The following is a 72,089-nucleotide window of genomic DNA, read 5'->3' as shown; positions in this document are numbered from 1 at the left end:
CGGTACGAGTAAAGAGACTTGCCGGTAACGAGATTGAACAAGGTATTGGGATACCGACGATCGAATCTCGGGCAAGTAACATACCGTTTGACAAAGGGAATTGCATACGGGATTGACTGAATCCTCGACATCGTGGTTCATCCGATGAGATCATCGTGGAACATGTGGGAGCCAACATGGGTATCCAGATCCCGCTGTTGGTTATTGACCGGAGAGGCGTCTCGGTCATGTCTGCATGTCTCCCGAACCCGTAGGGTCTACACACTTAAGGTCCGGTGACGCTAGGGTTGTAGAGATATATGTATGCGGAAAACCAAAAGTTGTTCGGAGTCCCGGATGAGATCCCGGACGTCACGAGAGGTTCCGGAATGGTCCGGAGGTGAAGAATTATATATAGGAAGTCCAGTTTCGGCCACCGAGAAAGTTTCGGGGGTTACCGGTATTGTACCGGGACCACCGGAAGGGTCCCGGGGGTCCACCGGGTGGGGCCACCTATCCCGGAGGGGCCCGTGGGCTGAAAGTGGAAGGGAACCATCCCTTAGTGGGCTGGGGCGCCCCCCTTGGGCCTCCCCCCATGCGCCTAGGGTTGGGAACCCTAGGGGGAGTTTCCCCTTGCCTTGGGGGGCAAGGCAACCCCTTCCCCCCCCCCTTGTGGCCGCCGCCCCCCCTTGAGATCCCATCTCTTGGGGCCGGCACCCCCCCAGGGGGCCTATATAAAGGGGGGAGGGGGGGCAGCACACAACAGCCTTGGGCGCCTCCCTCCTCCCCTGCAACACCTCTCTCTCTCGCGCAGAAGCTTGCGAAGCCCTGCCGGAGACCCGCTACATCCACCACCACGCCGTCGTGCTGTTGGATCTCCATCAACCTCTCCTTCCCCCTTGCTGGATCAAGAAGGAGGAGACGTCGCTGCACCGTACGTGTGTTGAACGCGGAGGTGCCGTCCGTTCGGCACTCGGTCATCGGTGATTTGGATCACGGCGAGTACGACTCCGTCATCCACGTTCATTGGAACGCTTCTGCTCGCGATCTACAAGGGTATGTAGATGCACTCCCTTCCCCTCGTTGCTAGTATACTCCATAGATGCATCTTGGTGAACCTAGGAAAATTTTAAAATTATGCTACGATTCCCAACAATACAGCCAAAGGCAGGTGCAGTAGAGGGGCGAGGAGTAGATGGCCAACACGCACGTGAATTCAACGCAGTCTGCACATCTCATATAAAGACTCCCGCCAGTCTAATCTACGAAATCCTACGCACCTACGCACCTAAGGGCAAGAGTGATCACTCCAATCGCAAGATCAGTTGACTAGAAGCTAGACCCATGGAGGCGATGAGCGCGAGCATCAGCCAGCTATGCCAGATGGTCCACGACGCCGGCCTGCATCCTGGCACCGAGGAATGTCTCCAGGTAGTGCTTGAGGCCGCCAGGGCGAGGGGCCGCTTGGACGACAGCTTTGTCTCCTTGTTTGACGAGGTCCTCGTCGGCTTCCTCGACAAGTTCACCGTCGTCAAGAAGCTCGCGGACGACCTTGACGTACGCCTCCAGCCCACGCGCCCAGGCTCTGCGATGCCTGCCACCCTCAACAGCCTCTATGGTGACAAACTCTTCGACGCACTGGTGGCCCTGCGACTGCCCGCCGTCGCGCCGGAGAATGTCCACCTCGAGGTCGCGCTCGCCGCGCAGCGCCTGGCGCAGCAAGACACCATCGACATAATCACCCACGTCTACGCGCAAATCGTCCACAAGGACTACTACATGCAAGAGGAGGACGATAGGACGCTGGCCTTCTTGGACCGCAGGGCAACCTTGGACGACATTGCTTAGAAGCACGTTGAGCTTGCCGCCAACGTCGCTGCTCCTCACACGTCGGTTGGTGACCCGGTGCACTAGGGCGTGAGGATGTCGTTGATGGATCCGTATGTATCTTTATCTTTCCGTCAAATCCATGTAGTAGTATATGGTACTACTAGTAATTATCTTACCTTTTGCATCAACTTCATAATTTTCCTATGTACTCCATGCATGAACCGTGCCAGAACCAAACTTCTCATTACTCTAGGGAAATCGTTATTTCTATCTATCGGTCGCCCCATGGAGCAGAACCAAATTTTACAAGTTACAAGTTCAAAAGGAAAAACCTGCCGTGTTCGCGTCGCACCCCCACACGGTTTGTCCAGCACGCCGCTCAAGGGGGAATGCGTGCTGTGTTGCATTTTCACTTACAAGTGGGACCGCAGTTGAGCAAACCGACTATCGGCAAACCCCCACCCCGCCCACCGCGCGATGGCTGAGAAAACAGGAGGGAGAAGAGATGGCTGTAGCTAGCACAGACTCCAAGAAAATTGGTGTCGGATGGGACTCGTGTGGGTGGCGTGTGCCGTACTGCTAGACATGAATGCTAGTTATGGACCATGCCACCCCACTATATCGAGGTGCTGGTTACTCCACTATATCGAGTACGTAGAACAAATTTCCTGGAGTCCGTGCTTGGCCCTCCTCTATCTCTCTTCTCAGCCAGCCAGCAGACGCGCGGAGCCCATCGTCTGTTTGCTCATATGCGGTCCCACATGTCAGTGAAAACGCAAGAGGACCCACTGAACCTGCACATCTTTCACCTCGACATGCTGGTGATGAAAAGCAAATCCAATAAAGATCTTCGGTGGCCGCTTTTGGAGTTACTCAAGAGTAGTAAGATTCTATTTACAGTTTAACCCAAGATGCACATCACGTGGCTTCACCTACCACTCTATTTTCTTGCATGACACGACCTAGATGCTGGATGTCCCACGTGTCGGCAAAAGGAGGAAGAACTCGACCAAATCTTCGGTTGTGCTCTCGGATTAGACTAGTTGTGCTAACTTAAAATTTTATTGTGTAGAATGGATGCAAGTTTTGGTATTGGGAAGAAGAGTACAATGATATATTGATAGAGCACAATTTATTAGATGTTCTAGCACTTTTAGCTAGCATAGAGGCTAGAGATGAGACTAGTGCACTTGTTGATAGAATAGAGGCTAGACACGTCTACTTCTTTACACTCGAAGAAGAAAGAAGCACGCAAGATCGAGCCTCCGCAGATCAACAATGAATGCATCGAGAAGGCACTAATCCAACTTACAGGAGCAGTTATGGAAGTTGGATATCTTCTAAAATGTATTCTTGTGGTTCTTGTTTTCTTTGGTCTTGCTTTTCTAGTCAAAATTTTGGTGATGTATTTCCATGTACCAAAAAATCAATGATGAAAAAAAGATATGTGTTTGCAAAGAAAAATGTACGCGGCCGGGATGTGGTCGCGCGTTCGGCGCACGACCACCGCATCCGAGAAATGGCCCGGACACGACCCCATTGCCCTACCCAAACGGACAGAATCCGGGCAAAACAGAGGTCTGTTTGGGGTTGTGCGTTGGAGTTGGCCTTACAAGTGGGACCGCGGTTGAGGAAACTGACTATCGGCAAACCCCCACCTCGCTCGTTGTGCGATGGCTGAGTTAGAGAAACGACTAGGTTGAAGAGATTGCTGTAGCACGGACTCCAAAAAATATGGTGTCAGATGGAAGTCGTGCTGGTGGTGTGTGTCGTACTCCTGGACTTGAATGCTTGTTCTGGCCCATGCCACCCTACTACTCCTAGTACTACTTATAGTAGTAGTATCGAGGATTCGAGGTGCTGGTTACATACAGCGAACACATTAACATATGGCCCACCTCACACTATGGCCAAATTTCCTGGAGTCTGTGCTAGGTTAAAAAGTGTTCTTTGTGAGGATGGGTGGCTGGTCTCAAGTTTAAAAATTGTTGTATTACGTACGTAGACGTAGAGATAGTGCAGCATGTGAAGCTAGTACAAATAGTGTACTATTGTTGATTGGCCTCATCCGATAACCTGTTGCAATGCACGTACAATTACGTATTCGGAAAATATTTTTTTGCCTCGTCGCAGCACCCACTCAGAGAAGCGACTCGATAGCCATTCATAAATTTAGTAAGTTTATCACAGGCATATCATTTTATTACATAGAACAGGTCATCAACCCACAACAACAACGAGGATAGATTATAAATACTAAAGTTTTCATCACACAACAAATAACAAGCAATGAAATGAACTTCAACTCAACCAATCCTCGGCGTTGGAAACGCTTGCTTTGAACCACAAGTGATTCTCTGGGAAGGGCCAGCTATTGTAAATCTCGAGGCCAACGCAGAACTGATCATCTAGGCTGATGCGGCCTAATATATCACGACTAGGGTAGGTAACCACCGAAATGTCCGACGTATAGATACAGTTGCTTCTCATAAATGGTAGTAACGTTGTGTCAACAGCAGCTGGATCGGCTTTCACCATCATTGGATAGTTTTGTCCAAGGAAGAGCGAGTTTACTCCAAGAGCGAGTTTACTCCAAGAGTACTAATAAATAACTTTGATGTGTCCCGTCAACTCACAGAACGATGAGAAGCTTGCTTACTACGCCTTCTCCCTCGCCAACGCGTGCGCGGTGGCTCGCAGCACGACGAGAAACTTTTGCTTACAAGCGGTGGACGTGCAGCAGTTCATTTGGTGTCAGATTGCCAGAAGTACTACTGTAGTACCATCATTATTGTTCGACTTCCGGAAGAGGAGAAGAGCCAAGCGCAAGGTCACCTACTAACCTAGTACAGTACTACTATAGCCAAAGCTGGTCCACCTTTTTAGAGCATGGTTAATAAATATAGGCGGCTCTTGCAGCGGCACATCATTTAGAGCAAGTACTCTCTTCGTAGGAACAAAGGAAGTGAAACAAAAGTTGGAGTGGATGCTAGATTGCCAATTAAAAGATGATTACATAGTAAAAAATCCTATAGCATTCTATCCTATGAATCAAACGACCAATGTAGGAAAATTATGAGGGGGGTCTCTCCAACAGTGTTCCTGGGCTCGCACCTAACATCACGGTGGTCGAACTTGGAGTCATTCATCTGTACACGTGGCATCTCAGATCTGGACACAAGGTGACGCGACCTCTCACTTCCTCCGCCATTTGAAGCGGCGCGCCGGTGGAGGGCTAGCATACTCCAATATTAGGTTGGCTCTATGTGATGTGGCAACTTCATATACTAACCGGATGCTGGCTATACTACTACGGTACTCACACTCCAAGAAGTGACTCGAAAACCATTCATAAATTGAGTCTATGACATGCATTCGCAACTGAAATGTACCATTCATTAAATACAACAAGTCATCAACACACAACGACAACGAGGATACATGTTGGATTATAGATTATTCCAACAAAACATTCTAGCAAATACTAAAGTTTTCATCACACAACAAATAACAAGCAATGAAATGAACTTCAACTCAACCAATCCTCGGCGTTGGAAACGCTTGCTTTGAACCATAGGTGCTCTGGGAAGGGCCAGCTATTGTCAATATCGAGAGCAACGCAGGACTGATCATCCAGGCTGAAGCGGCATATATCAGGACCAGGGTAGGGAACCACCGAAATGTCCGAGGTATAGATACAGTTGCTTCTCATAAATGGTAGTAACGTTGTGTCAACAGCAGCTGGATAGCCTTTCACCATCATTGGATAGTTTGGTCCAAGGAAGAGCGAGTTTGTTCCAAGACTATCAATACTGAACCAGGGAGAAGGTGTTTGCGCTAGCACACTAGTATCCATCCTGAATACCATGCAACGGGTGTTGGAATAGGTCAGGAGAGGGCGACCAACACCTGCTTCCTCAGTAGTAACAGTCTGAGTGCACTGTATACAGACAAGAAGAGGTGATCCATCGGAATTAGTTGCCAGGCGCCACTGAGTATATAAGTTCTGCTCCTCCTCATGCTCGTGATCATCACCATCGTCATCTCCCCCTTGCTTATAAATTTTTTCAAGTATAGGTGGTGGAATGTTCACAGGACCTTGGAAACACAAGAAGAAGGTTAATTAGTAAAGGGAAACTTGCTAACCCGCATGCATGTGGATGAAACAATTATAATTATGGTGGAAGACAAACGTACCAAAACTACGAGGATCCCATGCAAAAACAGTGCCACGAGTGGTGGCAGCAAACACAATATCCTCGTATTCAATTGCATCACAGTACACATTCGTGTATAGAAACTGATTTTTGAGCAATATCCATCCAGTCGAACCACGAAGGACGGCAACAAGCTTGTCGAAGATAGCAACAACTTGATAGTTCTTGTAATTCCAAGAGCGGTTGGGAACTCGACAAATTGCTATCTTCAGTAGACGACAGTCACCATGATCGTATTTGAACGTACGTAGATCATCTGTGTGCTCAACCTCAGGGCACTCGGAGATTTTTGGAAGTGGAATCCACTGACGAGTGTACACATTCACAAGTTCCCACTCGCAATTGTACCCAATATAAACAACCCAATCTCCATTTGTGCCAGCCCAGAACTTACCCTTAAGCGATGGCATCTTGACATCACACGTATCATTATCAAGCGGCATCAACTTGCACAAGGCGAGGCCTCCGTCGTCCGCGCCCATGCGAACAGGCTTATAGCGAAGAAGATAAGGGAGATCAAACCGCTCCTGGACCCTTGGGTTCCTTGTAATGATGTTATTAGTTGAGTCGAGAATGGGCTTGAACGAACCTGCCATGCTAGCCGAGGTGATGACGTCGCACCGATTAATGAGTTCCCCCACCACGTCATCTTTCAGATCGGGGCAAGAATAACGGGGTCGTTTCCGGCTTGTTCCCTCCATGGAGAAGACGATCGAACAATGGCAGAAGGAAGGGTGAAGGCAAATGGAGGAGGGCGGAAGAGCGTGTGACAGCAGTTCCAAATTGAGAGGGAAAGGCGAAGAGTCGATGGACGGTTGCCAGTTTGCCACGGTACACGAAGAGGCGCCCCGGCCTACACGTCCTTTTGGAAATTGTACAAAAGGACTCGCCGTCGTCTCACTGACATGTTGGAACGGGACCACATGTCAACGAAACATCGTGTGTAATTTCTCGTGCAAAATGCGATCTGGCCGCGTTGGCCCGAGGTGCCGCATTATTTCTCCACTTTATTTTTTTAATGGCGTGCCGTTCAGTTTTGAAGCACGACTAACTGGTACTGTTTGCAGAGAAAATATAAACTACTCTACCACTACTCCACCTCTAGTACTAGTAGTATAAAAAAGATATATAGGCTGGAGCTTCAGAGCTTTCTTGCTAAGGGCTGCCCACTTGCTTCTCACACTATCACCCTCTCTCCAGATCTAAAAAAGACGGCCTCTCTCTCCCTCCTCACCGGTGGTCACAGATCCGCCGGGGAAGAAAAGGACGTGCGGTGTTGACGCACTCGTCGTCGGCGAGCGAGGTCATGCACTGACGACAAGGCCGTCCTCTCAGACCTAGCGCCCGCGCGGGATGGCCTCCATCCCCAAGCTCGCTGTCGTAGTGCGTGTGGAGGACGATGACCACGAGCGAAGCCACTTCCCGCCGACCCTCAGGTATGCTACCTCTTTTCGAACCATACCCTTGTTCTATTGCCCCATCTGCCATGTCGCTGCATGTGGATCTTTTTCCACTCCACCATCTTACCAATTTGCTATCCTCTGCTCTGCTGGTCACGCAGACGAAAACCTTAATTTGCACTATTAAAGGAAACCCTACTTCATGCAGACTAATCCATGTCTGGGTTGAATAAGGAAAGGAAGGGAGACTGTACTGTCCAAGAGAGTAGGCATCGAACCCGCATCTAGGTTGAGAAGGGGAAAATCAGTAGCTAAGGAATGAGTCTCGTGTCTCTTGGTTGAAGAAGGGTAGAAAGGCATGACAACGCAATAGAGAATGACCAGGTCGATCGGTTTGTTGTCCTCACATAGGAAAAAGGTGGCTAAACATAACAAAAATGGGACGAAATCCACATATGCTGCCTGGATATTTGTTGCTCTGGGCAACCATACCTCCCTCACCACTCTATGCGTCCGTGGAGGTACATCGTACTGGTGCGCCCACTGTCCGAATGGGCCTCGCATGCTCTTAGTCTAACTTTTTTGCTGTTAGTATAACGCCAGCAGTCAAGTCAAGCAATGCTACTGCTAAAGTGATGCCACATTTAACTAATGCCGCACTCAGTCTAATGCCACCGATAAATTTAAGCAATGCCATTTAATGTCATTGGATTATTTCAGGGTTAGCTGTTGATTGTGGATGTATTAAAGATTTTTCAACTAAGGCATTCTAATGATGTTGCACAACCAGTATACCAACGATGAAACTTGTTACTACCTTCAGATTTTTGCACTGTTAATGCTTATAGATTACATACCTCACTTTCATGAGATAAGTTAATTTTTTTGTACAGTGTCACCAAAATGCCAAGGCGCTGATGTCATTTTATTTTCGTTAAACTGCACAAAAAATTATGAAGACAAGAGGAAAGGTTAAGAGTGGGCACCTCCTCCTTCGGTTGTTCTCTTGATTCGTTCGATCAAGTTTTTATGTTTGATCGATTATCAAGATTGGGATAGCAATTTTTAAGGTCCCCCCGAGTTCGAAATGATATTTACCTTGGAGGTACATGGTTTGCAATTTTTTTATACTGTCATTAGTTAATAATGCTAGTTACCTTCAGACTTTTGTATTTGGTTTAATGCTCATGCACAGCTAGTATACCAATGCTGAAACGTGTTACCTTTACATTTGTATTGTTAATTCTTATAGAAATCTTCCAGTGCCAGAGTTTATTGAAATCTGTTCAGTAAAACCATTGTACTATACCCTGTAATAAAATAACTACTCTACTGTTGCACTAGCCACTGGATTAGTGTATATTTGTAGTATTCAAAATTTCGAATGGTGTTGCATTAGCGTATGGACATAAATAAAGGGTGGCAAGCTTTCCCAGATATGTGCTCAAGAAAACTACTACCTGTTTTTCTAAATACTAGTAGACGTTTGGGTACTTTAAACTGAACCGCAAAAACCTCTTATATTAAGGAACAGAGGGTGTAGAGTTCACTCAAATTATCCCGGTAAAGCTAGTCACACCTTTGTTAAAATTAATGTTCATTATGTTATCGGAGGAGGTTTGTAAGTTTGTCTCTAATGCCTGTCGACTACATACCTGACATCATAATGTAATGTTAAGTCATTTCCTTTTGTACAGTGTCACTGAATTGTCAAGGCGGTGATGGCATTTTATTTTAGTTGAACTGCACAAAATATGCTTAAAAGAAGAGGAAAGGTCAGGAATCGATCATTCTTTCAGAAAGAACTATATATGCCTTTCTTACATCAACCTCTGTTGCCTTATTTATTCCTTCAAAAAGGTGGTTAGAAACAGTCTTGCTACCTTTTCCCATTAAGAAATTGGAATGCTTATATTTGTGAGTCTATGCTTCAACTAGTGCCACTTTTATAGTAATCACACTTTCAATATCTATGCAAACAGGGATGCTCGAGTTTAGTGGAACTGCACAAAAAGTCCAACCGGTTCAACATTAGGAGCATGTTTTCTCCCAAACCTTTATATCCAATTTGTGGCACTATGAGCTGTTCATTAAGAAGGTACATGGTTTGCTACTATCTTGCTACTCTTTTTGTACTATCATTAGATAGTAATACTAGTGGTTTGCATGTGAATTTATTGGCAGGGTGGACCTACATTGGAGGTGCAGGACATGATTCAATGACTGGATGCTCAATTTCGGTTGTATCGATTTCACCTCTTCCATCACTGTGAACATGGATATCCTTGGTCTGATGAAGAATAGGCGCTATATTTCTGCTCTGAACAAGCAAATCAATTCAGTATGAAATTGTCCCGGGCAAAACATGACTGTATCAAATTGTCCAGTGCAAAACATGACAGATCTAAGCGGAAGAGACATGTTTAAACCGAAAATACAAGGTGGGGTATATGTTTACTAGCTGCTTGATATTTGTGCAGACAGAGATGTCTGCCCGTTGCTATTTAGCAAACACACAAAGTGACCGCAATTTTGGTTGAACTGCACAAGAGAATAGTATAGTCACTGCATGCAGTGCCATTTGAAAATAGACACAGAAAGATTGGATAGTCACTTCATGGACTGCAGAAAAGTAGTACTGTACTATTTATTGGCCAACACTAGGTGCTTCATGGCTTTGGTCTGATTATACAATGGGCATCATTTTGCCTAAGTTAAAGTTTGTATTCCGAAAATAGTCTCGCCGTGTGATCAAGAGAAGGCCAAATCATATTGCAGTGGATGTTCCTCCATCATGTGTGGTTCATTCCCATGGTTCCAGCTGTTGGTGAAACCACTTACATTTGCAAGAGGAATTGTAGACTTCACAAACAAATTTGCCATTCATTCTGTACTGAATGTTGGCCAAGAGAAGCATCCATGTTAGTAGGAAGAACATATGTTTTTTCTAGATCTTTGCTTTTGGAGCTACATATTTGTATATGATCTGTGAATCATTCAGATGCATTAACATGTTGATCTTATGTATGGGAATTGTACTAGTTGGTTTTAGTTGTGGCTGATCTTTGCTTTTGGAGCTACATATTTGTATATGATCTGTGAATCATTGAGATGCGTTAACAGTTCCTTATATCTGTTCGCTCAGTGTTTACAAGTTACCGATCGATCACTAGCTAGCCTACTAATGCGCTCCTGGCTGTTTTAGTGCGACGCAAGATCCGAAGTGGCAATTTTTTGAATAGAAATGCCTACCTCTGAAGAAACTGACAAGCTGCTCTGAAGAAAATGCCATGCGAATCTGAAGAAACTGCTAGCAAAAATGTTCGCAAATGCCTTATCTCCCAGCTAAAGTTCATCAATTAATGCCCTCGGCTGCGACTCGTTGCATGGTGCTCCGCGTACTGGCTGCGAGCGATTTTGAGTGCCCGCATGCAGCCGGCCATAATTAAGGCAGCTAACTGATGCGAAAAAAGATGCGCTTTAATTGTTGCGGGCCTTTTAAATCCGTGGAATCATTATTGACAAGGAGGGAGATAATTCGAGTGCACTCGTTTGACCGTAAGGCCGGCGTGCGACCCAGCACGGACGGGACGGGACGGCACAGTCAGAATTTAAGTTTCTCTTGTTTTCCACGGCAAGCTGGCGCGCTAAGCCATGCCTGCTTCATTATGCATTGAATTCCGATGACCGTCGCGCTACCTTCCGCTTATAAGTACTATTTCTCGGCCTTCTATGGTGGCACCGTGACCCAACTCGCCCTATCCTCATAAGCCCCCACCGGCCCGACGTTGCTCGCCACTTATCCTTGCTCTCGCCACGTCCGCCATGCCCCCGCCCATCCGTGATAGGCATGGCCAAAGGCGGTCACCGCCGAAACTAGTGTTCAGTTTTTCACCGGAAGGCAGACGGAGGGAGGAGGCATTCTATCAGTCTTTAGATGGCAATGCGGAGATCGAGGACTTGTTGGAGCGCGACCGCCTGGCGGAGGAGCAGGAGTTGTTGGAGCGCGGCCGCTTGGCGGATGAGCAGCGTATCGCCGATTTGCGCCGCCAGCGAGACATGGAGCAGCAGCGCACCGACGCTCTGAGTCGCGAGCAGAGCGCCTGCACGTGGGCCGACTACGTGGAGGCCGGCGCCCGGCAAATAGCCCTGGAGGCTGTCGGGCACGCACGCGTTCGTGACGCCGATTTTTACTACCAGCTCGTCAAGTGGGTTTCCCGCTTAGAAGCCGAAGCTTCGGTGGACCACGCCGGCATGGAAAGGGCCAACGCGCGCGAGCAACGCGCCCTATCGCACCTCTGGGAAGTCCGAGGCGAGGCGGAGGACGCCGGTGCCGGCGTTTAGCGTGTACCGCAGATGGCGGCCGGCATCGTCTAGTTAGCTAAGAGTAAGTTAGTACTTGTACGCTACTAGAGTATTAGTGGAAGTAGATAGTTAACTTGGCTATGATGGTTGTCAACGTGGAAGTTCAGTACTCTATATGTGGATCAGACATGTTACTTCGCTCTGAATGTTGAAATTTCCGTTTGAACATATGGAATGGGCTGTTATTTTTTTAAATGGGTTGTATTTGTCCTCCACGGGTTTAGAGGCTGACTTGTGGGCCTACCAAGTTTACGCGTACACAACCAGGAGATGATTGTACGTGGAGAGGATGACAGCAGGGACCCGCCAAGGTCATGGCAGTACGCAAGCAAAGTGCCTCCTTATTTCAATCCAATAAAAAATGGCTCCTCGTAATGGATTTCTGACATCTGGGTCCCATGCCATTGTCAACGTAGTCAATAAACGAGAGAGTTGCACAACGAGCGGCTGACATCAGGGACCTAGCAGCTCGCCCAGTTATTTTTGTTTTGGGTTAATTTGATAAATGCCACTCCAAATCTGGTGTTTCTAAGAAATGCCATTGCAATTTCCAAACTTTGAAAAATGCCATTTCATGCCATCTCCAGTGGCATTTTTCGAAGTCTGGAGTGGCGTTTTTCAAAGTTTGCAAATTGCAGTGGCGTTTTCCAAAGTTTGCAAAAATTGCAGTGGCATTTTTCAAAGTTTGGAAATTGCAGTGGCATTTTTGTGAATCGCCATATTTGTTGTGGCATTTATCTAATTTGTTTTTGAGATGGAAGCAGGGTGTCAACTGGGCTGTGCGGGGCACTCTGGCATGTCTAGACAGCCTTCTCTTTTATGTTTACCACAGACCAGCCCAGTAGTTTTTTTCTTTCTGAAAATGGCTAGCCCAGTTTTTTTGTGATTTGCCAAGTAAGTCGCTTTGTCAGGCCTATTGGGCTGCAAATCTTTCAAGACGAGGAGAGCTTCATTCGGCTGGACGAGAAAATGGCCTATCAGTAATGAGAAATGGGCTGTACATTTTTAAAACACATCAAACCGGCAATTACTTTCAAATTTCTTTTTTTCATTTCAAGATTTTAAATTGCATTAATTTTTATGCGTGGACAATTTGTTGGATTTTATATTGATATACATTTATTTTTAAAATCAGTTTGAATGTGACTCGAAATTTCGGGATTAAAAACAGTTCGGACCGCACCGAAATATGCAACATTTCGTATAATTTTTTAACCGTGGCCACAATATGGGCTGTAATGCTAACAAAAAGAATATGGGCTCCAAAAAAACCTTCAGAATTAGCAAATGGACTGTAAATTATTAGAAATAATGCCAGATGGGTTGTATGCTATTTTCCACAGATTTGAGGCTTTCCTAAAAAAAGGTTGACGCACAAGCAGTGACTGTTGGATGTCCATCCAACGGCCGTCGTGCTTCTTCAATCTCTGCTCTTCCTGCTCCAGCCGCTCAAACAAGCGCCGACAGGACTACCTGCTCCCTCCTCCCCGCAGCCGGCTGTGCTGCCGCGCAGGCTTCACCGCCCCACCATACTCCCATCGCTGGCCTAGCCATCCCTCTACTCACCCACACCTGTTGTTATTCTCCGGCGACGGCAGACGAACCAGTAAACCCTCGTATAGTCATACTCCCCTCTCCGTGGGAAACAACTGCCGAGTCTTCCCTGCCTCCGTGTCGTTCCCTTCCTAGGCCTCGCCGTCGTCCACCGCCCTGGTGCTCCCGACGCGGCCTGGTCAACGTGGTCAACGACCGACATGCATCTGAAGTGGACTGTACGTGGAGACGCAGACAGGTGGGTCCACGGCCGCACGCAAGGAAATGCCTCCTTATTACGCGCAAAATAATGATTCCTCCACCTGACATCTGGGACCCACCGAAAGGGCCTCTGTATTTCACGAAAAAAACGTTACCGCCGCTGGCAGCTCGGACCCACCAGCTATATCTTCGCACGCAAGTGCGTCCTTATTACGCACAAAAAAATGAATACTCCCCCTGCTAGCTGGGACCCAGTATAGTGGCAGGCTGACTTGTGGGCCTACTAAGTTGACGGGGACAGAGGGCTTTGTCAACTTAGTCAATATGCACGATTCTAGCTCCAGTGACCGTATGATATCCATCCAATGGCCGTAGTGCTTCTTCAACCTCTGGTCTTGTTGCTCCAGCCGCCAAAAGCAGCGCCGGTCGTGCCGCATGCTCCTGCCTCCCGTGGCCGGCTGTGCTGCCGCGGAGAACTCACCACCCCCTACTATTCCCACCGCTGGCCAGGCCCTGCGGCGACGGCAGCCTCACACCGCAGCCGAACCAGTGAACCCTCGTACTCCTCTCTGCGCGGGCTTCCACTGCCGCGTCTTCCCCGGCTCCGCGTCATCCCCTTCCTAGGCCTCGCCGTCGTCCACCGCCCTGGTGCTCTCGGCGCGGCGTGGTTAACATGGTCAAGGAACGGCTTCCATCGGACGTGGACTGTACATGGAGAGGCTGACAGCTGGGTCCACAGCCGCAGCAAGGAAGTGCCTCCTTATTACGCGGAAAATAATTATTCCTCCACCTGACAGCGGGGACCCACCGGACGGGCCACCGCATTTTGTGAAAAAAATACGTTTCCCCCTGACTGCGGGGACCCACCAGCTACATCTTCGCACGCAAGGAAGTGCGTCCGGGCAAAAAAAACGATTCGCCCCCCTGACTGCTGGGACCCACCAGCTACATCTTCGCAGGCAAGGAAGTGCCTGACAGTCGGGACCCACCTGGTCGAAGCGTATGTAGCATTGTCATTCTGGTCGCGAACGTGTACGTACATACTGGTCGATGTAGAGGCGCGCACGTGTCGTAGTAGAGGCGCGCACGTAGCATGTACACGTACGTACAGCGGCCAGTGTGCAAGAAAGAAAATACGGCCACGTACGTACATACGGGCAGGGTCTCCAACGCCTACTCGTGCATACGTACGGCCACGGCTCGTGTACATGGCTGGGTCGGAACGGAGAAACAGCATCGTCGTCGTGTTCATGGGGAGCCAACCGGCTGGGTCGGAACGGAATGCATCGTCGTGTTCATCGGGAGGGCTTGGACGGAACAGCCGATGGAAACGAGGCCTGGCGTACCACAGAACGGAGGAAACGTCCTTGTGTTTGACCGGCCACGTTTGAAACGGGATCCTATTCATCGGGAGGGGTCTGGTGTACCACAAAACGGAGGAAACGGACCTCCTACGGTCGAAACGGGGGTCCTGTTGATCGGGAGGGGTGTGGCGTACCGCAAAACGAAGGAAACGGACTTGTGTTGGAGCGCTACGGTCGAAACGGGGGTCCCGTTCATCAGGAGGGGTGTGGCGTACCGCAAAACGGGACTCCACGGGACACTGTTCATCTCCACCGTCGACCCCCTCCAGCCTCCACGGGCTACTGTTCATCCACCGTCGACCTCCTCCAGCCTCCACCTGCGACTGTTCATCCACGGGCTCCTGTTCATCCAGCCTCCACCACGCGCTACTCCACCGACTACTGTTCAACCAGCCCTCTCCACGGGCTCCTGTTCAACCACCCCTCCACGGGCTACTGTTCATCCAGCCCTCCACCGTCTACTGTTCATTCTGCCCTCCACGGGGTGGTCCTGTTCATCCTGCCCTCCACGGGGTCCTGTTCATCCAGCCCCAACCGGCTCGATCGATCGGGGTCCTGTTCATCCAGAGGCAACACCACGGGGCCCTGTTCATCCACCCCCACCGGGAACTGTTCATCCAAACCCCCCAGCAATGCTCACTGTTCATCCAGAGGCAGCATCGATCGGCTTCAGTTAACAGCAGTAGCGAAGGAATCGCTCGATCGGGTTCAGTTAACAGCCATCGATCGATCGCTCGGGTTCAGTAACGCGTAGCCTGCAGTGCAATCGCTCGGGTTCAGTTAGAGCCCAACGCCTTGCTCGGGTTCAGTTAGAGCCAACGCCTCGCACACACGCGTGTACGTGTATGAGAGAAACGTGCATCGCTCGGCCCCCGGCCTCCCACCGTAACCGGGAACTCCCCGAAATTTTCCTCGCCCTCGCTTCTACCACGGTTTTTTCCGTCATGGACGGCCCAAAGAATGTCATGCAGCTGCGTCTCCGACCCGCCCAGGACGAAAAGCCCATTTTCTGTCATGATTTTTTGTCATAGAAGTAGGAGCCCACCACATCTATGATGATACCGGGTTTTGTCACAATTATCGTCATAGAAGTGTCATATGTATGACAGAAAAAAAAATCGTTCAGCCCAAAATGTCACGGATGTGTCTTTTTTTGTAGTGGTGGGATGTGCATATGAACGGAAACGTTTAGTGGGGACTGACTGTGTGGGATGTACTTGCGACCGGAAACAATTTTGCCGTATAATTGTATCTTTTTTAGCTTTACTGTACGTATTTCTGTATTTAAGCACTCGTCGGTCGCACATGACCTCATTTTCCTGAACATGTGTGCTAGGAGGGCATATCCCCGACGGTTTCTGGGTCATGTGGGAAGGACCCCCCTATCGCCCACACTCACTTGGCGACGGTTCCAAATGCCGTCGCGGAAAGGGGTTAAAAACCGTTTGTTTAGGACCGACGCGCACCAGTGACCTCTGATTGCAAATCCCGCAAAATTTGGGATTCTGCAATCCAATTGCTCGCCCTTTAAAACCCTTCCAAAAATGCCCGGGTCTAATCTGTCGCCCGACGCGCGAAGACACATTTCACTCGGAAAGAGACTTCCCTCATTTGACACGGGACTGTAACGTAGCTTTCACTCTGGAGTCGCATGATCCGGAATCCATCAAGGCGTTGTACGAGGACGAGGTCGTCGAATGGCCAACGGGATCTCTTGAGTGCCTCTGTAGCACTCAGATCGCTTGGAGATTCGTTCCGACCCGACCTGGCTAACCTCCACCGTTTTAGGGGCTAATGATGGGGACATGCACTTAGGGTAGGGTAACAGGCCTGACCTACAAACCCAGCCCTAGGACGCCATTCACCTCATACCGGGCCCCAGGGCTAGACTAGCATTCGAATACTCTGCAGCCTGACTGTCACTCGGAAGTCACCAATCACTCAGAGGATAGCACTGCACTCGACCGGACCAATTCATTCGGGGGACCTGTCAGCACTCGGATAGAGGAGACCAGGAGGCTCCCCGGGATCACAGCAGTCAGGACGTGTGTCCACCCTCATCAAGTGTAATTCACTAGTACAGCGAGCTCCTAAACAAATGGTTTTTAACCCCTTTCCGCGACGGCCTTTGGAACCGTCGTCAAGTGAGTCTGGGCGATTGGGGAGTCCTTCCCACGCGACCCAGAAACCGTCGGGGATATGCCCTCCTGGCACACACGCTCGGCAAAATGAGGTCGTGTGCGACCGGCGAGTGCTCAAATACGGAAATACGTACAGCAGAGTTAAAACAAATACAATTATACGGTGAAATTGTTTCTGGTCGCAAGTACATCCCACACAGTCAGTCCCCGCTAAACGTTTCCATTCGTATGTACATCCCACACAGTCGCTCCAAGGAAAACGTTTTCGTTCACAGGTACATCACACACAGTTTTTCCCGTTAAATCGTTTGCGTTATTGAATGTATCACACACGGTCCATAGAAGAAACCGTGTGGCAAAGGCTATCCATCACACACAGTTTTTATGTGGTAAACATTTGCGCAAGGTGGCCTAACGCAAACAGTTTTCAAGAGAAAGTCATGTGTGATTGTTCATTGATCCAACACGGTTTATTCCTAGAAACTGTGTGTGTTGCCTGAGGTCATCGCCCATGGTATTTTTTCAACAACCGTTTGCAATAGCAAAACCCAATTAGCAAGCTAATTCGCCATTAGCAGGCTAATTATCCGATTATTCATAATCCATTTATTAACATAATTGATATTTCATATTAAGCACATAATATATTTCATTTTCATAATTGAAATACATCAGAGTACAACATCATATAGCTTCAGCACTCAGCTACCCCATTACACAACTACACCAGGACCAAGTTTCACATGCAACATCTATAACCTTTCGAAATTAGCATCATAGACGGTACATCGACAGATGTATCTCATTTGGAAAACTGCTGAAGTAGAAGGCGAATATTGAGCCTTCATTGATGTTGAAGGTCTTTGTAACTTTAGGCAATGCCTGTGGATGATTGACCGTCCATCCTTCGTCCTCTTCAGGAACAGTTCAATATTGAACCGTGGGTGTTGTATGAATAACTTTCTCGCCTCCTGGCCATACAGGTGGTTTGAGAGGTAATCATGAGTGAGCTACTTTGGAAAGGCCTGAAAACAAGGATGTGCATAAATATCTTCTCTATATTGGAAATGGGGCTAAGGAATAAAAAAGGCAAGGTATAATAGTTAGTACCATCCTGTAGTGAACTGATGTCTTCTTCATTGTGCAGATAAAGATCTTGTTGTTTTTTGTCGTTGATTTCTTTATCCTAACAATCTTTCTGAGTTTCTTGACTTGACTGATATTCATGGACAACTCATTTTCCCATATGCAAAAAAGGGTCGGACAGTGGGTCAAAACCGCTGACAGCAGGACCTACATGTGCAAGACCAAATTGTTAAAAAATATTAGAATGGTTCCTGCAATTGCACAATAATGTGCTATTAGACAACGGACCATGCACGTGCTAACCTCAATTGTAAACCTCAGTGCTTCCCATTGTTTCCCTGCAACACATATAATGTAGTTAGTCATCAGGTTAAGTAAGGGTTCGCATGCTATCAGTAAAATATGTTGATGAAAAATAAGCACATTGTAGATTCATCAGATTAATTCAAGCCACACGGAAAACCCATTTATCCAAACCAAGCATGATTAAGAACTAGGAAATATAGCACTTGTATATGTTTCTCATGTATTAAGTGCAGCCAAATTCGATTTATTCCTCACATGCACAACAATACAAAATTCTACCCACGACAATTGGACATCGCAGTGTAGAATTGAACCAAGCAGTTAGCTAAACACCACAACAAATGAACCAAACATTAATTGAGCACCACATTGCACAATATAACATACTCCTAATAGAAGATCAGACAATTAACCAAACCAAGCATGCTTAACAACTTGGAAATATAGCAATTGTATTTGTTTCTCATGTATTTAGTACAACCAAATTCGATTTATTTCTCACATGGTATACAATAACATAATGCAGCCACAACAATTGAACATCGCATTGCAGAATTGAACCAAGCAGTTAACTAAACACCACAACAAATGAACCAAACGATAACTGAGCACCACATTGCACAATATAACATACTCGTAATAGAAGATCAGACAGTTAACCAAACCAAGCATGCTTAACAACTTGGAAATATTGCACCCTAAAGAATTCAACATCACATTTGCAGAATTGAACCAAGTAGTTAACTGAACACCATATTGCATGACATATAGAACATATACACTATAGCAGAAGATTGCATGGTAAAAGTAGATAGCACAATTCACTAGAATTTGTTAAGGAAAGGCAGTAGCTAGCGAACGATGGCCTCGAGAAAACGCCATGAACTGTCGTTTAAAGCAGCCAACCGCGTCGCGGTGTCCGCGCGCGAGGCGTCAAAGGTGGCCTCGATGGCGAGGTGCTCCTCCAAGATCTGGGGCGGCACGAATGGCAGCCATCGCGACCTCATCCGCGCGTGCGGCCGCGATTTGCTTCTCCGCTGCCAAATGCTCCTTGAGATCCTGGCTATGCTGCGTGCACCATGGCTTAGGCCGGCTCTTATTTGGTGGAGGGGTCAATTATTTGGGTGGAAGGTGTCACGCTCGCGCCGGCGGTCGGGGCATGTGGGATGTGGAAGGAGGAGGAGGATGGGGGTCGGGTGTGGATTATCTGCCTGGATAGACGAGGCCGAGCAGCGTGAAGGAGGGTCGCCGACGAGGAGGCGGCGCTGCAAGCAAGGAGTGAAGGTTTCAACTTGGAAAGGAAGGCAGAAAGAGGGGAAATGTGGCTTTTGGTAAGGGGGAGGGGGCGGGAAGGTAGATATTTCCGCAGAAGCTGAAAAATTTGGAATCGCTTCAGCTAATAACCTGGCGCGCAAAGTGTCATCAAACATGGTCCATTATTCAAAACTGTGTACGATATGTGGACATCACAAACGATTCAGATAGCTTCACCCGTGTGTGATGAGTTTGAACGTCAAAAGTTTTCGTTCAAATTTCCATGGTTACAGTGGTCATCCACGTCATTGCATAATTTGGGTACACAAAGGAGACTACAACACACCCACACTTCTTAATCGAGCAAGTTCAGCAATTAAACAGAGCTAGCTGACCTAAACATTACTCTAACAAATTAAAGACCGGCGCTCTTAATTAAACAAAACAAAGAGTACTACTATGGCTGGTGCTCGTCGATCTCCGCCGCCGCCTCCATGTCCAGCTCGCGCCCGACGGTCTCCTGGGGAAGGGGCTCCATGGCATCCATCGCACCATACTCGGCAAGCATCTCGCCATCCGCGTCCGCCATATCTTTCGAATAGGCCGCCACGAGCAGGGCATGGGCAGCCGCGATCTGGGCTTTGGCGGGCTCCGTCGTGGCAAGGTATGCCGCGCAAGAACGGATGGCTGCTCGAACTCTCTCGGAGATGGCCGTGGGTTGCCGACCGTTGTCGGAGAAGCTTCCTTTGATTTGTGTGGTGAGCGCCACAAGCTGGGCGTGGTCGGCCTCGACATGGTGGCGGGCAGCCTCCATCAGGGCTAAGGCCGCCGCTGCGGAACGGACAGCTGTTGTGCCGCTCTCGCCAGTTGCTATCCCCGAGGCAGATGCTGCTGCTGCCGCCTGAGAAGCAACAGCGGCCATTTGGGATGCCTTGGTCGCGTGGACGCAGATTGCGGTCGCCCTCACGAAGCTTGTTAGCACGCGCCTGGCGGCTGCGGCCGCGCTCTCGCCGGAGGTGGGCCACCGAAGTTGCCCTCACGACGCGGGTCCACGTCCCCATCTTTTACCGGCGACGATTGAACAATGAAATGATATTTGGGGAGTGAGCTAGTGCGCTTGAGACGCCGGATGTGGACTGTAGCCGACGCACCTTCTCGCGTAAGCCATAGGCGTACTATACACCGACGGTGCTCCAGGATATTTTGTGTTGCATCTCACACGGTTGCTGATAATAATCTGTGTGCGATCTACTTGATTTTTCATCTTGATTTGAATTACATAATGGGGTCACAATGGCAATGGACGGTGTTTGAATTGCTAAACCTTTTATCTGGAGTGAACATGCAACTATATGTGTGTCGTAAAAAAATTGGAATTATTCAGGGTTCGTTTGGACGTTTTTATACATTAACTTGGTTTTGTAGGCATTTCAGGTGCATAATTCAAATTTGAACTACATGCACATGCTCCAGTGCATATAAACTGGTTGAAAAGTCAAATCTGTGTCCTTGGTTGCATGCTTAGGTCCCATGCAAGAAATGGGAATGAATGTCAAACACCCAGCCACCGTCACTCGGCCGCAAACATTGAGATACTTGGTTTTTAAATTCTAGTAAATCAAAAACTCGTCTGAAATTCATGAAACTTAGCATGCTATCATTACCACGGCATCAACATGCCGTGGTAAAAAATTTGTCCCATTTGGGGCAGGTTTGGGTATAAGCTTCTCACAAACAAGAGCTTCTCAGGACAAGCATGATGGTTTCGGTAGGGAACACCCCACCTTTCGGGATGAAACGATATATGCTCCCTCTTATTGCTTCCAAAAAAATTCTCATGTCAACGTAGAACAACATGAGTGTTGTGTTATTTTTTGTGAATTTTGGGGTTCGTTTGGACATTTTTATGCATTAAGTGAATTTTCAATGCATTTATGTGCATAATTCAAATTTGAACTACATGCACATGCTCAAGTGCATATAAATTGGTTGCAAACTCAAATATGTGTCCCTCGGTGCATGCTTAGGTCCCATGCAAGAAATGGGAATGAATTTCAAACACCCTGCCACCGTCACTAGGCCGCAAACATTGAGATACAAGTATTTTAAATTCTAGTAAATCCAAAGCTCGTCTGAAATTCATGAAACTTGGCATGCTATTATGGAGCGGCATTAACATGCCGTGGTAAAAAATTTGTCCCATTTGGAGCAGGTTTGGGTATAAGCTTATCACAAACCAGAGCTTCTCACAACAAGCGTGATGGTTTCGATAGGGAACGTGCCACCTTTGGGGATGAAACAATATCCGTTGCCTCTGATTGCTTTCAAAAAATTTCGAGTGTCAACATAGAACAACAGGAGTGTTGTGTTCAATTTTGGAATATTTCGCGGTTCGTTTGGACATTTTTATACATTAACTGGGTTTCCCACGCATTTTATGCGCATAATTCAAATTTGAACTACATGCACATTCTCCAGTGCATATAAGCTGGTTGAAAAATCAAATATGTGTCCTTGGTTGCATGCTTAGGTCCCATGTAAGAAATGGGAATGAATTTCAAACACCTTGCCACCGTCACTCGTCCACAAACATTGCGATACCTGGTTTTTAAATTCTAGTAAATCCAAAACTCGTCTGAAATTCATGAAACTTGGCATGCTATCATGGAGCGGCATCAACATGCCAGGGCAAAAATTTTGTCCCATTTGGGGCAGGTTTGGGTATAAGCTTCTCACAAACCAGAGCTTCTCACAACAAGCATAATGGTTTTGATAGGGAACGTGCCACCTTTGGGGACGAAACGATATCCGTTGCCTCTTATTGCTTTCAAAAAATTTCGAGTGTCAACATAGAACAACAGGAGCGTTGTGTTCATTTTTGGAATTTTTGGGGTTCATTTGGACATTTTTATACATTAACTGGGTTTTCCAGACATTTTATGCGCATAATTCAAATTTGAACTACATGCACATTCTCCATTGCATATAAACTGGTTGAAAAATCAAATATGTGTCCTTGGTTTCATGCTTAAGTCCCATGCAAGAAATGGGAATGAATTTCAAACACCCTGCCACCGTCACTCGGCCGCAAACATTGAGATACATGGCTTTTAAATTCTAGTAAATCCAAAACTCGTCTGAAATTCATGAAACTTGGCATGCTATCATGGAGCAGCATCAACATGCCGTGGTAAAAATGTTGTCCCATTTGGGGCAGCTTTCGGTATAAGCTTCTCACAAACCTTGGCTTCTCACAACAAGTGTAATGGTTTTGGTAGGGAACCTGCCACCTTTGGGGACGAAACGATATCCGTTGCCTCTTATTGCTTTCAAAAAAATTCTAGTGTCAACATAGAACAACAGGAGTGTTGTGTTTACTTTTGGAATTTTTCGGGGTTTGTTTGGACATTTTTATACATTAACTTGGTTTTCTAGGCATTTCATGTGCATAATTCAAATTTAAACTACATGCACAAGCTCCAGTTCATATAAATTGGTTAAAAAATCAAATATGTGTCCTTCGGGGCATGCTTAGGTCCGATGCAAGAAATGAGAATGAATTTCAAACACCAGGGCACCGTTGATTGCCGGCAAAACATTGAGATGCATGGTTTTTAAATTCTAGTAAATCCAAAACTCATCTAAAATTCAGGAAACTTGGCATGCTATCATGGAGCGGCATCAACATGCCGTGGTAAATTTTTTGTCCCATTTGGGGCAGGTTTGGGTATATGCTTCTCACAAACCAGAGCTTCTCACAATAAGAATGATGGTTTCAGTAGGGAACATCCCACCTTTGGGGACGAAACGATATCCATTGCCTCTTATTGCTTCCAAATTTTTTCTTGTGTCAACATAGAACAACAGGAGTGTTGTGTGAATTTTTGTGATTTTTCAGGGTTCGTTCGGACATTTTTATGCATTAACTGAGTTTTCAATGCATTTATGTGCATAATTCAAATTTGAACTACATGCACATGCTCCAGTGCATATAAATTGGTTGAAAAATCAAATATGTGTCCTTGGGCGCATGCTTAGGTCCCATGCAAGAAATGGGAATGAATTTCAAATTCCAGGGCACCGTTGATTGCCGGCAAAACATTGAGATGCCTGGTTTTTAAATTCTAGTAAATTCAAAACTCATCTGAAATTCATGAAACTTGGCATGCTATCATGGAGCGGCATCAACATGTTGTGGTATTTTTCGTGTTTATTTCGAGAGAAGGCGCACTCGAATAATGACAGCCAACAAAGGCATTTTGAAAAAATAGCTGCCACTTTAATATCTCAAACGTTTGTATAATTCAAACCGTGTGCGTTCTGTTAACCATTCACGTGACGCCACGTGTCTTGGTTTTAATGGCTATAGGAGGTGTCGTGTGGACAGCTGCTTGACCTTGACTGAACGGGAGGCGTGCGAGCGCGTGCAGGCTCACCGAGGGGCATGCAAGGTGTCCTCGAATGCACAGGCTCACCGGGAAGCGTGCGAGCTGTACGCTGCACATGCTCACTGGGAAGCGAGCCATTTGAGTTCCATGGCCGTCCACCTTGCTCGCATCCTCTCCATTAATGGCGCCCAAGCCGAAGTTTAATTCGCTTTTTAAATATAAAACACTCATCGCAAACGTTTTAGTTAGAACACCCGTATGCAAACCGACAGCTTCCCCGGGAAGCCAAGAGAAAATGTGCCGAGCAGGATTTCTGCAGCTCTTGATCGCAAACGTTTTAGATAGAACACCCATATGGAAAGTGAGAGCAGCGCATGATTTGTGCATCCCTTCAACGCAAACGGTTGTTTTGATGACTCGTCTGCAACCACGTACAAACAATTTGGTAAGATTTGCATCTGTAATATTGGGTATGTTGCCATTTATCAAGCTGGAAAGATTTTCATTTGTTGATCTAGTAACATTGCCATTTGTCAATCCTTGTAACACTACGATTTTTCAAAATATGCAGCTAGAAATCACTAGCACTATCTAATTTTTGCAACTAAAATTCAGTAATTAAGCATAGATTTCATTCATAGATTAAGAAGTCGTTCTTAATTTATACAAACAGTTCAACTCGACAGCTGAACCAAAAAAACTTTTCCCCAATTGTTGCCAACCACGTACTGAAATAGCTAGTTCAACTATATATACTAGCTAATTTTAAGTACGTTGTACAGTTCGACCACACATCTATAGTCACATGAACTGAACAAAATAGCCCCTAAATACTACTACTACCACAGAGGGGCTTTGTGCTACTTCCGGCAGCCTCTCCTCTGCCGAGTGTGCTCAGTGAGAGGCAGAGGAGGAGGAGGAGCCTACCGACGAGCCGGAGAAATGCAATACGGTGCCTGCCGCTTTTGCACGTTCAGCGACGCTCACCAGCTCGAACGCCCACTGCCGCTCCAGACGATCCCTCTCGAAGCGGCTGGACTGCTCGTAGATCTCCTGATTCCCCGCCTCTGCGCCGGCGTGTGCTGTGGCCACGGCTGCGGTAAGGCTTTTTGCATGCTCGACGAGGCGCTCCTCCTCCTCCCGCAGGAACTCGATGTAGCGCGCAAGGTCGCTGATGCGCGTGCGGGCCTCCACCTCCGCCTCCCTCCTTCGGGCGGTGGTGGCGGAGTGGGTGATGATTCCGGCGGTCGACGGTGGGCTAGCGGCCACGGCGGCTGATGATGGGGTGGCGGCCACGACCACCACCTCCCGCCTTCGGGCCGTGATGCCGGAGCGGGTGATGGCCACGGTGGCCGATAGTGGGGTGGAGGCCACGACGGCGACCTCCTGCCTTCGGGCCGCGGCGGCGGAGCGGGAGATGGCCCTGGCTTTTGATGGTGGTGTGGCGGCAACAGCGGCCGGCAATAGCTGCCGACGGGCAGCGGCGGCGGAGCGTGTGGTGGGTGTTCCGCGCACACCCAACAGGGACGCCACGCGCACTACACTACGCTGGGGACCGCGCCGCCGCTGCGGTGTAGCCGCCCAGCTGGAGCTGTCCTTTGATGACGGCGGAGTGGCTAAGCGACAACGACGTACCGGTGCCATTGGAGATTGTGGGAGAAGCAGACGAGATAAGCTACAGGGAGGGAGGGGAAAATGCGACGCAAGACTCGCCGACCGTGAGGGTTTTTATAGCAGGCCGGTAAGCATTGGGATTTTGGGGGATTTCTGTTGGGGATCGTAGCAGAAATTAAAATTTTCTACGCATCACCAAGATCAATCTATGGAGTTTACTAGCAACGAGAGGGGAGGAGTGCATCTACATACCCTTGCAGATCGCGAGCGGAAGCGTTCAAGAGAACGGGGTTGATGGAGTCGTACTCGTCGTGATCCAAATCACCGATGATCCAAGCGCCGAACGGACGGCACCTCCGCGTTCAACACACGTACGGAGCGGTGACGTCTCCCACGCCTTGATCCAGCAAGGAGGAGGGAGAGGTTGAGGAAGAAGGCTCCAACAGCAGCACGACGACGTGGTGGTGGTGGAGTGACAGTTCTCCGGCAGGGCTTCGCCAAGCACACACGGAGCAGGAGAGGTGTTGGGGAGGGGAGGGGCTGCGCCTTGGGAAAGGTGTGGCTGCCCTCCCACCCCTCCACTATATATAGGGGCAAGGGAGAAGGGGGCCGGCCCCCTTAGATCCCATCTGGTGGGAGGGGCGGCGGCCAAGGGGAGGTGGCTTGCCCCCCAAGCAAGGGGGGCGCCCCCCTTTAGGGTTCCCCCCCCAAACCCTAGGCGCATGGGCCCTAGGGGGGTTAGCGCCCAGCCCACTTAGGGCTGGTTCCCTTCCACCTACAGCCCATGAGGCCCTCCGGGGCAGGTGGACCCCCGGAACCCCTCCGGTGGTCCCGGTACAATACCGGTATACCCCCGAATATTTCCGGTGACCGTATGGTGACTTCCCATATATAAATCTTTACCTCCGGACCATTCCGGAACTCCTCATGACGTCCGGGATCTCATCCGGGAATCATGCAGACATGACCGAGACACCTCTCTAGCCAATAACCAACAGCGGGATCTGGATACCCATGTTGGCTCCCACATGTTCCATGATGATCTCATCGGATGAACCACGATGTCGAGGATTCAAGCAATCCCGTATACAATTCCCTTTGTCAATCGATACGTTACTTGCCCGAGATTCGATCGTCGGTATCCCAATACCTCGTTCAATCTCGTTACCGGCAAGTCACTTTACTCATTCCGTAATGCATGATCCCGTGACTAACTACTTAGTCACATTGAGCTCATTATGATGATGCATTACCGAGTGGGCCCAGAGATACCTGTCCGTCATACGGAGTGACAAATCCCAGTCTCGATCCGAGCCAACCCAACAGACGCTTCCGGAGATACCTGTAGTGCACCTTTATAGCCACCCAGTTACGTTGTGACGTTTAGTACACCCAAAGCATTCCTACAGTATCCGGGAGTTGCACGATCTCATGGTCTAAGGAAATGATACTTGACATTAGAAAAGCTTTAGCAAACGAACTACACGATCTAGTGCTATGCTTAGGATTGGGTCTTGTCCATCACATCATTCTCCTAATGATGTGATCCCGTTATCAATGACATCCAATGTCCATGGTCAGGAAACCGTAACCATCTATTGATCAACGAGCTAGTCAACTAGAGGCTCACTAGGGACATGTTATGGTCTATGTATTCACACATGTATTACGATTTCCGGATAACACAATTAAAGCATGAACAATAGACAATTATCATGAACAAGGAAATATAATAATAACCATTTTATTATTGCCTCTAGGGCATATTTCCAACAGTCTCCCACTTGCACTAGAGTCAATAATCTAGTTACATTGTGATGAATCGTACACCCATAGAGTTCTGGTGATGATCATGTTTCGCTCGTGGAAGAGGTTTAGTCAACGGATCTGCGACATTCAAATCCGTATGCACTTTACAAATATCTATGTCTCCATTTTGAACATTTTCACGAATGGAGTTGAAGCGACGTTTGATGTGCCTGGTCTTCTTGTGAAACCTGGGCTCCTTGGCAAGGGCAATAGCTCCAGTGTTGTCACAAAAGAGAGTCATTGGCCCCGATGCATTGGGAATAACTCCTAGGTCGGCAATGAACTCCTTCATCCAGATTGCTTCATGTGCTGCCTCCGAGGCTGCCATGTACTCTGCTTCACATGTAGATCCCGCTACGACGCTTTGCTTGCAACTGCACCAGCTGACTGCCCCACCATTCAAAATGTACACGTATCCGGTTTGTGACTTAGAGTCATCCAGATATGTGTCGAAGCTAGCATCGACGTAACCCTTTACGATGAGCTCTTCGTCACCTCCATAAACGAGAAACATATCCTTAGTCCTTTTCAGGTACTTCAGGATGTTCTTGACCGCTGTCCAGTGTTCCATGCCGGGATTACTTTGGTACCTTCCTACCAAACTTACGGCAAGGTTTACATCAGGTCTGGTACACAGCATGGCATACATAATAGACCCTATGGCCGAGGCATAGGGGACGACACTCATCTTTTCTCTATCTTCTGCCGTGGTCGGGCATTGAGCCGTGCTCAATCTCACACCTTGCAATACAGGCAAGAACCCTTTCTTGGACTGATCCATATTGAACTTCTTCAATATCTTGTCAAGGTATGTGCTTTGTGAAAGACCTATGAGGCGTCTCGATCTATCTCTATAGATCTTGATGCCTAATATGTAAGCAGCTTCTCCAAGGTCCTTCATTGAAAAACACTTATTCAAGTAGGCCTTTATACTTTCCAAGAATTCTATATCATTTCCCATCAATAGTATGTCATCCACATATAATATGAGAAATGCTACAGAGCTCCCACTCACTTTCTTGTAAACACAGGCTTCTCCATAAGTCTGCGTAAACCCAAACGCTTTGATCATCTCATCAAAGCGAATGTTCCAACTCCGAGATGCTTGCACCAGCCCATAGATTGAGCGCTGGAGCTTGCATACTTTTTCAACATTCTTAGGATCGACAAAACCTTCCGGGTGCATCATATACAATTCTTCCTTAAGGAAGCCGTTAAGGAATGCCGTTTTGACGTCCATTTGCCATATTTCATAATCGTAGAATGCGGCAATTGCTAACATGATTCGCACGGACTTCAGCTTCGCTATGGGTGAGAAGGTCTCATCATAGTCAACTCCTTGAACTTGTCGATAACCCTTAGCGACAAGTCGAGCTTTATAGATGGTAACATTTCCATCCGCGTCCGTCTTCTTCTTAAAGATCCATTTATTTTCTATCGCTCGCCGATCATCGGGCAAGTCTGTCAAAGTCCATACTTTGTTTTCATACATGGATCCTATCTCGGATTGCATGGCTTCAAGCCATTTGTTGGAATCTGGGCCCGCCATTGCTTCTTCATAGTTCGAAGGTTCACCGTTGTCCAACAACATGATTTCCAGGACAGGGTTGCCGTACCACTCTGGTGCGGAACGTGTCCTTGTGGACCTACGAAGTTCAGTGGTAACTTGATCATGATCATCATCATTAACTTCCTCTCTAGTCGATGCAGGCACCACAGAAACATTTTCTTGTGCTGCGCTACTTTCTGGTTCGAGAGGGGTCATCTCATCAAGTTCCACTTTCCTCCCACTTACTTCTTTTGAGAGAAACTCTTTCTCCAGAAAGGACCCGTTCTTGGCAACGAAGATCTTGCCTTCGGATCTGAGGTAGAAGGTATACCCAATGGTTTCCTTAGGGTATCCTATGAAGACGCATTTTTCCGACTTGGGTTCGAGCTTTTCAGGTTGAAGTTTCTTGACATAAGCATCGCATCCCCAAACTTTAAGAAACAACAGCTTAGGTTTCTTTCCAAACCATAATTCATACGGTGTCGTCTCAACGGATTTCGACGGAGCCCTATTTAAAGTGAATGCGGCAGTCTCTAAAGCATAACCCCAGAATGATAGCGGTAGATCGATAAGAGACATCATAGATCGCACCATATCCAATAGAGTGCGATTACGACGTTCGGACACACCATTACACTGAGGTGTTCCAGGCGGCGTGAGTTGTGAAACAATTCCACATTTCCTTAAGTGTGTGCCAAATTCGTGACTCAAATATTCCCCTCCACGATCTGATCGTAAGAACTTTATTTTCCTGTCACGTTGATTCTCAACCTCACTCTAAAATTCCTTGAACTTTTCAAAGGTCTCAGACTTGTGTTTCATTAAGTAGACATACCCATATCTACTCAAGTCATCAGTGAGGGTGAGAACATAACGATAGCCACCGCGAGCCTCAACGCTCATTGGACCGCACACATCAGTATGTATGATTTCCAATAAGTTGGTTGCTCGCTCCATTGTTTCGGAGAACGGAGTCTTGGTCATTTTGCCCATGAGGCATGGTTCGCACGTGTCAAATGATTCATAATCAAGAGACTCCAAAAGTCCATCTGCATGGAGTTTCTTCATGCGTTTGACACCAATGTGACCAAGGCGGCAGTGCCACAAGTATGTGGGACTATCATTATCAACCTTACATTTCTTGGCATTCACACTATGAATATGTGTAACATCACGTTCGAGATTCATTAAGAATAAACCATTGACCAGCGGGGCATGACCATAAAACATATCTCTCATATAAATAGAACAACCATTATTCTCGAATTTAAATGAGTAGCCATCTCGCATTAAACGAGATCCAGATACAATGTTCATGCTCAAAGCTGGCACTAAATAACAATTATTGAGGTTTAAAACTAGTCCCATAGGTAAATGTAGAGGTAGCGTGCCGACGGCGATCACATTGACCTTGGAACCATTCCCGACGCGCATCGTCACCTCGTCCTTCGCCAGTCTCCGCTTATTCCGCAGCTCCTGCTTTGAGTTACAAATATGAGCAACCGCACCTGTATCAAACACCCAGGAGCTACTACGAGCACTGGTTAGGTACACATCTATAACATGTATATCACATATACCTTTGGTATTGCCGGCCTTCTTATCCGCTAAGTACTTGGGGCAGTTCCGCTTCCAGTGACCATTTCCCTTGCAATAAAAGCACTCAGTCTCAGGCTTGGGTCCATTCTTTGTCTTCTTCCCGGCAGCTTGCTTACCGGGCGCGGCAACTCCCTTGCCGTCTTTCTTGAAGTTCTTCTTACCCTTGCCTTTCTTGAACTTAGTGGTTTTATTCACCATCAACACTTGATGTTCCTTTTTGATCTCCACCTCCGCTGATTTTAGCATTGAATATACCTCAGGAATGGTCTTTTCCATCCCCTGCATATTGAAGTTCATCACAAAGCTCTTGTAGCTAGGTGGGAGCGACTGAAGGATTCTGTCAACGACCACGTCATCCGGGAGATTAACTCCCAGCTGAGACAAGCGGTTGTGCAACCCAGACATTTTGAGTATGTGTTCGCTGACGGAACTATTCTCCTCCATCTTACAACTGTAGAACTTGTCGGAGACTTCATATCTCTCGACCCGGGCATGAGCTTGGAAAACCATTTTCAACTCTTGGAACATCTCATATGCTCCGTGCTGCTCAAAACGCTTTTGGAGCCCCGGTTCTAAGCTGTAAAGCATGCCACACTGAACCAGGGAGTAATCATCAACACGTGTTTGCCAGGCGTTCATAACGTCTTGGTTTGCTGGGACGGGTGCTTCACCTAGCGGTGCTTCAAGGACATATGCTTTCTTGGCAGCTATGAGGATGATCCTCAAGTTCCGGACCCAGTCCGTATAGTTGCTACCATCGTCTTTCAGCTTGGTTTTCTCTAGGAACGCGTTGAAGTTGAGGTTGACATTAGCGTGGGCCATTTGATCTACGAGACATATTATAAAGATTTTAGACTAAGTTCATGATAATTAAGTTCATCTAATCAAATTATTAATGAACTCCCACTCAGACAGACATCCCTCTAGTCATCTAAGTGATACATGATCCGAGTCAACTAGGCCATGTCCGATCATCACGTGAGACAGACTAGTCATCATCGGTGAACATCTTCATGTTGATCGTATCTGCTATACGACTCATGCTCGACCTTTCGGTCTCTTGTGTTCTGAGGCCATGTCTGTACATGCTAGGCTCGTCAAGTCAACCTAAGTGTATTGCATGTGTAAATCTGGCTTACACCCGTTGTATGCGAACGTTAGAACCTATCACACCCTATCATCACGTGGTGCTTCGGAACAACGAACCTTCGCAACGGTGCACAGTTAGGGGGAACACTTTCTTGAAATTTTAGCGAGGGATCATCTTATTTATGCTACCGTCGTTCTAAGCAAATAAGATATAAAACATGATAAACATCACATGCAATCAAATAGTGACATGATATGGCCAATATCATTTTGCTCCTTTTGATCTCCATCTTCGGGGCGCCATGTTCATCATCGTCACCGGCATGACACCATGATCTCCATCATCGTGTCTTCATGAAGTTGTCTCGCCAACTATTACTTCTACTACTATGGCTAACGGTTAGCAATAAAGTAAAGTAATTACATGACGTTCCAGTTGACACGTAGGTCATAAATGAATTAAGACACTGCCGGTTGTCATACTCATCGACATGCAAGTCATGATTCCTATTACAAGAACATAATCAATCTCATACATCACATATATCATTCATCACATCCTTCTGGCCATATCACATCACATGACACTTGCTACAAAAACAAGTTATACGTCCTCTAATTGTTGTTGCAAACTTTTACGTGGCTGCTATAGGTTTCTAGCAAGAACGATTCTTACCTACGCCAAAACCACAATGTGATATGCCAATTTCTATTTACCCTTCATAAGGACCCTTTTCATCGAATCCGATCCGACTAAAGTGGGAGAAACAGACACCCGCTAGCCACCTTATGCAACTAGTGCATGTCAGTCGGTGGAACCTGTCTCACGTAAGCGTACGTGTAAGGTCGGTCCAGGCCGCTTCATCCCACGATGCCGCCGAATCAAGATAAGACTAGTAACGGCAAGTAAATTGACAAAATCGACGCCCACAACAACTTGTGTCTACTCGTGCATAGAAACTACGCATAGACCTAGCTCATGATGCCACTATTGGGGATCGTAGCAGAAATTAAAATTTTCTACGCATCACCAAGATCAATCTATGGAGTTTACTAGCAACGAGAGGGGAGGAGTGCATCTACATACCCTTGTAGATCGCGAGCGGAAGCGTTCAAGAGAACGGGGTTGATGGAGTCGTACTCGTCGTGATCCAAATCACCGATGATCCAAGCGCCGAACGGACGGCACCTCCGCGTTCAACACACGTACGGAGCGGTGACGTCTCCCACGCCTTGATCCAGCAAGGAGGAGGGAGAGGTTGAGGAAGAAGGCTCCAATAGCAGCACGACGGCGTGGTGGTGGTGGAGTGACAATTCTCCGGCAGGGCTTCGCCAAGCACACGCGGAGGAGGAGAGGTGTTGGGGAGGGGAGGGGCTGCGCCTTGGGAAAGGTGTGGCTGCCCTCCCACCCCTCCACTATATATAGGGGCAAGGGAGAAGAGGGCCGGCCCCCTTAGATCCCATCTGGTGGGAGGGGCGGCGGCCAGGGGGAGGTGGCTTGCCCCCAAGCAAGGGGAGCGCCCCCCTTTAGGGTTCCCCCCCAAACCCTAGGTGCATGGGCCCTAGGGGGGTTAGTGCCCAGCCCACTTAGGGCTGGTTCCCTTCCACCTACAGCCCATGAGGCCCTCCAGGGCAGGTGGACCCCCGGAACCCCTCCGGTGGTCCCGGTACAATACCGGTATACCCCCGAATATTTCCGGTGACCGTATGGTGACTTCCCATATATAAATCTTTACCTCTGGACCATTCCGGAACTCCTCGTGACGTCCAGGATCTCATCCGGGACTCCGAACAACATTCGGTAATCACATACAAGCCTTCCTTATAACCCTAGCGTCATCGAACCTTAAGTGTGTAGACCCTACGGGTTCGGGAATCATGCAGACATGACCGAGACACCTCTCTAGCCAATAACCAACAGCGGGATCTGGATACCCATGTTGGCTCCCACATGTTCCATGATGATCTCATCGGATGAACCACGATGTCGAGGATTCAAGCAATCCCGTATACAATTCCCTTTGTCAATCGATACGTTACTTGCCCGAGATTCGATCGTCGGTATCCCAATACCTCGTTCAATCTCGTTACCGGCAAGTCACTTTACTCATTCCGTAATGCATGATCCCGTGACTAACTACTTAGTCACATTGAGCTCATTATGATGATGCATTACCGAGTGGGCCCAGAGATACCTGTCCGTCATACGGAGTGACAAATCCCAGTCTCGATCCGAGCCAACCCAACAGACGCTTCCGGAGATACCTGTAGTGCACCTTTATAGCCACCCAGTTACGTTGTGACGTTTAGTACACCCAAAGCATTCCTACAGTATCCGGGAGTTGCACGATCTCATGGTCTAAGGAAATGATACTTGACATTAGAAAAGCTTTAGCAAACGAACTACACGATCTAGTGCTATGCTTAGGATTGGGTCTTGTCCATCACATCATTCTCCTAATGATGTGATCCCGTTATCAATGACATCCAATGTCCATGGTCAGGAAACCGTAACCATCTATTGATCAACGAGCTAGTCAACTAGAGGCTCACTAGGGACATGTTATGGTCTATGTATTCACACATGTATTACGATTTCCGGATAACACAATTAAAGCATGAACAATAGACAATTATCATGAACAAGGAAATATAATAATAACCATTTTATTATTGCCTCTAGGGCATATTTCCAACAATTTCACCGAGTCGGGCGGGAAGCTTGTGCGGGAACCTGCGAGGTTGCGCGGGAATGGGCTCACCGACGATTAATTGGCGCCACCGTTTGGCCAAAAGAACGCCCCTGCACGCTGCGCAAGCTTGCACTGTAAGCCGTCTGCGGCAGCGGGGTGACAAGACGTGTGAGAGGAGGACGAAAGGACACGTACACATACGGTTAATAAAAAAACATTTACGATTTAATTACCTCCTATATACCCTCGTCCTGGTTTATAAGTACTCCCTCTGTTCCAGTTTACAAGTCTTGCGCGTATACTTAGGTTGTCAATTTTATCTTCATAATATAAACTAGTATATAACACAAAAATTATACCGTTTGAAATAGAACATCTGAAGTTTATATTGGTATATTTTTTGTAATATATGACTTGTATTAGGCTGGTCAAATTGATGACCTAGGGGTACGCGCATGCCCTGTAAACTGAGAGAGGGAGTGGGATTTAACTAATAAAATACGAATGCATGTCCTTATAAGTGTGTGTGTGTGTCTATATATATATATATATATATATATATATATATATATATATATATATATATATATATGTTGTTATTCTGTATGCAATCCCATCGCACAACACACAAGTCTTATTAGCAGCAACTGTCTGTGTTATTATTGGTCTTCGCACACATTTCTGATTACAGACCTGTTTGCCGCGTATCACACACATCTTGTTATATTGAATCGTTTCTGTTCTCTTGTCTCAACACAAACAGTTCATCCGTGTGAACCGCATGTCGTATATCGCACACACCTTGAATCTGGCTGACCGTTTCTTTTGTGTTGCCTAATCACAAACAGTTCATCCGAGTGAACAGTATGTTGTATATCGCACACACCTTCATCTGGCTGCTCGTTTCTTTTGTTCCTCCTCATCGCAAACAGTAAAGTGGACTGAACCATATGCCCTGCATCACACACGCAACTAAAACCTGAACCGTGTTTGATGCATCCGTCATCGCAAACGTTTTATACATTTCTGACGGTTTTCATACACCACCGTTTGCGATTATTGCATCGCACACAGTTTCTCGAAGGGTCTCTGATCGTAGTGTCGCGTTAGCAGCATCCTGCAGTAGTGATTAGTGCGCCTGCTACCAGTAACTAGCACCCTTAAACTCCTCCTTAAACCCTTATTAACGATAGCATTCATGGGTGAGGGTGAACTCTATATAAGCCTCCCCTGCTCCGTGGTAAGGGTTCGCATCTTCTGTAAACCATACACTCCATCAAAACAGCTCCAGAGCACCGAGACGTAGGGCTATTACCTCCACCGCGAGGGGCTTGAACTCGTAAATCTAAGTGTAACAACTACGCCGTAGCTAGGCTCTGCCCTCTAATTCGTACGCCATACGCTATTGTTAGACTAACACCCACGATAGGGCTAACTCGAAGTGCACCCGGCGTATAGCTCGACGTGTTTCTGGCGCAGAGGGGATCTGAGAGTGATTCTAGATCCTGTGCCGGGGTTGGTTCTAAATCCGTCGCAGTTTCAGAGATAGCGGCCGGGTCCATGCCCGGACTGGTGGCCAGGGGGACATCACCCCGAGTTATTTCATCGGGACTCTCCGGCGATGCCAGTGAGTTTGATCCGAAGTCCTCGAAGGAGGTCGGTTCCGGAGTTGAACCTCTGGTGCCGAACAGTTCCTCAATTCGGCGGGGTGTCCAGCCTGACAGGATGAGTTCGCTGCTGGAGTCCACGGTGTACTCTAGGCCTCTGAAGGTCACGATCTTACCTGGGGCGTAGTTTTCGATGGAGGCCAGATGGCCAATCGAGTTGGCGTAGAAGCTCATGTTGCCGGGGACGTAAATGTTCCCATGGCCATTGCCGTAGTTGATCTGCAGATGAGCCATTGATACTTCTGTTGATCTCACAGCGGAAGTCTCAATGAAAGCACCAGTGTCGGTGTGAAACCGACAAACCTCGGGGTAGGGGGTCCCGAGCTGTGGATCTCAGACAGATGGTAACATGAACAGGTAGACGATGTTTTACCCAGGTTCGGGCCCTCTTGATGGAGGTAAAACCCTACATCCTGCTCTTGTTTATATTGATGTAGATGTATCGAGTACAAAGTTGATCTACCTCGAGATCGTAAGATGTGGTCTAACCCTAAGGCTAGGTGAATGATATTGCGTTGATGTACCCTCTATGGGCTAAACCCTTTGGCTTATATGCACGCCAGACATATCTAGGGTTACAAGGTCGATATCTTGGCGTGAGGACGACAGGAGAAGTCTTGGAGTATACGGCAAGTCTTCGGCAGATGCAGTCCTGATCACGCCCCGTCATGCAGCTTCCGGAGTCCACCTTGAGAAGAATGAGGGCCCATCAACCCAATCCGAGGAGCATTGGCCGACTAGGTTAGTAACCACTAGTCCAGGACACCGTCACTAACCATGGCAGAAGGTGTTGCGGATAATTTGGAGACTCGAAGATATGACTTCCTCCGCCACAAATATTGTAGTACCAACTTTTGGGAGGAAGAACGTGGTACCTTTAATGGTGATGGGTTGTTCCACCATGATGTGGTGATTGGAGAGCGATGTGCTGCAGCCACCATTGACAGATCCTCCACTCTCAATTTGATCAGCATTGAGGTTGTAGAGAAGTTGCAGGTACCCACATGTGCTCGTATAGTGCCATACCTCCTGTGCTCATCGTATGGCACATTGCTGATTTCACACACTGCTGATATTCCTATTACTATCGACGCATACCGAGGTTGTGCGATGTGATATATCTCCTATGCCACTTGATTCATGTCACGTTTTGTTGGGAGAACCCTGGTGCAGAAAGTTTCAAGTTCAATCTTGCCATCGTATCAACAAAACTTCTTTCAAGTGGAACATGAAGTGGCGTGCTTTGCTGCATGCTCCAGCCGACAAATTTCATGAGTATCACCTTCTTCGCAAGGAGGGGACAAAAGAATTTTGTTTGTCCGCTAAGTACAAGATTATCATGGATAGCGACATTTCAGTAATACTTCTGGTGTTATTTATTCTGATTTGCAGGTTGGTTTTGAAGAAAGGGATCTAGATGTGCAACAACCTGCATCATTTGAAGAGGTGTTTATGGTACCTCCTTATACATTTGAGGATGTTCCTGAACATAGTGCTATTTTCAAACCACAACCAGCCACGATGAAAATTTGTGAGTCTAATACTTTGCTGGTTCATTCTTATGATTTGATTTGCACTCATGTTACAACACCATGCAATAAAGTGCAAATTTCAAATTTTGGTCATGTGGTGCTACTTACACATAAAGAAGTTCTTGCAAGAATACCACCTGCTGATATTGTGTATTCCATCATGCTAAATGAACCTATAAGTTTGAGTTGTGTTGTAATAAGATTTCTGAAATTTCACATATGAGTTCTAGAACCTATGACTATAGTTTCACTTTTAATTTAATTGGTGAATATAGCATAAATGATAATTTTCAGGTGGATCACATATGCATTAACTGTGATAGGATTGCTGAATTGAAACTTGCTGTTTTGAGTCCTATATGCTATGTGACAAAGTCGTTTTTCTTTGGGATGGTGGCTAATTTTCATGAGAATATGAAATATCATTCAGATTTAGTTGATGTATTGTGGTTGCGGCGAACAAAAAATTCAACTATGTTGGATTGTTCTGATCTTGCTACAACAGAATCTGACCCAAACGTGTTCCATTTATATGCTATTGCTTTAGACTTCACTTATATTTGCAAACTGAGTTGCATCTTACACACTACGAATAATAGTATGGCCATACATATGTTTGTCCTACATATTCGAGTGGCGCAGTTGAAGCATGGTATCCAATATATGTACTTTTGAATATTTTAGATTGGTTTGACCTTGCTTATAGAACATTTGATCATCGATCTTCTGTGAGGACTTTGGACTTAATATTGAACAAGACATTATACATGTTTGTTCCTCATTCTGATCATGACAATATGTACTTCACTTATACTTGCAATTATGATTGTTGATTCCTGAGATATTATTTGTTTCCATATGAACATCTTGTCTTTTATATTTGCAATTTAAGTTGCATATTGCATATTGGGAATCTTTTTCATGACAACAAAAATGATACAACATGTTATATATACATATACTACGTGTACACGTTGTTCCTTTTGTTTCTGCCATTTTCAGCTTACCCAAAGTCGTGGACGGCTTTTCTTAAAGAAAGGGAGGATGATGAGGATGATTCTTCTTGCTTAAGCTGGAAAGAAATATTGAGCCTCGTTGACAAATATCACAAGGTGAATTCATTCCTAGTTGAACATGTTTCTTTGATTCAGAAGAATTTTATACTGCCTAATTCTTTGCATGTTTTTGTATGATCAGATTTAAAGAGAAAACAAGCTTGGCACATGGAGATGAAGAATTGCGGTAAGAAGAACACCTACCGTTGTCTAATATTATCAAGTGTGCGAGGAAGGAGAGGGAGGCGGGTGCACAACAGAAAAGAGAAGGAAAATTAGAATCAGACTTGGATTGACTGCCATGAGGCCCGAAATTGCAGAATCTGTGTTCGTGCCCTAAAAAGGCATGTAAATACAATTTGGAAAGCTTGAGTCATGTGCTTTCCAAACTGTATACCCGCATCCCATGATTCACGATGACTGAGTCGCAATCGTCAAAGCAATACGACGGTTATTTCTGCCAGTTTTCCAAATAGAGTCGTTTAAGTTAGGAAAGTTAGAGATATAGTTGCTTTCGACCCCAACACTAGGTTGGACGTCCAGGGGTCTATATACCCTTGTAAGTCGTGGATTTTAGGGTTAGACCATGTTTTGATTAAACCTCTACCAGATTGAACTGCTTTAAGCATTCCTCTGAAATTATATTCCTCTTTGCATCGACCAAGAATATTTATCTACACCAAATTCATTTTGATAGGGTGTATGTGCTATTGAAAGTCAAGTGATATCTGTCGTTCCATTAGGGATTGCGAGATTGCAGAACCGCTTCGTGGTCGGCAGGTATGTGCGCAAGTGTGTGGTGTTGCGAATATCCATAGGGTTGAAGATCCGTCACATTGGAACGGGGAATTAGCCGAAGAGTTTGAGAGCATCTCACAAGTCATTCAACAAGTTCATTATCGACATCATCCGCTCACTAAGAAGATCAGGCCACCCCTTATCAATTGGTTATTGACCGGAGAGGTGTCTTGGTCATGTCCACATGATTCTCGAACCCGTAGGGTCGCATGCTTAATGTTCGGTAACGCTAGGGTAGTAGTGAGATATTAACGTTGGTGACTGAAGGTTGTTCGGAGTCCCGAATGAGATTAGGGATGTCACGAGGAGTTCTAGAATGGTCTGAAGGTAAAGATTTATATATGGAAAGTTGTTATCGGGGTCCCGAAAAAAGTTCAGATTTTTTTCGGTATTGTACCGGGAAGCTTCCAGAAGGTTCCGGAGGGGTCCGAAAGTCCACCAAGAGTTCCACCATGTCCCATACAGTAGAATGGGCTGTAGGGGGGCACCCTAGCCTTAATGGGCCATGGGCACCAGCCCTTATAAGGCCCATGCGCCTAGGGGTGGAAAACCCTAAAGGGAAGGGCCCTCCTCCCCTCCTTGGCCGCCACCCCTCCCTTGGATGAGGGGAAACGGCTGGCCACGTCCCCCTCCTATATAAATAGAGAGGAGGGGCAACCCATCCTTTGACCATGGCAGCTGCCCTCTCCCTCTCCCTCCACCTCTCGTCCGTGTAGCGCTTGGCGAAGCCCTGCCGAAGTTCCGCTGCCACCACCACCACCACGCCATCGTGTTGGATCAGATCACATCTACCTATTCTCCCTCGCTTGCTGGATCAAGGAGGAGGAGACGTCACCGAGACGTACGTTTGCTAAACTCGGAGGTGTCGCACGTGCGGTGCTTGGATCGGATTGGATCGCGACACGAGTACGACTACGCCAACCACGATTTCTCGATCGTTAACACTTTTGGTCTACAAGGGTATATAGACTCACCCCCCTCTTGTAGCTATGCGTCTCCTAGATTGATCTTGGGTGTTCGTAGGAATTTTTTTGATTTCCATGATTCGTTCCCCATCAGTTCTATCAGAAGAAAATCTCAGGAAGTACCATGTTTGTGAAACTAATGCAAAGATGAGTAGGGAGTGAATTTTTAGTTGGCTTTGTCTTATGATTTATTCTTGGATTCAAAACAAAGTCTTTTCTTGTGCCGTCTTCATAGTATGGTTGACCTATACTTAATCTGGATCTTGTATCAACCAAAATACCTATATACTACAAACTAGAATCTCGAGGAGGATAACAACTAGAAAAATCGTTGGCATGGGTCACCATTCATATCCCATATAATAAAAGCCATGGACCTGAATATGGAAATTAGTCCAAAGTCCCAAAATAAACTTAATAAAATTATTAGTCCTCTCATATGTTTTTGCCATTAATCATCAAAACGACTAGGGTACAATGAAGATGCTCTTCCACCTTCGCCAGTGCCAAACAACATCGACAGAACAAGGGCATGTCAGCTAGGTCTTATTCCCACCGCCCATGGCGCCATTACCTAACCACCGCTAGCTAGACACATATAGTTAACCCTAGCTATAGCCAGGGTAAACAGAGACTACATAGCCACTCAACCCATCATTTGGAATATCACAAAAATGTACCAAAAAACTTACCATTCTTGTGCCGAGACAGGTGGTTCCAGTCATACATCTATAAGGCGGAACCAATATGACAAGTAATCAATGGCTACTGCGTATGCCAGAGAATCATTGGATGGGTTCCGTTTGCCAGTTTAAGAATACACTAAATGCTTATACACGCAATCTAGCATAAAGCAATATACAATCATCGAAATGACCCCCGTCATATTCTTATCACTATGTTTCATTCCTTCCATCGAAAAGACTCTCGTAGGCGCCGGAGGAATCAAGGTTAGATCGGACGACTACCATTTCCCAAATTAGACAGAAGGGGCTATCACACGGGGGACCGGTCGTGGAGCACACACATTATCATTTATTTATGCATCATTTTGGCGTGTAGAAAAGGCAAATCTCTATCACCCCCTTTCCCCCTCCGCTTGAGGGGTGATTAGGGCGAGTCTCCATCCTCGCCATCCACCATCATTGGCGTTGAGGCCATAGGGCCTCCTCCTTCTCATGCCTCTCCGGTGGTGTAAGGGGTGGGAACCCCGATGCCTGAACGCTCGTGTGGTGCTTGGATCGGATTGGACCGCGACACGAGTACGACTACGCCAACCACGATCTCTAGATCGTTAATGCTTTCGGTCTACAAGGGTATATAGATTCACTTTTCTCTCGTAGCTATGCGTCTCCTGGATTGATCGTGGGTTTTGTAGGAACTTTTTTTATTTTCATGCTTCGTTCCCCATCAGTTCTATCAGAAGAAAATCTCAGGAAGTACCATGTTTGTGAAAGTAATACAAAGATGACTAGGTAGTGGATTTTTAGTTGGCTTTGTCTTATGATTTGTTCTTGATTCAAACCAAAGTCCTTGTGTCGTCTTCATAGTATGCTTAATGTGGATCTTGTATCAACCAAAATACCTATATACTACAAACTAGAATCTCGAGGAGGACAACAACTAGAAAAATCGTTGGCATGGGTCACCATTCATCTCCCATATAAAAGCCATGGACATGAGTACCGAAATTAGTCCAAAGTCCTAAAATAAACTTATTAAAATTATTAGTCCTCTCATATGTTTTTGTCATTAATCATCAAAACGAGTAGGGTACAATGAAGATGCTCTTCCACCTCAGCTAGTGCCAAACAACATCGGCAGAACAAGGGCATGACAGCTAGGTCTTATTCCTCAGCACCGATGGTGCCATTACCTCACCACTACTAGCTAGACACATATACTTAACCCTAGCTATAGCCAGGGTAAACAGGGACTACATAGCCACTCAAACCATCACTTGGAATATTGCAAAAATGCAAAAAAAACTTACCATTCTTGTGTCGAGGCAGGTGGTTCCAGTCATACATCTATAAGGCGAAACCAATATGACAAGTAATCAATGGCTACCGCGTATGCCAGAGAAACATTGGATGGGTTCCGTTTGCCAGTTTAAGAATACACTAAATGCTTATACACGCAATCTAGCATAAAGCAATATACAATCATCGAAACGACCCCGTCATATTCTTATCACTGTGGTTCATTCCTTCCATGCCAACCACCTATGTTCCATATGTCTCCTCTGGCACCCAACAAATGCCGTGCTGGTACATGCTTTCTAGAGTGAGGTTGATAAAGACCGAGGGTAAGTAAAACATCATTGAGCAAAGAAAATTGACGTGATCGGCGACGAGGCACCACGAGGACCTCCCGTCGGTAACCCTCCATATATAACAAGCTCATTTGCAGTTCCCGACGAAGAAAACTAGCCTCCTAGTTTTGAAGCCAACGCATAAAAACTCGGAGGAGCTTTGTTCGATTCTGTTTCCCTCTTCCTCCAGGGTTGTAATATTCGCTCCCACCTCCGCTGGTGTGCTTTCGTTGCAATTGCTTCTCTTTTTTGGGGTTAAGCTTTTTATTTGGCACCTCATCTCATGTTACAAATCTAATTGCGAGTACCTTTTGATCTATTTTTATCAAATTTCGTGTCATTTTACACCCAAGTCAAACGCCACGAGTAGGTCAATGCCTCCATGGCAAGACTCTCGTAGGCGCCGGAGGAATCAAGGCTAGATCGGACGGCTACCATTTCCCGAAATAGACAGAAGAGGCTATCATGCGCGGGACCGGGCGTGGAGCACACACCGTATCATTTATTTATGCATCATTTTGGCGTGTAGAAAAGGCAAATCTCTATCACCCCCTTTCCCCCTCCGCTTGAGGAGTGATTAGGGCGAGTCTCCATCCTCGCCATCCACCATCGTTGGCGTTGAGGCCGTAGGGCCTCCTCCTTCTCATGCCTCTCTGGTGGTGTGAGGGGTGGAGACCCCGATGCCTGAACGCTGGCCCGCCGATAGGTTAGGGTTAGGGTTTCATGGCGGCGGCACTGGCCCAATGAGTAAGTTTCCTCGACCTTTCCTATCTTGACGATGTCGTTTACGGCACCCTCGGTTGCTCCTGGGCTTAGATCCATGCCGTCCTATATGGACGGCGATGCTAGGGTTTGCAAGGCATGTCAGCGCGGCGGCGGCGACTTCCCTTTGTGGTTTGGTCCTCGGTACGTCATCCGGCGCTGTCGCGAGGCGCGCAAGGAATAATCTAGATCTGACACTTAGATTTGTGACTCTTCTGGTTACGGCGGCTTTCTTCTTAAGGGCGCTCCATCCGCGACCAACAACGACGTGCCGAGAAAGAAGGCGAACCTTCGACGCCATTCCCGGTGATTATCGGTGCTTTTTTCCGTAAAATTACGCGAAGGCCGATCGATGTTTTTTTTAATCTCCTTGGTTGAACAAGTAAAATTCCTCCATTGCACAGCAACGAGGTCCATGATTTAGCAATTTCGAAACGCTTGATGGTAATATGCTACTCCATAATTGCCATGAATATTTGCCAATGTTTGGGGGTGCGTAAATGTTTTTCGCTATCGCTAGAACTGAATCACTGCCACCGGTCAAGCCAGCCCGCCCCCCAACGGCGCGACCGAGCCGATCCGCACCGACGAGCCTACCCGCCGCCCCACCGACAGGTGGATCCCGCGCTCCCCTGCCCCACCGCCCAGCGAGGAGGGTCAAACGTGGGCGGGCAACGGAGCCGCCGCGCGGGCACGGGCGCGGGCGGTAACCTCACCTGCCACCTGCTCTCCTCTTCTCTCCCCATCTCTCTCTGTGCCTGCCGGAGGGGCGACTGCTCAGTCCCCACAGACGCGGAACGGCACACCTCCACCTCCACTACCACTCCCCCCTTCCCCACAGTAAAAGCGAGCGTCCTCGGTCCCTCCTCGGCGTCTCCGAGGCGCACTGGCCGGCTAAACCCTCTCCCTTTCCTTCCTCTCTCCGGCCGCTCCGCCGCTGCTAGGGTTTTAGGGCGCCGGTTCGGGGAAGGCGGGCGCCCCGGCGGCGGCGACGACGACGACGGCGGGGGCGGCGCCGGCGAGGTGGAGCGTCTGGTAAGCGCGGGGAGTTTTGTTATTAATCCGGGGCCGGGGATTCGATCCCATCGCCGCAATGCGGGCCGGATTCCGGCGATCGGGGGACGGGCCGGTGGGTCCCCCGGAACGGGGTTCTGGTTTTGGGGGCGGGTTTTGGTCTGTTCATGTGGTTCGCGTCTCTGCGTCTGTATGAAGTTGTGGTTTTTTTTTAAAGAAAAGGGCTCTTGCCCCGGTTCCATTTCATCAGAAAATGATACCACAGAAGTATCCTTATTACAGCTCGCGGGAGAGGATTTGACCCATCCTTCCGGCATAATTCTCAGAAAAGTTTTCACCACTTAACTCACTAACTGCTAAACTGAAACATAGATCGAAAACTCATACTTCCTTTTTTCTAACCCCCGCATACATGGTCTCTACGATCACCCTTCCAGCAGTATACTGCTGTCCACGCCAGTCCATCCTTCTGCCCTTTTCTTTATCAGGTACTGCAACCACAGTTCTTTCTTCCTCAACCTGGCTCTGGCCAGATCAGCAGGGGAGGACGCCTGGCCGTCTCCCATAGTGAAGAGATGAGCCTCTCCACGCGATCTCTTGCAGCCTCTTTGCACAAGATCTTCCATTGATCGCAGAAACCTGCAATTTTTCCTCAGAATCACCTGCACACCCATCCAGGGGACCTTGTTAAAACACATATCATTCCTGCTCCTCCAGATAACTCAGAGTGTAGCTGAAATAAGCATATTTTCAGCTTGCAGGGTTTTGTGTTTCTCCCACAACTTAGTCACATTATCAAAAGTAGGCTGGGGCATACACCCAGATATGATATGAATATTCCTCCACACCTCAGTAGCAATAGCACATTCAAAGAACAGGTGGTTAATATTCTCATACTCAGAGCAAAACAGGCAGGTAAGATCATCTAAGTGTTGTCTCTTACTCAAATTACTCCTAACCAGCAGCTTATCATGAGCAAGTAACCACATAAAAGATATGAATGTTAGGAGGGACATGAAGCTGCCATATTTTTGGGATATTTACAGGACAGATCCCTCTAAAATTAATCATGCCATACGTGGATCTGGTAAGCGCGGGGAGTTTTGTTATTAATCCGGGGCCGGGGATTCAATCCCGTCGCCGCAATGCGGGCCGGATTCCGGTGATCGGGGGATCGGCCGGTGGGTCCCCTGGAACGGGGTTCTGGTTTTGGGGGCGGGTTTTGGTCTGTTCATGTGGTTCGCGTCTATTAACTGTATATTATGTGACTGGTTTGTCCCTTCGGTTGCAGAGCGATGGAGGAGGAGGACCAATCGGCAGTGCTGGTCGCTGAAGGTGCCATCAAGAGCATAAAGCTCAGCCTCTCCACCGAGGAGGAGATAGTAAGTTCTTCTTCTTGATGATTTTACTCTCGGTTTTGCAGAGATGCATGCTGGGCTAAAAAGACTGTCAATGTGATCTCTCAAGTTTGAGAGAGCTGCCTCTGTTTCATTAATATTTGATTGAAATCAGTAATTTTGATTGGTCTGCGAGGTTACTTTGAACATTACTAATGTGCAAAATTTTGTGTTCTGCAGTGTACCTACTCTATAAATGACTGTCCTGTTACTCATCCTAGTCAGCTTGGGAATCCTTTCCTTGGCTTACCACTGGAAACAGGCAAATGCGAGTCATGTGGTGCCACGGAAAACGGCAAATGCGAAGGTTCTAAAACTACTTCTCATTAGTTTTTCTTCATGCCCCAAACATTGTCCTTTAGCAGTCCAGGATCCCTTTTCTCTTGTTACTAATAAAATCAATATGACCTTCCAGGGCATTTCGGGTTCATTGAGCTGCCTGTACCTGTATATCACCCGTGTCATGTCAGTGAGCTTAGGCAACTACTGAGCATGGTATGTCTGATGTGCCTTCGTATCAAGAAAGGAAAGGTATGTATTGGTCAAAACAGCTTAATCTTACCATGTTATTCTTCTATACTGATTTCCCTGTTTCGATCTAAATCTTGACATTTCATGTCTCAGGTTAAACAGAAGAATGGAAAGGAAAATGTGTCGGTAACGGCATGTCATTACTGTCGGGTACTTGTCAACCTTAATACTCCCTCCGTCCCAAAATTCTTGTCTCAGATTTGTCTAGATACGGATGTATCTAATACTAAAACGTGACTTGATACATCCGTATTTAGACAAATCTAAGACAAGAATTTTAGGACGGAGGGAGTATATTCTTCCTACGCCTTGAATTTGATAGATGCCATACTTCACTGTTGGACTGTAGCACTGAGGAATATATATATATACTCAAGCAGTAGCCATTTATGTCAGTGTTTTGAATTTGACCTCACTCATATTTAGTCCAAGTATATAGGTAGGTGGTCTTTAACTTAACCAAAAGTCCGGTAGGAGAGAGCATATCCCACACCTCTTGTTTTATAGTGTTGGTTTGGTAACCTTGAGTATGATTGCAGGTTCTTGTTCTTTTTTTGCTTTTCAAATCGAAGTTACGCACATAGGTGCTAATTGATTGGAAGTTCTTTTCTTTAGAGAAATGGAATGCCATGATAGTGTACTTGATTCAGTTTTATTTTGGTATGTGACGTATTGTCACCAGAATTTACTGTACTTATAATTCCTCTTATGCTACCTATTCAGAATACTACTGAAACTTGGAAGATATAACCAACAACCATGGCATCAGAGACTATCACCAGTGCCATTATTTTTATTTAAATCAGTGAATGGCTTCCTACTTTACAGCATGTCACTACGACAAGTGCGATCTGGATGAGTGTCAACTGATGTTTCTCATCTTTATTTCTTTTAGGGTCTCCCGGCACTATATCTGAAGGAAATCAAGACAGAAGATGGTGCATTTCGTTTAGAGTTGAGAGCACCCCCAAAGAAACACATGACAGAACGCTCTTGGGACTTCCTAAACAAATATGGGGAGTTTCACCATGGTGGAGCCTCTCACTGTAGGACATTGCTTCCAGTAGAGGTAATAATTTCACCTTGTTCTGTTTTCAAGATGTTATTGTAGCTTCTTTGGACAGTAAAGATCCAGATACACCCTTTAAGTTTGGGAAGAACTATGCTGTTTGAAACGTTCCGAAAAATCTCAAGAATAGGTGATGTGTGCACAAGAGGTACCGATATGTGAAATATATATTTGCTGGTACCTTTCTTTCTTTTTGTTTTTCTGGAGGAGTACCCTATATGGCCAAGGCGTTTGGAGATATGACTTTGAGGGTATCTTGTACCCTTATCTCAAGTAGTACAACCCGCAGGAATTTCCCAGTACCTTTTGACGCAAGAACACAAATCGCTGATGGGGGCTGCAGATTGTACTAGATCGGACGTCTGAGAAGTGTCGCTGGATAAGACTAGCTGGTGCACATGCCCAGATAGATGTTCTGTTTTTCTGTTTACATATTTACCAGATGAACTACATTTTCTCCCTGTCTTTCCACGTGTGAGGAGCTTTCATCCCTTGATAAGGTCAATTACCTTTGAATGATACGTAGGGTGGTATATTCCGGAATGCATTTCTATACAATTACAATCTGTAGGGTGGTATATCCTGGAATGTTAATCTCATGAGTGACATCCATTCTTTACCCCCCAAAACATGGTAATGCCTAAAGTAAGGATCACAGTACCTGAGGCCCAAGGGCTAACAATTACTTGTCCCTTGATTATTTCTTACTGAGTCACCAGTTTTTTGTATCCAGCAACGTACTATCTCATTCCTGTATTATTTGCCAGGCTTTTAATATATTAAAGAAGATTCCGGATGACACGAAAAAAAAGCTAGCTGCACGGGGATTCATTGCTCAGCCTGGATATGTAATGAAATATCTTCCAGTGCCACCTAACTGCCTCTATATTCCAGAATTCACAGACGGGCAGAGCATCATGTCCTATGTGAGTTTTCTTCTGTGCATTTCCTGGATCTTTGTAATTTACTGACTGGTTTATACCTACAATATCCCATATTATTTTGCTTTTTGTTTCAGGACATCTCTATATCTTTGTTGAAAAAGATACTTCAAAAGATAGAGCAAATAAAAAAATCAAGATCTGGTTCCCCAAACTTTGAGTCACATGATTCTGAATCAGCTGATCTGCAACTTTCTATTGGCCAATATATACAGCTCAGGGGAACTACAAAGGTATGTGTCATGATTTTGAAGCAAATTACCTAATTATTCATATTTAGATGGTGCATGAATTAAATAGTTGCAAGTAAATGCTCAAATGAACCAATTTTGAGTCTGACGGTTCAAGTTTGCTTCTAAATCATCACCTAGTTAAAAGTTACAGGATTACAATTGGTTCTATGAACAGCATGAATTCTTTTGTGTATTTGACAAAAAGTTAGGAATCTTCACAATATGATTGTGTCTAATCCTCTTCTGAGTGTTAACAAATTTCGACTTTCCATAGAATCATACAGAAGAGCTTTCTGGGCACTTGACCACATATTTTTTAACCATCAGCATTAGAGAACTCTGGCACCTTCGCAGTATTCTTGGTGTGCTGATGAAAGAACCATCTCCTAGTGATTGTTTATCAGAGCCATTTGCATTTATTTTCTGACCAGATTCATTTATGTCTAGTTTAATCGTGCTTCTTTTGATTCATGGAAACTCGACTCTTTTGTTTTGAAGGGTCCTCAAGACGCAAAGAGATTTGCAGTTAGCACAGATTCATCTCATTTGTCAACAAAGCAATGGCTCGAAAAGATGAAAACACTTTTTATCAGCAAAGGATCAGGATTTTCATCACGCAGTGTACTTACTGGAGACCCGTATATTGGAGCAGATGTAGTTGGACTGCCTTCTGAAGTGGCAAAAAGAATTACTTTTGAAGAACAGGTTACAGATATCAACATAAATAGATTGCAAGAGGTTGTTGACAAGGGATTGTGTTTGACTTATAGAGATGGTCAAACAACATATGCAATCACTGTAGGATCAAAAGGATATACCACTCTTAAAGTGGGTCAAACGATCAGTAGAAGAATCGTTGATGGTGATGTTGTGTTCCTTAACAGGCCACCTAGTACTCACAAGCATTCTCTCCAGGCATTTACTGTATACATCCACGATGATCATACCGTCAAAATCAACCCCCTTATATGCTCTCCTCTTGCAGCAGATTTTGATGGTGATTGTGTGCATATTTATTATCCTCAGTCACTTGCTGCTAAAGCGGAAGCATTGGAACTTTTCAGTGTGGAGAAGCAACTGACTAACTCACACAACGGAAAAGTAAATCTCCAGCTAGCGAATGACAGCTTGCTTGCTCTGAAGCACATGTCTTCTAGAACCATGTTAAGCAAAGAATCAGCAAACCAGCTGGCAATGCTCCTGTCGCTTTCTCTTCCTCCCCCTGCTGTGGTCAAGTCTAAGCCATGCTGGACAATCGCACAAATAATGCAAAGTGCGTTGCCAGCAGAATTGACTTGTGAAGGGGATAGATTCCTAGTTAGGGACAGCACTGTTATAAAACTGGATATTGACAAAGAATCCGTTCAGGCCTCGTTTTCGGACTTGGTGTCCTCCATTCTTGCTGTTAAGGGACCAGGAGATGCGCTCAAGTTTTTGAATGCGCTGCAACCCCTTCTGATGGAATTCTTGCTTCTGGATGGCTTTAGTGTAAGCCTGCAAGATTTTAGTGTACCCAAGCCTTTGTTGGAAGAAGCACAGGAGTGTATTAAAAAGCAGTCTCTTGTACTGGAGCAGTCAAGGTGCTCGAGTAGCCAGTCTGTGGAAACAAGAGTTGACAACAATCTGAAGGATGTCAAACAACAAATTGCAGATTTTGTCGTGAAATCCTCTCGTCTTGGTCTTCTAATTGACCCAAAGAGTGACTCTTCAGTGTCAAAAGTTGTTCAACAGCTTGCTTTTGTTGGTCCGCAGCTCTACCGCGAGGGGAAGTTCTATTCAAGGCGTCTGGTGGACGATTGCTTCTCAAGTTTTGTCAATAGACACCCACCGATTGAAGATGGAGTTCAACACCCACCAGAGGCGTATGGTCTTGTGCAAAGTGCATATTTTCATGGTCTCAATCCTTATGAGGAGCTAGTACATTCTATATGTACAAGAGAAACTATTGTCCGCTCCTCAAGAGGGTTGACAGAACCAGGAACTCTGTTCAAGAGTCTAATGGCCATCTTGCGAGACGTAGTTATATGCTATGATGGAACTGTGAGAAACATCTGCAGCAATTCAATCATGCAGCTGAAGTACAAAGAAGAAGATGACACAGATTTTCCAAGTGCTATAGCTCCTGGAGAACCGGTGGGTGTCTTAGCTGCCACTGCTATCTCCAACCCTGCTTATAAGACTGTCTTGGACTCTTCTCAGAGTAATAATACTTCATGGGAGTTGATGAAGGTAACTATGTTGTAAACTACTGTAATCACTATTATATGCATCGGTATCTCAAGCTATGTTGTACCTACTGTTTAACATGTTCTTAAACCAACAGGAAATACTTAAGACAAAAGTTAGCTATAAAAATGATGCGAAGGATCGAAAAGTTATCCTGTTCCTGAATGACTGCTCTTGCCCCAAGAAATTTTGCAAAGAGAAGGCTGCTATTGCAGTGCAGGGTTGCCTAAAGAGAGTCACACTAGAGGATTGTGCCACTGACATCTGCATCGAGTATGTATTTTCATGCCGTCAATTCTAGTTACTTCTATACATTCTTTTTAGTATTTGTTGTCATTTGCGCCAAATAGCACGGATATGACATCTGCATTTTCAGGTATAAGAAACAAGTTAGTTTAGATGCAATTTCAGAAGCCACGCCAGCATTTGTTGGCCATATTCATCTTGAAAAGGTATTGTGATGTTTTTTTAGCTTTTCACATACAGGCTGTGTTTTTACAAGTATATATGATGCATATGAATATGTATGCATTTCTTGCAGGCACATTTAGAAAAGATAAACGTTAGCACTGATGAGATTCTTCAGAAATGCCAAGAAGTTTCTGGGAAACATGCCAATAAGAAAGGAACTCTTGGTCACCTGTTTAAAAAGATTACTTTCTCTACTTGGTAAACTTTTTATTCTCTACTCTGCATTGGGTTTTCTGTTACATCTTAGATACCATGGCTATTGCTCAGGACTGAGGTAGGCCTCATTTTAGCTGGTAGTGGTTACTGGATGCTGGTGACATGCTAATTTTGCTTCAGGGTATTGTATACTTGTGTTGTCTTTGATCAAGATGGGTAATACCTAATATCTCAACATGAAAACTGAATTCTTAATGTTGTCTGTAATGTTTCCTTTATGTTTTTATACATAGATTCTTTAACATGCTCTCTCACATGCATGTGTACCGTGTTGTAAACACATGCTGTGAATACCTTAGATGAAGACAAGATGTGGAAGATTATGTTAGGAAGTGAAGTGTTTCGGGATAGGGCGTTACGTCGATGAAAGGGGAAATAAAAAATCTAACCACCGATTCGGCATCCCAGGATTAAAACTGTCACCTGTGTGTGGGCTAGTGAGATTGACCTATCTGATAAATAACCAACTCAGAATGAAATACTGAGGCGGCGAGTGAGAAGATGGCTAACCTCAATTGTAGCCATATGCACTCTTTGCTACCAAAATATCTTCACTCCATTGAAGTAGTATAGCTGTAACAAAAAAGAAGGGAAAGGTCGATTCTGTAATGATGAAAATATTTTCCTACTGGATGATGATACTTCATATTCCGTCCAACTGCAAATAATGAAACCTTTTTAGCTGTATGCACAAGAATCAAGTTACACACAAAATGATTTTCTTTCACACGAAATTACTTTACTGCCCTTCAGTGATTCCTACACAAGCTAGCCCTTTCTCTTACATAATCAATTCACTCTTGCCGTTTAAATGTTAATTCCAACCCCTAAACATGACACCAAGGGTATAATAAAGGAGTAATCATTGCCAGTTATAGAATGACTTTATATGGAGAAGTCTAAATGGCTGCATGGACTTATTTGTGATCAGAGGGATAACTTTGTATTTTCTGCATGTTCTTAGTTTAACATGAGGTATCTGCTCTATAGCAGTGATACTAAAACATGCTTAAGTATGGTAGAAATTTTATATTTTCTTGGTGTTGCACTATATCCATTGTCTATTTGCTTCCTACTCAATGCCCAAATCTGTTTTTAGTTATTCATACCAATGAACTGGCACCCTGCACCCGTGTGACTGGAGCTTAATCCATTAATGTCATAATGGGGATTTGTCTTGACACAAGGAGCTTCAGTACATTATCAATTGGGAACCACCTCTTTGTTATGTACTATTCAGTGTTACCACACTTTTGTCTGTTTAACACGACATAATCTGTGATTGTGGATATTATTAAGGTTGATCTGATGGATATTTTTTCCTCAATCTTGGCAGTGATTGTTCATTTGCGCAGAAGCCGGGTGATGGGAAGGTTCCATGTTTGCAGTTCTCTTTTTCTGAGGACATCCCTATGTTATCTGATTCCGTTGAGAAAGCAGTGAATGTGTTAGCCGATTCTCTCTGTGGTGTGCTTCTGGAGATAATCATAAAAGGTACTGTAAGCTGCAGAAACTAGTCAGCCATGGAAATTTCATTCACTGCATATTTTTAAATTACAGTCTTTTGTTAAAAAAAATTGGTTTCTCCTATCTTACTGGATGAAAGATCTGATGTACTGCACTTCTTTGATTTGTCAACACCTGTCGTATATATATTAGAGGATTTCATGCGTATAGTCGGTAGTCGCCTATTACTGTGTTCTTGGATGAGGCTATTGTTTTCAGTGGACTGGTGGTAGGGCATTCTGAGTTCCTGTGTTTAAGATGCTTAGGGCCAGGTACTGAACTCTGAACACACTAAAGAACCAAAGCAGTAAATTTGTGACTAATGTTTTCAAGTGTCTACTCCTTTTGGGTGTCCTCCCATGCCCTATTTAGGTGGCCTTTGTTTGGGCTGCAGCTAGTGATTCTAGATTCTAGGCCTTCCAAAATCAAAATCTGAAACAAACACATCAGATTCCTATCGAGCTTCGTAGAATCGATTCTAAAAAATGAACTACCAGACGAGCGAATCGGTAAGCTGCAATTTTGGTGATTCTGCCGATTCTGCAGCTTCCCACAAAAGAAAACGATTCGTCCTGAGCCGTTGCCCCTATTTGCAGTCCAAATTACAACCAAACTGCCACCGCAACCTTATCCAAGCGAACTGTCCCAGCAACTAGTCTCTCCTGCCGCCGCCGCTCTCGCCCCACCCACGGTTGTTGCTCGCCCCGTCCTCCTCCCATCTCTTCCGTCCGATCCCGCTACGGACAGCCGCTGCTGGCTCCCGCCTCCATCCTCCCGCAGAAAGCACGAGGGGGACCATCCCGAGATGGTCTGGCCGGACGTCACCCCGTTGGGCCGAGCATCTGCTGACCATGGACACCGGCCTCCCACAGGGACTCGCCAGTCGTCGTCTCCTGTGGCGCCCATGGGTTCCTGCTGTGCGTCTGCCTCCCACGATCTCCGTTGCTACTCCCTGCGTGGACTTTTACCTGGGATAGCACGAGGTGGGGAAAGCACGGCCGTGGCAATGCTCGCTGAAGCCATACGTGTACAGGTGCCTTTCATTTGCATGATCTTGTGAGAAGAATATGAGATCAGTTAATTTGCACCTAACTAGTATACTTGGAAAAACAGCTAATTTGCACTGAATCAGCATATAAACGTCATGCTCAGCATTCAGGGACATTACTGACATTTCACAACCCTTGCAGTTCCTAGAACTATCCAACAGCAGGGTAAACAAACAACCAGCTTCTGATTCTCAGGAATCCACAATCACAACTGATTTTCAGGAATCCACAGCCAAAGTGATTCTCAGGAATCTGTAGCCCAAACAAAGGGGGCCTTATACCTGCATACTTTGATGATGAATACATATCCTTTTATGCAATAGATGCATGCCATTCAGCTGAGATTTTATAATGGATTTTTTCCTTGAAAAAGAACTGCAAATTTGTCAGTGCAACAATACAACAGATTTGCCAACTAGTTGACATGCAAACGGACGATTGCTGTCTGGTTCTACAGAATAATAGCATGTGTCATATGGCAATTTGCTGTTCCATTTCATTTTCTGGTCCACTGATTTTTTTGTTGCAATGTTATGCGTAAGAAATTAATGTATATATACTCAACTATCTTTTTCTGTAAGGGGATATTAAAGATTTTATAATTAACAATTTAGGTGGTGTTCTACCAGCTTCTTCTCGTAAGTGTGCGAAGGATTCTCCGCTCAAGTTTTTTTTTCCCATTTGCTCTGCAGGTGATCCTCGAGTTCAAGAGGCTAAAATTACGTGGGTTGGGTCTGATGCAACGTCTTGGGTTAAACATACAAAGAAGATATCAAAGGGTGAGCCAGCAGTAGAAATTATTGTTGAGAAAAAGGAAGCTATGCAGAACGGTGATGCATGGAGAATTGCCATGGATGCATGTATACCAGTCATGAACCTCATTGACACACAAAGGTCAATTCCTTATGGTATTCAGCAAGTGCGAGAACTTCTTGGCATATCATGCTCCTTTGATCAAGTTGTTCAGGTTAGCCTTGCATTTATTTGCAAAAGCTTGAGAGTTTTTTTTTTTTTTGTAAAAACTGAAGTGACAAAGGTTTCAAATACTTGGTAGGAGTCCTGTTTTTTCCTTAACTTAGGATGATCTTTGCAAAATAATCTTTTTTTTCCTAACACAAGTTTGACTGCACCTGTACCACTGGGACTAGCTAAAGTTATTTGGTTTGTTAAATATGGTTTTCCTGTAAATACTGTACCGAAGCTTATAGTAAATACCAAACTAATCAAAGTTGATGTAAATTAAAAAATGAGGCATACTTTTAGGAAACATGTAATGTCTGGGTTAAGAGAGAGGGAGGGAGGGGAGTGGGAGAGAGATTGAAGGCGAGGTAGAGAGCTCCGCTGTGGTGTTTTGGTGGGTGGCTAGGCGGCGTGAGTTCTATTTTTATACCAAACCAACTGAGGCCATATGGTTTTCGATTTTCATGCATACCATAAACCAAAACCATACTAAGTGGATGGTTTGGTTCTGTTTTTTGGGTTCAGTTTCGATACTGACATCGTAAATTTATCGTTCATTTAAATCTGACATGTATTGCTGCCTAGCGATTTACCTTTCATCCTGTTTGACTCAAGTGTTGTAACATTTATTATGAAAAGCGATTCTGCTACAACTGTTTTCTGGTTTTTGATTTGTGCCGCACCTGTTGTCAACTTCTATCTTTATTTACATCCTATTTCATTAGATATTTTTCTTGCTTGATCTTTTGTGCAGCGCCTTTCGAAAACCATGAAGACGGTTGCTAAAGGAATTCTGAAGGACCATTTGGTTCTTGTGGCAAACAGCATGACATGCACTGGGAACTTGAATGGGTTCCACAATGGTGGTTACAGGGCGACCTTTCGTTCATTAAAAGTTCAAGTACCTTTTACAGAGGCCACCTTGCTTGTAAGTTCATTTTGAGATTTCCTGATTTGTTTTATCACCACATACACTATGCTGATTTCCTGATCTTCTTTTGTAGACCCCTATGAAATGCTTCGAGAAGGCTGCTGAGAAATGCCATTCTGATTCATTGGGTTCTGTGGTCTCATCCTGTTCGTGGGGCAAGCATGCAGCACTTGGTACTGGGTCATCTTTTCAGATTCTTTGGAACGAAAATCAGGTAAGCTAGTTTTTCAACCCACTGGAGCTTACTATTCATATCAGTAATGCAGCTTGAGTCAATATTTAGTGGGGGTAAAAAGGTCTTCAGATGGCAGGGCCAATCAACTATTTTCTTTCTTACTACAAAGATAATAATTTGAATGTTGCTATAAAGCCATTCCACTGCATGATCCAACCATGTGAAATTACACTTCTATATTTTAGCTAGTGGAGTGGCCTGTGCATTTGCACGGCTAGATTGACTACATATTGTAATATTTTAAAATTTCACAGTCTACTGCAGAGTGCAGAGGTGACCGCATTTGTCACTTGCCCTGTTGCACTTGTGTTTTTTATGTACTGCAATTACATACCTCCATATGCTTATATGCATGTGCATCTTACTCCTATTAGTTGACTTATTGTTTCTCCATCTGAAGCAATGTAATTATTTATGTATATTAATAAAACTACAAAAGGTGCTAGAACTTTTTCGCATCCCTGATATTCAACGCCAAAAGCTGACCACTTAAAAGAAAAGCCAGCAATGTAAATTTTTGGATTATTACATTTGGCGCTGTGAGGTCAGAGTGCAAATAATTGGAGCATGTGATAGGCTAGCAAATGCTTTGTTTTCTCTTTTGTGGCATGCATGTCAATAGGTGCTTTGTTTAATGAACACTATTTTCAATATGGTTGGGTTGTGCTCATCTATGAGGCAAAGGCTGAAAGCAAAATTCTTCTGTTTTCTAAGAAAGCAAATCAATAAATGCATATACTACATCACTAATTCTGCAGCAAGTCTTGTTGTGTTGGCGAGTCCTTGTTGTGTGTATGTATTATTCTCTTATCTGACTCATGGTTGATGCATACTGATGACCAGAGACCTTGTCGCTGATGCATGCTAGAGACCTTCTTGAGTATGCATGCATGGTTGCCTCTATCCCCATGGCATGATTAACGGTTGTGATGTACTAATAAATAGATGGTCCACCAGATCAATGGCTCAATGTTTCACTTTTTTTGTTGGAGTTTCTAGTCTATGTCTCTATTTTTGACACTGCTTTTAGTATATAAATAACATATTTGACCATCGCAGCTGAAAAGCAACAAGGAATATGGTGATGGCCTGTATGATTTCCTGGCCTTGGTGAGGACCGACCAAGAAAAGGCTGCTTACACATTCTTGGATGATGTGGACTACCTTGTTGAAGACAACGCAATGGATGATATTTGCTTATCACCAGAAATGGATGGGACCCATGGTATGCCCACTTTTGAAGATGATCCTGAACAGCAAAATACTGAGAAGGACAGCTCATGGGAAAATGGCACAACGGCGGGTGCAAGCTGGGAACGAAATGCAAATGCTGGGAATGATTCTGGTAACTGGGGAGGAGGCTCAACAGTGGAGAATGATTCCACTGATTGGGCAGGCTGGGGCACTGGACCTGCAAATGACAAAAAGATTGTATCCGGAGAACCAGCTGAACCCGACACTTGGGCTGACCAGGGTGCTAAAAAGGATACGGAAGGAGGCTGGAATAATGCAGCTGCAGCTGCTGACACAGGAGCTGCAAAACCAGCAGAGCAAGACAAGTCATGTTGGAATGCGCCCCCAGCAGTGGAGAATGATTCCTCTGGTTGGGGAGGCTGGGGCACTGGAAACGCAAAGGACAAAAATATTGCATCTGAAGGATCAGCTGAAGTCGATACTTGGGCTGATCAGAGTGGTAAAAGGGATACTGATGGAGGTGGTGCTAACTGGGACAAAATGAAAGTGAAGGATCACAATATGCAGCAAGACCAATGGGGTCATGTGCCATCCCAGAATGTTGATGCACAGGATGATCCATGGGGGAGTGTAGCAGGTGTGGCTCAACCTTCTACCGCAAAGCATATTGATGCACAGAATGATTCCTGGGGGAGCGTGGCAGCGAAAGCTCAAACTTCTACTGCAGAGCCTATGGACGCAGGGAATGGTTCCTGGGGGAGTGTGGCAGCGAAGGCTCAGACTTATACTGCACAGCAGGAGTCCTGGGGTAATGTGTCTGCTTCACCATCAGATAATGCGTGGGGTGCTGCTCCAGTTTCCCAGGGACCTGATAACTCGGATGCAAAGCAGCCAGATTCTTGGGATGGCTGGGGTTCTGCTGCTCCAGTTTCCCAGGGACCTGATAACTCGGATGCAAAGCAGCCAGATTCTTGGGATGGCTGGGGTTCTGCTGCTCCAGTTTCCCAGGGAGATAATTCAGATGCAAAGCAGCCAGATTCTTGGGATGGCTGGGGTTCTGCTCAAGCCGATGACTCGAGTACTGATAAATGGAAGACCAATGCTTCTGGCAACAACAAAGGCTGGAAATCAGATGGATGGGAGGCCAAAGAAAACCGGAGGGACCAAAGAGACAATCCAGGCAGGCCTCCAATAAGACCTCCTGTTGAGAGGCCACCAAGGCCACGGTACGAACTGCCAGCTGAGGCGAAAAAGGTTCTACAAGAAATTGAACCCATTGTAACAATGGTCAGAAAGATCTTCCGTGAATCAAGGTAAATTATCTCACAGTTTACTTGTTTGCTTTGTGTGCTTCATGGTATGCCAAACAGTTATTTTGTTTATACCATCTTATTAAATATATTTGTTTTTACCATTATCTTAAATGTTGCAGTGATGGCATAAGGCTTCCCCTGGAGGACGAAAAGTTTATCATAGAAAAAGTTCTGGAGCACCACCCTGAAAAGGAAAAGAAGGTGTCTGGTGAAATTGATCATATAATGGTATGGATTCTTGTGCTACCTTTTGCCTATATATATATATATATATATATATATATATATATATATATATATATATATATATATATATATATATATATTAGTTAGACACCTTTAGCTTTATTCTGAAGACAATAAATCCCTGAGTTGTTGTGATGAGCTGCTCCATCTCTCTAAAAACTTGGCCACCTGCTGACTCCACTTGCCTGCTTGCCACAAAATAACTACTACCTGACAGTCTGTTTCTAGCACCACTCGCTGATAGCCCTTCTCAATAGCTAGCATTAAGCCGTGAGTTTCTGCAGTTGTTGGATCAACAATTCCCTCGTGTATTTCGACAGTAAGCAGCCAAGAGTTGTCCTTCAGCATTCTGAGCTACTGTTCCCGTTCTGGCAGCTCAACCCTGAGATGGAATGTGTTATTGTCTGACGCATCATAATAAAACATGCGAGATCTTAACGGCCTCGTTTGATTTCGCAGGTCAACAAGCACCACGTTTTCCAGGACAGCCGGTGCTTCTATGTTGTGTCATCAGATGGGACCCAAACAGACTTCTCCTACATCAAGTGCATGGACAACTACGTGAGGAAGAACCACGAGGAGCACGCCGAGCTCATCTGCGAGATGCACTTCAAGAAGCGCAACCGCGATCGACCACCAACGGTCGACGGAGCCGCGGCACCAGCCACTGAAGCCGGGGCGTCTCAGCCGGCTCCGGGTGAGGACTTGGAAGCCGCTCTGCCAGGCCCACCGCCAGGAACTCCACCTCCTACAGCGATCACCCAGCACGAGACTCCAGCTTCTCCGGCTGCGGCTCCAGAAGATGATCTGCCTCTGCCTCCTCCCCCTCCACTGACCCAGCATGAGGATGGAACGCCAGAAGATGATCTGCCGCTGCCTCCTCCTCCTCCACTGCCCCAGCAGGAGGCTGGAACGCCAGGTTCAGCGGCAGCGGCAGGAGCCGTCGATGACAAGTGGGCAGGGGCCGGCGATGACAAGTGGGCGGGAGGCGCCGATGACAAGTGGGTCTAGTGGTTGCTTAGGGTTTCGAAATGAACTGAACTGGTTGTACATACTGCTCGTAGCGTCCCGTGCTGAAAAACCTTTCTGCTTGCCCTGACAGACTTGATGTAGAGGGTTGGTGGCAGTAGCCGTTGTTAGACCTGATGATGGGCTGCGTTTCCAGTCGTATGCGATGCGTCTTCCGGATGAACCCTGTAAATTCTGGGAGGTCGCCCCGTGTGCTGCCTATGGTAATCGCGACTAGTTTCGACCCTTGTTTGATCTCCTTGGTTTCTGGTTTGGTGTGCTGTGTTTGTTTACTTCCTCCGTTTCTTTTGGGCCGTAATATCCGGGGACGTTCGCTGGAAGCGTTTTCCCCCGTGAACCCATGCCAAATGAAGTAAAGTTGCCATGGCAATTTTGCAAGAATGGCTAAGTTCGAAGGCGAAAACCACTGGAGAAGAAAAAAAATGCCGTTTGGAGGTGTTTCCTAAAACCTCCCTCTCGGGAACGTTCCCAGTTTATCTTTTTTCCTTTCTTTTTATTACTTTGTCATGCAAGATTTGCCTTAAATTAAACTTTGTAAAATTTGATCAATTATATATAAAAAAATTCCAATACCTACAATACTAAAAATATATGCAAAATAAATACAATACGTTATGAAAATATATGTGATACAACTTATATACAGAGTAAAAAGAAACAGGGAAAACAAATTCTCTGTTATTGCTTGCAAATGAGATTTGTGTTACACTTGGGCCAGCAAAACGTTTTCTCTCGGAAATGAGTTAAGCAGTGTGTGTCTTGTACTCCCTCCTTCCCGGAATAGATGGAGTATAGTTCTGTTAAAAGGTCAACTATTTCTAAGTTTGATCAAGCATCTAGAAGAAACTATCAACAACTACAAATTAAATGAACACGTTATGAAAATATATGTGATATTTATTGATATTGAATTAGAATTGTTTATCTTCATATTTTTGTATACATGCTTGCTCAAACTTAAAAAACATTGATTTTTGACTGGGTTATATACCATCTAAAGAATGGAGGGAGTATTGTATTGTATCTAGGGGTGAAAATTCCATCTTTTTTGGATGATCTAGTTTAAGAAAACAAAACATATGAAAAGTATGCATGTATTGCAATAATTCTAGTTATGGATTCCATCATACAGATCAACATGGGGATAATGTGTCCTCGTCTAATCAGCCCCCCACCCCTCCCCCGAATTTCACCAGTGGGTCCCACCCTTTGATTTTCTCCATAACCGGCCACCTCGTCTCGTAATTTTTTCCCCGTAGCCTCGAGTGGGTGTAGCATATTTTCATATAGTGCCATGATCCTGATGACAACAATGGACACATGTTTTTGAGGTGTTAAAGTTGCTTGGAGGAACACCCGGAATCATGTTATGCTTGTGCACAAATTGCCAAGGAGCATGACATGATGCTCGAGGGCACCCGGATCATGTTACACGTGTTTCCATGTTCGTTTTCGCTTTCACTAAGAGATGCAAAAGCAAATGTGGTTCGCTTTCCGATTTATACGCCCTATTTGTATTTGCCCCATCGTGTAAATACATACCACTTTAGACCTTGTTTGTTTAATCCTCCTTCCAAAGGGATTGGAGTGGATTGGAGAGGATTTTGGCTTGTAGGGGATCTAATCCCCCTCAAACCCTGCCATTCCCCTTCAAAAACCACCTCAATCGAACAAGGCTTTATGGTGTTAAGTTAAACAAAAATTATTTGATATCGTTGGGCAAGTCACTACTTGACTTTTATCCTTTCAAAGAAAGGCGGGCTCGACAAGGTGTCTATGACCAGAACTCCGCACCTCGAGTTTTCAGTGGACCGCGTGAGTGTGTGCTTCTACATTCTAGTTGGTATTTTGAAATATTCAAATTCACTTTTGTGTTTTCCACACTGAACTAGCCTTTGTGCAGACACTCATAATGTCCAAAAAAAGAAAAACTTGTAATGATCTCGTCGAGCCTTCCGATCCCGATCCGACGCCCGAGAAAGCCCGACCCCGCGCCACCTAGACAAAAGAGTCGGCCTCGCCTCCTCACACCCCACTCGACAGGCTCCACACCGGACCAGCTCGCCGCCACCACCGCCCCGCCGCGTCCCGCGCCGCGATCAACCGCCACTCCCTCCTCGCCTCTCGCCGGCGGCCTCCCCGCCACCGCCATGCAGGCCCGCGTCGTCGTCTTCCCCATCAGGGGCCGCGCCTGGTGCTTCGCCCGCCCGCGCCCCGTCCTACCCGCCACCTCCGCCTCCGCCTCCGCCGCGGGCAGCGGCGCCCTCCCGCCGCCGCCCACCCTCAAGGACCTCTGGCTCGGGGTCTCCGCCGGCGGCCGCACGGCGCCCGAGAACGCCGAGGCCGTGGCCGACTTCGTCGCCGACAAGGTGCTCGACGGAATGCCCCCCTCTCCCCCCTCCTCCGCCCGCCGCATTCATCCTTTCGCTATGCGTTTCTCCTAGCCTGTGCCTGCGGTATGCGGTCTTAGGTAGGAATGAATGAACCATATGATCTCGGCAGCTCCAGCCGAATGTTTTTGGTTCACTTGATGTGGCCGCAGCAAAACCGGCTGATGTTCTTGTTGATCCGATGATGCTAAGCCGTTCTGGATCTCACCGTGGCTACGGTTCTATTAATTCGTAGAATTTCGTTTTCCAGTGTTTAGTTAACATGCATTGATATGTACTGACGTTTTCAGTTGAAATCATTCCCTCCTTGCTACGGCAGAATCTGTTAAGAACACTGAACCTTATTGTGAAATGCCATCCTCCACATATTAGTTTCTAGTTTTCTACTGTCACCATGTTGAGAAATGCTATCCTCCACAGATTAATTTCTAGTTTTCTACTGTCTGTTCATGCTTGTAAGTGAGATGTGATATACTTGGGCCTCCACAGGTCCTTTCTTCAGCAGGGAAATGCATTATGCGTGAGGTTTATTTTGTCTAAGGGTGAAAATGGTACAGAAACAGAGTCTTTCACAGGCAAAATAAAATAAAATAATGAAGACATAAATGGGATGACGACTTCCGGTTGAAACACAAATGGAAGTGAAATTTCTGGATTTACACGTGGAAATTTCTGTTTTGTTTATGCATGTATGCCGTCCTCATAGACAGCACATAGCTCCGTCTGTTTCCATGTCGTTTCCACTCTACCTGTATTCCTCCATAGTAAGATCCATTGCACTAAAGCATGTGCCACTGTAACATGTTTAACCGAGCAAAAGTTACTCGCTAGGGAGAACCAACTATTGATTGAGTAACTAGCATATGTTTTTCGGGTGTGCAGATGAACAGGGCATGGATTGGTTTCGGCAGCGCGCCAGAGGGATCAGTAAAGAGGCGGATCCACAGGTCGGGCGTTTAAGATTTGGCGTGTGTTGTGTGGAAGGGCGTGGCAAGATCGATCAGACGCTGAGCTTTATTGTGGTGCAGCTTCGGGTTAAAGCTGCTTTCGCGGGTGCGGCCATCAGAGACTCTGTTGAAGTCACTGACCAAGGATGTCTCCATGCTTGAAATTGTCCACCCTGCAAGGTGAGTGGTGATAGCTTGCGTTATTGTTTCTTCATGGCTGTAAAATATGCTTGCCAGTTGGGTTGTATTTTTCTGTCTTTGGGTTTGTGGTGTTCAAATAGTTGGAAGGTGCTAGTGCTTACTGAGTTGGTCTTGTATTGCATATCTTCTGATGTTTGTGATTCTGAATGTAAATAGTACTACCTCCGATCCATAATAAGTGTCACTTTTTTGAACTAGCCCGAGTTCAAAACAGCGACACTTATTTTAGATTGGAGGGAGTATCTGTTATTACTGGAGGTACATAAGTAATATGTCATTAGCAGGGAATATGCATTTCCGCCAATGATAGAACTCGTCAACTATGAGCAGGAGACAGACATATGTATATATATTTTTAGTATATTTAGGTGGGTTCTGTATGATGAACTTTGTGCATATATCTGGCTTCAACAATTTTTGCAAACTTGTCTTTCCCCTGCCATGCAGTTACCTGGCATTTTTGAACTCACATGCCTTTTCTTACCCCCCTAAGTATTTATTCTAAATCATAATTTGTAACTGCAGTATAAATCCTCGTCTCGTGCGCCGACGCCTGCGGCACATTGCTGTTAGGTGATTGCTTTATGACCTTACAAGTGTATTGTTTAGTTCGAATTAGATATTTCCTGACACCTTTGTCTCTATATGGTTTTTGAGTATTAGGGGTGCAGCTATTCACAAAAAATATCTGTATGGCAGCATTTGCATGCTTCCTGTAACGAGCGTTTTCATGGTAAGAATTCAAGTGTTAGCTACAATCAATGAAAGTGTGCCTATTGGATTTATTCAAATGTATTCCAAAGATATTGTTATTTTATATCTGTCGTTTATTTTACTGCCGTTAAGAGTTGATCAAAGATATCATTAGATCTTCTTTGTGATGGTTACATCATTTAAATATTTGTTCTTGCTGCATTCTAGCCTTCTAGGTTGCGCACATGTCAGTTGGTTGAGGTCTATTACTTGAAGCAACTTCCTTGTGTGCTCGCTCTACTTTGTGGCTTAGTACTTCAGATTAACAAAAGGAAATTAATAAGGTCATTTTGTGTATTGTCAAGATTAGAGAACCACATTTAGGTTTGTGGAAGTATGACTTACATTCACAATGTTCATTCAGTTAATGAAAGATGAAGTCATGGCATGTATTGTATGCTGATTGTTTTTGTGGAATTGTGGTTCGTTCTATCCAGTGAATGGTTTAGTAGTTAATCATTTAAGTATGTAGTTATTGTATTTAATTATGCTGGTTACTGGTTTTACCATCATCTGGTTAATCAAAGGATCTGATTGTATGCTGCATTGTTGTATTTTATTACGTAAGACAAATAACTTTCATAACAGAACACCCTTTATTCATCTGCAGGTACTCCCTTTGCCAAACATACCATTTTTTTGGACGCTGTTTCGAGCTTATTCTCACTGGCGAGCTCTCCAGGTTCAAAACATGTGAAACATATTCCAGTTTGTTTGAATTTCAATTTGTGAACATATACTCCCTCAGAAGTCAGCACTGGTATGTAGTGTGTAGGGCACGATTTGTGCACAAAAATTCCAGAGGATATAAACTATAGAGGGCATGCAAGTCAAATACGTTATTGAAAGTCTTGTTTGTTAGGAAGGGAGTTATTGGCAATGACACAGTTGCTACTTGGTGACTGTTGGACGGAGCTATACTGCATTGCATGTCTTCTTTTGTTGCTACTTGGTGACTGTTGGACGGAGATTACACTATGACATACGTACATAACAAATCTGTGTGAGCACTACATGAATGAAAATATGTTTGTTTTTTTGACATTTATTTTGATGCAGGGAAGCGAGAGGCTCCACTTGCTAGTTTCAGACTGCTCAGGTGAAGGGAAAACCCTTCTCGAGAAGAAAAATGGAATGAGTACAAGAAAGGATGGCGACTCACAGTATGCTCCTTGGGTAAGTTGACTAACTTCAAAATGAGTAAAACCTTCAGATTCATATATCCTTGGGGTGCCTCTGGCAGTTGGTCATCTCTTATTTGTTGTTTGAATTAAAGTGGGTTCTGAACAAATAATGCCATGAACAGCAACATGTATATTACCATCATTGATGATTAAACATAGGACCTCTCATTACAGATAAGACATACTATTAGCTAACTGGGTTCTTATCACTTACCTACTGTGACCATATTAAGAGAACCTGGAATAAATTTCACATAATTGATTTAGACATGTGTTATACTCAAATATGTCCACTGAGTTATCTTTTTAAATATACGCTCCTAGGAATTGTGCAAAAGGGATTTGTGGAAGTATTTAAACTAAAACAATTTATCTACTTGCATAGAGTTCTTCTGTTTGACCTTGGGTGCATACCAGCAAGCAAGCATATGTGTACACAGAGAGTCATGGATGACCATGGCTTTGGATTGACGAATTTATGTTATACTCCCTCCGTTCCAAAATAGATGACTCAACTTTGTACTAAAGTTAGTACAAACTTTGTACTAAAGTTAGTACAAAGTTGGGTCATCTATTTTGGAACGGAGGGAGTAGCTTTCACCGGTAGCTATTTAATTCAAAAACTGATGAGTATTTTTTGGCATGCCAGACTTCACCTTATAATAAGAAATACTCCCTCTGCAAAGAAATATAAGAGCATTTAGATCACTAAAGTAGTGATCTAAGCGCTCTTATATTTCTTTACGGGGTGAGTATTTGAGTAATCGTCACAATCAGACAATCAGTTACTTTAGTATTACCTTTCTGTAGTTCGTATAGTTGTTGACTTGTTATACACCTAATGAGTGGTGTGTACAGTTAACCTGTCTGGATTATATACAACAATGATTAGGTGATTGGTGCAACCACTTGTTCATCTTACATGGTAATCACAGCACGATGATAAAGATGATATTTGCACCTTGGCCTGAAGTACTTACCGGTTTTGGCATAGCTTTCATAGTGAATTTATAGTTTTCTGGCAATCAAGCGTGTCGATGTTTTTCTTTTTTGGCATGTGATGTAACAGTTTTGTGTTAAATTTTAGAAGTGGCATCCTCATTTTTACTGCAATTAACCCTGAATATTGTTTGAATGGGCCAGCAAATATTTAGGGTTCCATATTTAGCATCATAAGATGATTGTGTTTGGTATGTGCGTTTGTTTAATATAATATATCTCAGCAGTTAGGTCCAAGTAAGACATTGGGGTGTGGGGTAATGGTTGTTTGCCAGTCTACTCTTTGTTCGTTCTGTGGCCTCAAGTTTATCTAGATGAGGTTGTTATATTTGAATGACTTTATGTTAGGATAGTTTCAGTCGGGTTTTCGCCCTGCAGCAGGTGTTTTGATGACGAGCACCTGCAGTCGGTTTCCCGGCTGTGTGTTGAACTCACTCTCCCCTTTCCCGCCTCCTTTCTCTGGTCGTGGACAGATGTATTTCCGTTATTCAGTTAATGGAAAGGGGCTCAGAAAATATATATTTGAATGACTTTTAGCCCTCGTTTGCGTTTTTTTCTTTCTGTACTCTGAGGTGTGTGTTTTGTGCTTGCATGGTTGCATCCTTCTGATATCATGCCAATGTAGCCTGACGTGTGACTAAAATTATATTTCAGTGACTTGTACCATGCATGTCATGTCCTGAATGGTAACATGTATATAGTATAAGATTACACAATTGAAGCATTGATGATCAAACATGGAACCTCTCATCACACATGTGATATATATAGTATAAGATTACACAATTGAAGCATTGATGATCAAACATGGAACCTCTCATCACACATGTGATATACTGTTAGCTAAACTGAGTTCTTATCACTTACCTACTGTGACCATATTGAGTGAACCTCGAGTATATTCACAATGAAGTTTTGTCAAAAGGTTCCATGGAGGTTTCTTCGGGCCGCTTGATTGGTCTAAACATGCTGCATCTTCAAGTATTACGCACCCAAATGAGATTTGTGGCACGAAGTAGTTCAATTAAAAAAAGTCATCTACTTGAACATAATTCTTCTATTTAGTAGGCCTGATTTGTTTGACCTCGGGTGTATGTCCTTCATACTTAGATGCAAGCATGTGCTTACACAGAAAGGCATGTATGACCATGACTTTGGATGGATGAATTTATTGTTAGTAGCTTTCTTTTGGCATGCCAGACTTCCTGATAGAACAATCAATCATTGAGCAATCATCACAATCAGACAATCAGTTCTGTTAGTATATCTTTCTGTAGCTCATGCAGTTTTTAACTTGCCTAATGGTTGGTGTGGCCTGCCTGGGTTATTTAACTTATTATAGTACATCATTAGGTGATTGGTGCGACTGCTTGTTCATCTTACATGGGTAATCACAATAGTGAAAAAGAGGATACTTGCACCTTGGCCTTGAGTAGTTACCAGTTTTGGCATAGCTTTTACTGCGAGCCTGCGAATATATAGTTTCTCTGGCAATCAAGCATGTTGATGTATAACTTTTAGTTGAAATATAAAAACGATATTTTCAATTTTACTGCAATGAACCATGATCTTGTTCCCCACAGAGTTCATTGTTTTTCTTCACTTATTGGAGTTCTCACTTCTCAGCGCTCTATAACCTGCCCCCACTACGAATGGACAGACAAATCTTCAGAATTCCATATTTAGCATCATAAGATGATCAATGTTCTGTAATATAATACAACTCGGGCAGTTTTGTCCAAATAAGAGTCATTGGGTTGTGGGGTAATGGTTGCTTGCATGGCTGCTCTTGCGCCCCTCTTATCATATGCATGTAGTCTCATGTGTGACTGAAACTCTATTTGAGTGAATTGTAGCATCTATCTCATTTCCTGGATGGTCAATTATCTTACTGTGGTTATTTCATTCAACAGAACTTTCAGCCATCACAGAAGCTCGATGGGTTCCTTGAGAGGAGAGGCTTGGATGAGGGTCTGGATTGCGACACTATTTCAAGGATATGCCAGACGTACGACTTGGACAAGGTTGATGTCCTGAAGTACAGGGATCTGGAGTGGCCTAGCTCAGCTTCTCGCACTACCTAGGGATTCTTTGCCCACCGATGTCTGTACGGTAAAACAACTCTACTGGATGATAACTGCTGGAGGGTGATCAGGCTGGATCTTTTTTGCTTGGGACATGAACATTTAACCGGCATGGCGGATCATGCGGTGCCCGCATTAATCTGCCGCTAGCTTAGAAAGCTGAGAAACGAAGAGGACCTCTGAAACCGTAGCAACCCCATATGGTGACCCCCGTTGCTCTGTACCCAGAGTGTAAATAGAGTTTGGTGGTGACCTTCTACACCTGCCGTTTCTTTACCATTTCAGCACCTCTCGGTGATAGGAGTCCGTTTGCCTGCTCAAGTCAACAGCTGGGTACTGAGGTTGAACATGACCTTTCTTATTTTTGTTTTCTTCTGTCTATGCATCTGAATTCTGAATCCATCTTCGGTCAGATCTGAATCTTGCCAGGATCTTGTCTCTGCAAAGCAAGCAGAAAAGAAACTGGTCTTTATGCTGATGTGTTTGTGGTGATTTTCACTTTGAAGACCAGCTTTTTATTGCTCATCTTTTGACTGATCCAACTCTACTTACTAGTACATCTTCCATCGATTGCCATGTCATATCAAGGGTTTTTTAGTTGGAAACGCCGGCTGCCAACTAAACAACGAAAAAAGTTTCGAAAACGACGTCGATACATCATGGGTTTATTGTGTATTGAATCCTTAGACGGACTCGTGTATATGATGATTTAAGTGCGGTTGCAGTTAGCTGCTGGGATTGGAGTAGATCGAGACACGGCCGAGGCCAGCCAGTTACCGCCGGCCTCTGCTGTGGAGCCTGAAGCACACAGGGGCAGCCGTACGTGCTGAGCGCGACGTCTCTTCGGCTATCTTTGTCGCAAATTGAGGACTTTTTTTTTACTGTTTTGACCCATTAAAGAAAGTTTAGCATGATTTGACCATATTTTGAAACTTTTGTTGGATCTGACCCATTTCAAAACGCCAGCAGCCGTGGCGTCTTGGTTACACTGAAGACGCCGCGGACTCCGGCGTCTGGCCCTGGCCCACCTTGCGACAAAGCAAAAGGTAGACGCCACAAACCTTGGCCTTTAGGTCCGAAAGTTTAAATAGCATGCATGCTTGTAGACACACATACGAACGAGAAGATCAAAGCAAGGAAGTCGCCGTCCCCTGAGCCTTTCTGGAGGCCACGGCAATGCCTAGTGCTACCCCACAAAAAAAAAGCATGTCTAATGCTAGTGCAATCGATGCGTTCGATGGCCGTGCTTTCCTGTCCGAGCCAACCAACATCATGTTGTGTATGTACTCGTATGCATACATATACATGTGTATGTACATCCTGATCCGACAAAAACCTTCTGAAGAGACTTCAAACCTATGTGTAAAAGCATCAACAATCAGACCTACCTCCGTCTTGATTTATTGGTCCCTTTTATATTTTATGCCAAACTTTGATCTTATATTTAACCAATAAAGTGTTGTTGCATGTGACAAAAAATGATATCATTGAAAGCTATGTTTAAATAAGAATCCAACAGTATAATTTTTTGTGATGTGCACTAACATTTTGTTAGTTAAATATATGGTTAAAATTTAGCACAAAATACATGTTCTACTACATACTAATGTTTTCTTATTCGGAATCTTGCTTTTCATGGTTTGACTTTGGGGCATTTCATGTAACTGGTTTGTATGGTCCTGAGATACGGGTATTCGATCCTTATGGACTAACTAGAAAAGTACAAGTTGTAAATCGAGTGTGATGCTTTTCTTCCGGGGGAATAGCTTCTCACATATTGCTAGGGTACATTGGGTATATTAGCTGGTTTATTCCATCTTAGTGTCCGTCCGCCTCAACGTCTATATAAAGGATTACGTATGGGCAATATTGAAATTGTACTTTCCAGCAGTATTTTTTTTGCAGCTTTCATAGTTGCTAGAAGCCTGAAACTATGTGGTATATATGGGTCAGTAACGACCAGATTGTAAACATGAAAAAGTAGGAGCTTAGCGGGTCCTTACCCCCCATTATCTGATAGAGCGGAAAGGACCCGCGGAATTTTTACTCTTATAATGTGAATTGAATCTATTCAATTCACTCTCATGAAGCAACACTAGAGCATGAAGGAAGTTCACCCATGCCCGCCCTTTCCCTTGTCATCTTTGTTGCGAAAGTAGCGGTCGAAGACACAATACACATCGAGCCGGGTATGCTCACTGTCGGAGCTGCCCAATCCATTGCCCACCTCCTCCTCTTCTTTGGGGGCAGTTCTCCTCTGCCGCTTCTCGAGGATGAGGATATGGAGGGCTTCTTCGTTGCTATCCAAGCCGGCGTGCGCCTCCGCCTCCACGACCCTCAGCCTCAGCCTCGATGGATGTTGTGCCTTCTGCAACGCACAACAAGCACATCACGCCTTCGCCTCCAGGTCATGACACATTCTGGCGTTGACCTTTGACTCGAAGCCCGATGATGTGGGGATGAGGCGCCACTGCAGTGGTTGCGCCGCCAACCCGGAGTTGCGCAACCAGCCGTTCGGTGAGGCCGCGGTCATGCACCTCGAGGGCCCGACACCGGCTGATACGTTTTAGCCCTAGTTGGGCGTTTAGGGGCCGAACAAGATAGATCCGACTGTAGATGCTTTTACACATGGGTTTGGAGCCTTACCAAAAGATTTCCGTCGGACCAAGATGTACATATGCGTGTATATGTATGCATACGAGTACATGCACACAATGGTGCTAGGACACGGTTGGCTCGGGCAGGAAATCATGCACGTCATATATACGCATGGATTGCACTAGCACTAGGCACTGTTGGGACCTACAGAAAGGCTTAAGCGACACTGCATGGCGATTTCATTGTTTCTTCTTATATGAATATGTTCATGCATGCATGCATGCTACCAAAACGCCGAGGTTTGTGGCGTCTACCCTTTGTTATGTTGCATGGTAGCATGAGGTGGGCCAGGGCCAGACGCCGGAGACTGCGGCATCTCCAGTGTAACCAAGACGCCACGGTTGCTGGCGTCTTGAAACGGGCCAGATGAAAAAAGTTTGAAAGGAGGGTCAAATCGTACTAAACTTTCGTTAATGGGTCAAAACAGTAAAAAAGTCCCAAATTGTGGTCCACGTTTGATGAGATGCCTCGCCTGTGGCATGCACCGTCTAACAAGTGGATCGCTACTGTCAACTGAAAAAGGAGAGTGGTTCGCTCGATCCAGTAACTCGGTTCATGATGAAACAACCAAAAGTCCCAATATTTTGAATGGTGCGCTTTCCGATCACGAAACAACATCATACATAAAAGAGAGTGGGAAATAACTTGAAATTGTAACCTTGTGTGATTATCGGAAGCAAACTATACGTACATAGAAACTACCAAGTGAATGACTCACGCTCTATGGACAAATCCGACGGAATGCTACGAGTCGCTAGTCCGGTCTCTAGTGGTTCCTTTT

General features: G+C 45.4%; 2 protein-coding genes across 2 annotated transcripts; both read left to right on the top strand.

The window, feature by feature from the left end:
* Positions 1 to 44,271: 44,271 nt before the first annotated feature.
* On the top strand, positions 44,272 to 60,317 carry LOC123143843 (DNA-directed RNA polymerase V subunit 1). Its single transcript, XM_044562849.1, has 19 exons — positions 44,272 to 44,566; positions 45,837 to 45,927; positions 46,123 to 46,249; positions 46,358 to 46,473; positions 46,567 to 46,623; positions 47,369 to 47,542; positions 48,310 to 48,468; positions 48,561 to 48,716; positions 49,215 to 50,945; positions 51,040 to 51,215; positions 51,319 to 51,394; positions 51,484 to 51,611; positions 52,966 to 53,123; positions 54,877 to 55,151; positions 55,899 to 56,072; positions 56,149 to 56,289; positions 57,370 to 58,817; positions 58,937 to 59,045; positions 59,523 to 60,317. The coding sequence occupies exons 2-19, from the start codon at positions 45,841 to 45,843 to the stop codon at positions 60,072 to 60,074; spliced, it is 5,844 nt and encodes a 1,947-aa protein (XP_044418784.1). The 5' UTR covers positions 44,272 to 44,566; positions 45,837 to 45,840; the 3' UTR covers positions 60,075 to 60,317.
* A 1,770-nt stretch (positions 60,318 to 62,087) lies between these two features.
* LOC123143842 (uncharacterized) lies at positions 62,088 to 69,160 on the top strand. Its single transcript, XM_044562848.1, has 8 exons — positions 62,088 to 62,461; positions 63,365 to 63,429; positions 63,511 to 63,609; positions 64,156 to 64,203; positions 64,294 to 64,363; positions 64,994 to 65,065; positions 65,443 to 65,559; positions 68,480 to 69,160. Exons 1-8 carry the CDS (start codon positions 62,243 to 62,245, stop codon positions 68,648 to 68,650), a joined length of 861 nt encoding a protein of 286 aa, XP_044418783.1. The 5' UTR covers positions 62,088 to 62,242; the 3' UTR covers positions 68,651 to 69,160.
* The last annotated feature ends 2,929 nt before the right edge of the window (positions 69,161 to 72,089 follow it).

The sequence above is a fragment of the Triticum aestivum genome, chromosome 6D (genome assembly GCF_018294505.1).
Source record: "Triticum aestivum cultivar Chinese Spring chromosome 6D, IWGSC CS RefSeq v2.1, whole genome shotgun sequence".
Classification (NCBI taxonomy): domain Eukaryota; kingdom Viridiplantae; phylum Streptophyta; class Magnoliopsida; order Poales; family Poaceae; genus Triticum; species Triticum aestivum.
The sequence above is the reverse complement of the archived record's forward strand: the minus strand, read 5'-3'. Positions and strand labels throughout refer to the sequence as shown.

Coding starts and splice junctions, on each gene's coding strand:
- LOC123143843 (XM_044562849.1), top strand. CDS start 45,841: ATGGAGGAGGAGGACCAATCGGCAGTGCTGGTCGCTGAAGGTGCCATC. Junction 51,216..51,318: donor GCCACTGACATCTGCATCGA/GTATGTATTTTC, acceptor CTGCATTTTCAG/GTATAAGAAACAAGTTAGTT. Junction 55,152..55,898: donor CCTTTGATCAAGTTGTTCAG/GTTAGCCTTGCA, acceptor TCTTTTGTGCAG/CGCCTTTCGAAAACCATGAA.
- LOC123143842 (XM_044562848.1), top strand. CDS start 62,243: ATGCAGGCCCGCGTCGTCGTCTTCCCCATCAGGGGCCGCGCCTGGTGC. Junction 63,610..64,155: donor GAAATTGTCCACCCTGCAAG/GTGAGTGGTGAT, acceptor TTGTAACTGCAG/TATAAATCCTCGTCTCGTGC. Junction 64,204..64,293: donor CTGCGGCACATTGCTGTTAG/GTGATTGCTTTA, acceptor TTTGAGTATTAG/GGGTGCAGCTATTCACAAAA.